Source organism: Apteryx mantelli, chromosome 3 (assembly GCF_036417845.1).
Source record: "Apteryx mantelli isolate bAptMan1 chromosome 3, bAptMan1.hap1, whole genome shotgun sequence".
In the NCBI taxonomy this organism is placed as follows: Eukaryota; Metazoa; Chordata; class Aves; order Apterygiformes; family Apterygidae; genus Apteryx; species Apteryx mantelli.
This window is the reverse complement of record NC_089980.1, coordinates 46628060-46682072: the sequence shown is the minus strand read 5'-3', so window position 1 is coordinate 46682072 and position 54013 is coordinate 46628060. Positions and strand designations below refer to the sequence as shown.

Sequence of the window (54013 nt, the reverse complement as noted above, 5' to 3'; positions counted from 1 at the left end):
TCTAGAACCTTTGGCAGGTCACTTAAAGTTTTTACCTTAATTTCAGAACTACTGTTGATTAAGGACTGATCTGTGACTGTCCTGGGATTCACGGTTGTCATAATGTGATCAATAGGCCATCTCATACAAAACCAGATCACAGGTGCCCAGCAAAATTGGGGATCTGCCCCCTCAGGATAAGCACAAGACAACTTATGGGGAGCTGGCCACTCTGCTCAGAGTGCAGTTTCCCCACAGCAGTAGCAACATACCACAGTTTTCTTTCCTGCAGGAGCAGCCAACCTGATTTGTGTCTGACCTTGGGGGGAGGTGGTGGTCAGTCATTCAAGCAGCCTGACCATGTCTTTCTCCCTGCACAAGGGAGCACCAACCTATGGTGCTTTGGCTCCTTGTGATGGCTGGACTGCTTCCCTTCCTGAGTTACCTGCTATCCTCGGTAACAGCTTATTTTCCCTGTTTCTGGGGTTAGATCTGATTTCCCATCCTGAGCTCTACAGCAAGAGTACAACCAGATGCTTACCCAGTCCGATAGATTTAGGACCTTTTCCATGGAAGCAGTTTCCATTGGCTTTTAGCCCTATGCTTTGACCCCAAGGGTGAGTTGTAATTCTACCTGGAAAAGGGTGCAGTTATACTGATGTTCTCTGCAGCTCACTCCCCAGAGACACATGGTAGAAGGAAATACTCCTTCCTCCAAATCAAAGCACTGTGTGAGCGGAGGCTTGCTCTAATGCAGGACACGGCTGATTTAGCCAGTGCCATTTGCCATTATGAACTTCCCCTCATTTTCTTGGGAAGCTTTCCTAAAGTGTTCAGGCCTCCAACAACAGGTGGTGGAGGAGGAGGCCTCATACCACTTCTTGCAGCTCCAAAAATTATTTGTTGCACTAGGGAAGCTGTTGCCTACTGCTCTGACTGTCATTGAAATCAGAAAGAGAGGAACAGGGACATGATCCAGCACCATTTCCTGTCCTGTGTTAAGGAAGAAAAGCCACCATCATTTATTTAAAGGACTCTTTTACTGGAATCAGTGAAATGTTTCATATTGATGCACACAGTAGTGGAAGAAAGAGGATTCCTACAAGAATGAATCACATAACTTGAATAAATTAAACAACAGTCTTCTGATAGTGGCCTATTTTATAATGCATCTAACAGATTCTTCCAAACCATATCCTTCCAGTCTGTTTCCTTCCCTTCATTGTTGTGCTGTGGAGGTACTGCAGTTTCTGTAAGCCTGCTCCCGTTTATTCCCCATAACACATTGCTACCATTTTACAGTGATTGTTCTTGCCTTCTTACTCCATCAGATCCCTTGTGAGGGTTCAATAACCCACATTTATCAATACATGTTGAATCCAGTTGAATGTCAAAAGCCAGTACGGTAGGTGTAAGTCACTTCCAGATCTGGTCCAGGAGGATCCCAATGTGCCTTCCCTTCCTTCTCTCAGATGACTGTTCAACTGTTTCTGCTTTTTTCTCCTGATTTATTTCCCTTAAAAAGAATAGCCTAGCTCAGTTTATTCAGCCTTCTACTCTTAGATCCTTTTAAAGAGAAATTTCAGTGAGATTAAGTGTGAGCGGCACGGTTAAATTCCTGTCTGCGTCTTGCTGAAAACTTACCCTTCAGCTATTGTTGTAGTACCAGTAAAACTTTTGCAATTGTATGAAATTTTTGAATGTTTTATTGTTCCCTTTATATCAAATTTTGCAGTATGCACATATGATGCTCCTGTGAGCATTTGATTTTTAGTGAAATGAATATGACGCAGAAGGACATGAGAACCAAGCTGCCAACTCAGTCTCTCAGTGCTTTTTTGTTTATGTCACAGACAGAAACAGACATAGTCACAGGAGAAATGGCACCCAGGAATGAACTCCTATCACCAAAACAATATGCTGCCTGCAGTAGAGAAAGTGAGTTTGGAAACAAGCTGAAAGAATTGCTAGAGTGATAGCAACTTCTTTCCAGTTGTCTTTTTCCCTACAATTGCCTTAAAGACCTTGAAGGAGGTTTATTTACTAGATGGAGACATATGTGCATGCACTAGAAAGCATTAGAGCCACTGCACCTGTGCTGATCTAGCCATCCTGCACTTTTCAGGCCATACTGAATTTAATGCACAAATATGGATAATATGAGCGGTGCATGCAGATGTGTTTCGAAAGAGTATAGCTGCCCTCAGTGTTCTTCATGTCCTAGTAAGAATACTGGAGGAGAAACAGGTCCTAAAAGAGAGTGATATTTTCTCTGTTGATGAGACCCCCCTCCAGCCTGTTTCTGTAAGTACTGACGTAAATCTCACTTGACAGCAAAGAGTAGAACTGGGAGAGCAAAGCTGGTAGTGCTTGCCTCCTGGGAGATCAAAGGGGTGATTCTGGGAAGGGCAGCAGCAATGTCCTGCATCCCCACAATGGCATGGATTTAATGTTGAAATGAACCCTTGTATGGCAGCAGACAGAGGAGTTTCTAACACTTCGTATACTTGCTTTCCTAAATCCCATGACCCTCTAAGGACTCATCCTGATTCTTACTGCAGTTACACTTCTTCGTGTCATTGTTAATGGTGATGGTGACCTCCATTTCTGGCCTGTCCATTCAGATACTCTTCCCTGTGTCTTTTCTCCTCCCCAGGTATGTGCAGAAGCTTTAGCAGAGTCTTCACAGATCATGGGATGGACCCAATCCTAGAACTTCTTCAGACAAATGATGCTGGGTGACCAGCATCAGATGTTGCAGCTGATGTGCAGATTCCTTGTAAGTAACACCCATATTTTGCGTGGTACTGAGTGGCAGTTTGGGGCTTCTGCTAGCTTGGCACTTTGGAGGAGGAGAGGGAAAGTGCAGCAGGTTCCCTACTTCCTATCAATTCAGCTAAATTCAAAGTTAGATGTCCCTCCAGGTTTCCCAGGAAAAATAGGCAGCTGATGGGAGAACACAGACCCAATTGATGGGAGACCACTGAGGAAAAGGCTAGTGAATGTATTCAACCCCAGTGGGACATTAGAGTATCCACATCCCCAGAGAAGACTCTTAGACTCACTATTTCTGCTGTTTTCAGCAGAGGTCCCTTCAGACTTCCCAGGGGGCATCCCTAGGCAAACTAGCTTGCCTACTGATGGCAGCAGAAGTAGTCTTCAAGCTGGTTGGCTTCTCACTTCAACTGCTCTGTAAACACCACTGGAAAGTGAATGCATAGTGACCATGTTGCTTGTTAGTGAAATTCCAACCTACAACTCTCAGCAAAAATTGCAGTCCATACTAGAAGTAGGCTAAAAAGCTTCTGAAGAGAGATATGATCATCTGTACTGGAGGATCCTGTGTTTCTTGCAATCAGTGGCAATGTGTTTCCTGAGAGTTGGGAGGCGGGTACTTTGTATTTTGTTTCCATGGCACCTATGCCTCCTGAAGTGTTTTACCAATTGCACTTTCTGGACCATGACGGTTGCTTCATGCAGCACGCTATCCAGCTGTCAAAAGTGGAAAGAGATGCAGGTTACCTATGGTGGGCTACAGAAGTTAAAGTCTGCCTTATGCTCTAAAGCATGTAGCTTTAGATCCCCTCTACACTTGTTCTTTAGGCTTACTAATTGAATCCACTCTCTGTATCCATAGACGTGGCTAATATTTTCTGTTTTGTTTTCTTCCAAAGTAAGAGTTTGTGGTATTGCATCCCCACGCAACACACAGTAATTCTGCTGTGCAAAAAAAGTAGTTTCTGCAAAGTCATACAGAAGCATAGGTGCTGAAATCATGTTTATAATCAACAGCAGTCAGTTTGGGGCACCCAGTAGTGCTTATTATTCTGGCTAGAGAGAGAGATGTGTTGAGCTTGATTTTGCTAAAAATGCATTTAATCAACATGTTGTTCCACCTGAATTGCTAGCAAGGGCAACTTTTGAACTTAATGGTTTAAAGAGTAGCAGAGAAGCAACAGGTCTTGCAATGAGAGGAGCCGTACTTGGCTAGAATGGGGAAAGAACAATGTGCAACTATGGTTTCTCCCAAACATATCAGAGTCCCAGGAGATGTGTGCTTTATTTCAGAGCCAGGCTACAAAAGATCACAGAGCCAGCCTCAGGACTTGCCTACTCCTGTGTGCTGCTCGCTTTTTCCTTCTTTCCTCACATGGATACAAAATGGCCAGAGATACTGCCACATTTCGGGGAAACTGCTTTTGCACACTTTGTCCTACCACAATTTCTACTCTGGGCAGTTATGTTTTCTATAGTAATAAAACCCACATCCAGATGAAAATACAGAATAGGTCTCCCTCACCTGTTTCTGCAGTCATTACCTCCACTTTATTTTTCCCCCACACAGCATCTATTCATAGCTCTCTTTTGCACTCCCTAAATAGTGTCCGGGTAACAGCATGTGGTCTGCCCAGTTTGGGGTCTGCACGTGTTCCAGCTGGCAGGGTTGGTACTTGTGCATTAGTTGGCCAGCTGGCAGGCAAACTAACCAATAACTCATGAGCTCATGTTGCAGACTGGGTCTCTCTTGTTTAGCTGGCCACCTCCCTTCATGAGACTTTTTGCAATCCATATATCTGAAAATTTATTTCTCTGTTATATGTGGTTGAAACTGGCAAATATCTTCAAATTTGTCAGGGAAGGATAAAGTGATAGAGTGATGGCACATATTCAATTTCCTTAGGAAACCAAGCTGAAATGCAGTCAGCTTCAATAAAACCCCAATAAAATGAGAGAATCTTTTCCTGTTTTTGTAAAAATCCCTCTTTTTGAATGGGAAAGGAAATAAGTGAGCACTTCAGCTACATAGATTCCTTACAGAAAGGACTGTAAAGAGAATCAGCCTTTCCCTCTAAACAAAAGTGAAGAGAGAGTGGGGCAGGCTGGGGAGATGTGGGCTAATGTCCTACAACAGACAGACTTCCACCTTTGTGCCCTCATCATCCCTTCCAGACCTCTTGGACAAACTTTTTCAGCCATGTGCACAGTTTAATCCATCATTTACCAAATAAACATGAGGGAGTTCCTATGTATGCATCTGGAACTCATATCACAGATCTGAGTGGCACAAGCTGAACAGCTTGTTCCAGATGCCTGAGCTGAAGCATGGTGGTGGTGTGGCTCAGGTGATAGAAAGTCAATGGAGTAGCAATGCTACCTTTTGTCACCTGACACTGAGGTGCTGTGATTTGAAGTCATCCATTTGGTTGAGGCAAATGACATGGGCAAATGACATAGGCAAGGCCGAGACCACTAAGCATAATGTATTACATATTCTTTTAGCATCAGATTGCCCTGAGAGGATTTGTTCTTTCTGATTTCCAATGACAAGAAAAGATACCTGTGTTACAGGAAGTTCAGAAAAGGTAAGAGCAAAAAAAACCCAGAGCGTCTCAGGGCTTCTCTGCTATGCCAGTCTCCTGCTACTGGTCATTTTCATGACTGGCTTCTACTATTATCTGCTCCCATATCTGCTCGAAAACTAATTTTGAAGACTATATAGCAGTCTATAGTATATAGTTTATAATAGTGACAACAAGCACCTGGAAATAATTAGCTGCTATCACCTGAAGGAAGCATAATACCAAGGTAAGATTATTTATATTTTCAGTGATTTCTTCCTCCTGCTTTGTATTCTCTTAATTCAGGATTAAATACTAATTGTGGCTATGTACTTGAAAAGCTCATCAATTTGAATGGGATTTTTAGGAAGCCAACATATCAGAGGTTTGAACAGGAAGTTGTGGGGCATGATTCTTAATGTCTTGTAATTTGTAGACAATTGTGCAAAGCAAGCACAAATTAAATAAAAACAAGGTCTCTTCTGAATGAAGTAGTATAACCGTAATTTCTCCATAGATTATAGTAGCAAGTAGTTATTCTGTACAGAATGAAGTATTTATGACCATGGCATAATGTTGCAGTGTAGATGAATACAGGCCTGACGTGACAGTGGAGACCTTGCAAGTGGAGACAGAGGATGCAGTGTAGAGAATTACAGGCATGGGGTGATAAGAGAAGGAAGCACAGGATGTTAGTGGAGACTTCAGGGCTATACATAACTCAGCAGTGAACAGTTAAATAAATGCAGACCTGGGAGCTGGGCAAAACTGGCTTAGGAGTAACAAAGAGAATAAATAACAAGTATCCAAGATACTTCATGTACAGTAAATTCAGATGTAATGTGGACTTACAGACCAGTGAAGAAGAGTAAGGTGTAAAGTATGACAGAAAATGTATAAGAATAGCCCCAAGTGACTTTTAAAAAGAGAAGGAACAAAAGCATCAGATTCAGCATCATGGTCCTCCCTGCCAAGAGGAAGGAAAGACCTCCACCATCAACATCATACTCCTCCCAATGAAAAACCTGGAAAATTGAGGACTCACTGTACTGACTCCCTCCCCCCAGTGAAGCCAACAACCTCAAGAGAAAGAGTGGAAGGGCGAGCAGAACATCAGGGAGAAGCATAAATGCTAGGAACTGTGTATTTTAAATGCATTATTGTTGAGCATATTTCCTGTATTAGTATCCTTCAGGTTTTTTTTTTTCTTTCTTTCTTTCACAAATAAAGTGCATTTTGTGATGCTTTATGCTTCTCCTTAAATTTAGTTTAGTTTAAAAAAACTTTAAATTAAGAAACTTCAGTTTCCTTGTAATTCCCTAATTTGCCAAATTTGCAGTAGCTTACTCTAGGCACTGGAATGGAATTTTAAGATTCTACTGCCATTAGCATCCTGCTGATACATGAAATGCTGTTTTTTCTTGTTGACACTAGATTTTTGCCCTTCCGCAGAAGAGTGATTTCTTCACATGAGTTGAAGTGATGGTTCATATGGTGCAGCTGCCTCTCACAGCAAGCTTCAGAGTTTGGTAAGCTGGAAAGAAACAGAACATTTTACTTTCTTGAACCAACATGTAAGGAATTAATTTCACCTCAAAGAAAATAAGTTTGTTTAACAATAATTTGGAGGTAAAATGTCATTTACCAGTAGCAGCCTGCGAGTGTGCTCTGTGTTGAATAAATCCGGTTGTGAAAAACATAGGTTTTGATCCTGTTTGTAAGTGGTAGCATCTACAGTTTTCAGGGTTCACAATATTTGCAATGTTCATAAGCTCTGCACAAAACTGCAGGTATATAATATGGTGCAAACTCATATTTGGAGAAAAATAATATCCTATTTGGGCTCCTCTCTCAACTGGATCACTGAAGTATTGCTGTGATATACAGTAAAAGTGTCCCAATGACAGGACACCAAGTCAGTCACAGCTCTGAAGTAGATCTGTCTAAACCTTCTACTATAGTGAGCTCACCAAGGAGGACTGAAAGGCTTTTAAAACCAAAAAGCCAAGTTTCTCTGGAGCAAGAACTACAATAACTTTTTTAAATAGAGAAATCAGAACAACTCATGAAGACAGATCAGAAATAAAGAAGCTCATATCTAGAATTCCCCTGACCACTGTGTCCTGCAGAGAGGTTCCTGTCTTCTAGCCAAATTTCCACTATTTCTCAGTGAAAGCCAACAATCCCTGATCCCCTCTCTTCCCTGGACATGTCTTTTATCATCTTATAAGTCTGTCTTTCTGTTCTACTCACTCCAATCCCTCATGGATTGATTCCGCTGCCCACAGGGTTTTAGCTTTCTTCAGTATCACCCATCCTACTCAATGGAAGTTCAGCTCAGAGCAGGGAGTTTAAATAATACAAAGGCCTCAGATACATAATCTGCTCAAGGCAGTTTTCCCTTCTGCTGAATCTTCTTTCAGTATAAAAGTAGCATATATTTGAAGTTGCGAGATAGTCTAGTTTCACATCAGCATCAATCTCAGCACAGAGTTCCCTAAGAAATTGTTAATTTCAAACTGTATATTGTGGTGATGAGCACTAACCTTTTTTTTGACAAGTGATTTTCCAGATTTGTCTCAATCTACAGAACGCAATTCCTCGAAGAAACTTTAGCTTTCAAGATTGAGTAGAATAAGAGAAAAGTACGAAGCAGGGTAGGCTAAACTCCAAAAAAATCATGGAAGAAGCATGGATTTTATGATATATTAATTATGATGTTATAATTTCCATAACTGAATTTGCCAAGAAACCTGACACAGGAGCTGAAATGTGATTGGAACATGTGACTATAGAATGCATTGAGTGCATTGTTTTTATGATAAAATGTCACAGCAAGGGATAGTCTAGGATTAAATGGCCAAGTTATGAATCACAAATGTTGTCTAGCATTTTTCATATTTTGATAACTCTTCAATTAAAAAAACTTCAGGTATGGTTTTTTTGCTCTCCAGCTGGAGGCCACTAAGTAGCTATCAACAGAATCTCAGCAATAAAAGAGAATACCCAGATCTACTTTCTTAGAAAAACTAATTGTCATGATCAAGCCTTAATCCAAAACAAAGATGATGGAATTGGAGAAAAATATTTGTACTTAGTGTTTAGTGTTGACAGTCCAGATCTTCCCAGTCTAATACAGCCACTGGTGAATTACACCTGTAGGACACACCTAACTGAGCATCAGATATCATGCGATGAAATTAGATATTCCAAGTGGCATGCAGCTAGCACATTCACATTCATCCATTGGCATGTTTTAAGCATTATGGACCTGATCTAATGTTTACAGGAGTTTTTTCTTTGAATTCCATGGACTCTACACAAGTCATTTTAACTAGTGTTTTTTCTTGGAAGCAGTGAACAACTACATGATCTGATACCAGAAAATTATCTCTTACTGGTATGAAATGCATTTTTTGGCTACCTCAGTGAAATCAATAGCCATAACTGATCTTTCCAAAATTATTTTTTGCAAGATTAAGGGCCATATTGTTAGATATTGACAGTAATTTTCATTTTGTAGTGACTATTGAAATGAAAATGAGAAATGAAAATATGATCTATATTAAATAGTATGGACCGATGTTCCTAATCAAATACTACTGGATTTGCTTTGAAATCCCCTCCAGATTCATATTTCTGTAAAAACTGACAAGATTTTGTACGATTTCCAGTTGCCCTTCCAGAGACAAAACTCATTTTTATTCTGCAGCACTGATTTCTAGCTGCTTATAGTTTGTTTTAACCCCTCCCTTTTGCATAGTTTTCTTTTCTCCTTCCTTTTCTTTTCCCCCTACTCCAAATTCTTTTATTCTTGTGTAACAGGTATCATGCACAAATAGTTTTGTGAGGCCTTATGCTAGTTTCTTGGCAAAATCACTCCTTTGGCAACTTCCTAACTTCTTAGTGCACTTCAGGGAAAACAGGTGCTTGTTACAATCATAAAACATCATAAATTTCTTGCCACATAAATTACAGTTCTTATCGTTCCTTGTTATGAGGTACTAGAAACATCCAGTAAACTACTCTAATGTAACTAGCATGTGTCTCTCAGGCCAGTTAACACTGCTGTGGTATTTGGCTTATTATGTTGCCGTATACATCACTTTAAAAAGAGTTTAGAGAGGTGGATAGGTATTAAAAGGCTGTTGTACATTTTTAGCAGTCCGAATAGGAGCTACCTCCTGCTTTGCATCCACTCTAAATCGGCTTTGCATGCCAACTCAAAGATCATTAATCAGAGCGCCCATTAAAAATGCTTTATTAATCTATCATGTCATAACCTAGTCATTTTATTATCCACTTTAATCAGGTATCCTAATGTATTGGTGGTTTCAGAAGGATTCTTCCTTCCTTAATATTCTAGTATCAGCTACATGAAACCCTCAAGTGCAGCCATGAGCATTAATTTCTTGTGTTCTTTCATACATAGCATAGAAGGAGTCAGCTTCTGATAGAGTCTTGAAAATGTGTCTTACTGAGCAGCTTAAAATCCAACCTCTGCTTTTCCTTGCATCAGTAAGGTCATTCAATTTTGGCTGGTATAGTGGAGTGCAGGGTTCATCTCAGTCTACATTCATAGCTAAGCTTTTTGGATAGAGGAATCAATTCTGCCACTTACAGATTGTGTAGTACCTTCCTCAATGTGTAAGTCTGTGGAGATGAGTTCAGGACAAGACTGAAATACCACAATGAAATACTGAAATACCACAATGAAATAAGGTTTCTTCATGTCGGTATAACTCTATAGCTGTGTTGACAAAGGTCTTGCCCACTGTGATTTTATGCTCAGTTTATATAGCCTCTCTGACTTTTTAAAACTGCATTTATGGCACTATTCCTGCCATGATACCCTGTGTTGGGAAAAAGATTTTTCTGGTACTCGGCCTGTACTGATTTTACTTTGATGTTCTCTGTTATGTAGTGAAATTTATAGAAGATGATGTGGGAAAGAAAACTGAAAACAAGGGGGGAATATGAACCCTTCTCCCCACCTTTCAGCACTTTTGGAGATTAATGTGAAGACTGCAAATGGTAGGACAGTTAGAGTGTCTTTCCTAGAAATTAGGTGTTAAACACCTTGAAGGAGATTAACCATTCTGCTTTCTTATTGTTCTGCACTGGAAAATCTTTGGCCAGGTTAGGGATATGAAGCATTGCTGAAAATTCGAGAAAGCTATATCATTAAAATGAACAAAAAATGAAAAGCAATTTACACAGTGTTCAGCAGCCTGCTAATGCTCCAGCAATATCTAGAGCCACTCTAGCATGCCAATATTCTATCACTATTAGCAGGTCACACTGTCAGGCCACACTGGGGACACTAGTTTATGCCATGTGCTTGCCTTTTAATTAGTTCCTAAGCATAATAATAATAATTTGACTGAAAACTCTTAACATAAACAAGGGATAATGCAGCAAAGACTGAAATATGTAAATAAAAAGAAAAATCGACAGCTTCTCAGCGTCAGGAGAAAAAAGCTCTGCACATTTGAAGGACACTTTTCAAGTATGCACTAAGCATATCAATAAAAATAGAACTAATATTATAGAAATAAGATATTTTGGAAGAACTGCCAACTACCTCATGTATCAATGTTTCTGGCAAGAAAGGGGATCTGTGAGGCTGCAGAATTTTCAGTGAAACAGATTTTTTATTTGATCTGACGAAGAAGTCTCACAACTGATATTCTTTTAGTCATGCACGAAAACAAAGCAAAAAATCTCCTTTTGCACTTTGTGTCCTGTAAGTGCATTAACTGGAGACTTAAACTCTTTATTTGCCTGAGCTGGAGAAGAGATGTTAGCTCAGATCTTCTACAACGTAGCCCTGAGGTCTGCAATGTTTGAGAAGGAGGTCTTGCAATGTCCTGCTTTACTGTCCAATTTATATTGAATAATCAAAATCATAGGACTAAAGCCAATTTTACTTTATACATGCACTAACTGCCTAGCTATAAAATGGTTCCCACTCTTCTCTCACTTCTGGTGAATATTTATCCAAAATGGAATATAGGGAAAGATTTGCTTGAAATACACTGTTGGTTTGGGCTAGGGATGCGCTGGGCTTGTATCTCTGCCTGCAGCATAGACAGAAAAGATATTTCAGATTCAGTGTCCCACATGCCAAATGTGCTCTCACCCCTCAGTTACTGATTAATAGGGGATGATCCCCTTCATATCATACTGGGCATTTTTCATTTCTTTTTCCAAGAAAGTAGTGCACTGGCTTAGTTGACAGATTTCTGCAATGAGTGCATGGCTGGGAGTACTGAGATGCAGGAGATTGTGTATTAGACACTTACCTCCTGTAGAGAATGAAATTCAGGCACGAATTCCTTTTCCTACTTTTTCTTCCAGCTGATGAAGCTGTCTTCCCACTGAGCACCCTGCTACTCTAAGGCACTACACTCTCATTTTGCACTGCGCCAGGACCCTGTAGTGGTGGCCCCAGATCAAGACTCACAGTGTGGCAAAGAGTGAGAAAGTCAGGCTCAGATCATCAATACTCAGATCAGACAACTCATTTCTCTTATTTCCAGGTCTACATGTTGGCTGTAGATGACTGCATGTGAGATGAGTGCATGCTTACTTCTGAGGTGACTTGGAGGAGGGTGGGTAAAGTCATCTGCTGAGAGAAAACATACACACAGGTCTCTGGATACTGCCACAGCCTCTCTTCCCTTAGCTGACGTTAGACGGGTCATAGCTGCACTTCTGTATCTGGCAGGCAGGGTCACAGAGGAGAGAAATCCTGCAGGGTTCAACTGCATGTATGAGAGGTTTGGATGCAACAGCAGGGACCACATAGCAGAAGCTGCTGCACAAGTCTCACAGTGCCTGCTTGCTTCACTTATGTCATTTCTGTGGTGCTAGTCTGTAGCTCCCGCATATTTAGGAAAGGGCCAGTTAAGGGACTATTTATGTCCAAATCAATTTTATTTCATGTGCCTTCACACGCAGTCATAACTGTGTTGAATATACTGATTTCTCTGTACTACCATTGCATTTTAGCTTTCTCCTCCTTTTTATAGAATTGCCTGCAGGATATACTGCTCTAATCTCCCCAAAGCACTTTGTAAAGATAGTGGAGGCACTTAGGGATAATCTCCATGAGGCCAGTAAATTGGTCACCACTGAAGCACTAAGAGACATGAGAACAAGGTGGCTGTAATTTGCAGAGGGAGCCTTTGTGTCATTGGGAAGCACAGAGAACTGTGGACATATGAGACAAACCACAGGAGTTTGTCAAAGACTGTCATTTATTGAAGAATGCCACTGGAGGAAGCGAAGAGAAAACTGAGAACAGACGAAAGTATTAGTCATTCAGTGTAGTATGTGAAGATCAAAGAAAAAAATCATCAAAAGGGATGCTTGACTGTGGAGAACAGTTCACCCATTTTTTTATCTCCTTGTTATAAAAGGATTTATTTTTATTATCTCATTATTATTACAGGGTAAAAGACTTGGCAAAAAACTGTCTCATTGAAATGGAAAATTTTCCTAAAGTTTCTATTATCCTAAACTGCACTTCAGACCTCAGCAGAGTTTTGCAGAAAGTTGAATTGAAGTGTCCATGGAGCCAGTGGTATTTATATGAAACCCAAAGAAACTTGGAGCTGGGAAAATTCAAGTTTAGGATACCAAGGCAAATAATATAATCTGTCCTTTATTGTAACAAAATGAAAATGGCCATCAATGTTGCTTTATTACCACTTAAAGTGCCTATGCCTGAAAAGGTCTCAGGTAAGTAAATCATACAGTTTTCTGGAACAGCTTATATGAAAATTATTCACCCCCCCCCCCCCGTTGTCACTGTCCCTGTTTAGTCAAAGGCACAGGGGCTGACATTTGTGTGACAACAGATGCCAAACAGCATTGCAAAGCTAGAGTTTTGCCAAATGACATGAAAAAAATTGATTGTGTATAAAGGGAACTGGTTAGCAAGCATGTTCTATCACCTCAGCATTGCCTGTGATGTAACTTGAAAGAGATGGGCAGTCCCTATATTTGCCAAGAGTGTAACTTTCTGCTGGTTCTAAAACACCAACTTCTAGCTGCATAGCAAGAAGGGAGAACTTTAGTTGGCTAGATGTACCTCAATGTGACCAGGATCAGGCAAAAGTTTTATTAGTAAATATCTATTGGGAATTATAGTTTAAAAAAAAAAAAACTCCAAAGGAGGTGATACACTGGTTTTCTGGCAGCATTGCAGCCCTACAGAAGTTGAATTTATAAGCAGGTTCTCAGGAGGAATGATTCAGATGCAAATAAGAAATCTTGATGCATTAAGCTTATAACCTGAGATCTCCTCCAACCTGAATACTCCTATGATCCTGTGATCCTGAACAGGTATTCATGGGTGATTTTTAGAAACGCACATTCAAAAAGGGCGTGTCTTGTGTGGAGGTTGCTCCTAGCCTGAGATAAAACCACAGGCTCACAGATATCTGAGAATAGTGTTTAAGACATGGGGCAAGACTGAGCTTGAATGTGAGTTCTTGGCTGGAGGGTCATATGGGGCTTACATGTAAGCATCTGTGGAGCAGGTGTAATTTGTAATTTGGAGCACATGTGACCTGTGTAATTTGTGTGGCCTCTGGATACATTGCCATGTTAGAGACCAACCCATTGCAGTGTGTTCTGTACTTTATAGAAAGTTTGACTCTAAATGCAATCCCGATCCATGCTGATGTATAATCAATACCCGAGAGGAAGAGTTTATAGCCCATTCTTATGATCCCTTATTAAAGAATTGTCCGTTCAGAGCCTCATATCTCAATATTATTGGTCTAGAAAGAAACTCACCATAGCACTGTTCTTTTTGCTCTAGCAGTATTGAGGGATCTGACTCAGAGAGGCCTTGGATTTGTTCCACAAATAGGCTGTCAGGAATGGCTGATCCTTTTTCAACCAAACAGTTGAGGGAGCATGGCCCAGGTAGGCAGGTTTTGCCCAGTGCAAATGTGTTTTCTTTTTCATCCTATTTGTCTTGGTAGGTGATGAAATACACTCCTTGTTTGAAGACATGAGCATCCATGGATGAAGGCTGTGTGATGGCCTCCCTGCTGAAGTCCTCCTATTTAACCCAAGTCACATGTCCTGAATGGTAGTCAACATTGTTGGGCTTTGTTTTGGGCCTTCTTGAGCATCTTTAAATGTCCCTGAACACCGCTTTCAGGCACAATTATACCCCTAATCCTCTAAACAAGGATCATTTTACAGACACATGGATAACTAGCTAGAAATGGCCATTTTAGCTCAACTTTGAAAAGCTGACATTGTGTGCGTACTCCCTTCTAAAGCTCTGTCTGGGACCATATGACACTCCTAATGACAACCTCAGAGTGCACCATGTTGACAAAGAAAAAGCTGAATGTGCTGGGTGTGCCATACAGCTTCTGAGAGATGCATATGCATGGTCTAGTCCTGCCCCAGGGCTGAGGGGAATGACAATATTGGAGGTGATCTGGGACTATCCCAAGAGCTCCACAATAAAGGAATTTGGCCTTGAGAGCACTGCTAGGGCCGTTTTTATGGGACAATGTAACCACTGAGCCTATGTGCTGTGAGTCCCAGGTCACTTTGCCACAGTTATGTAAAGCAATGTGTTTTAGGAGGTTTGCTGGGATTATACTCTAGTTCTTTCTAGATAGACTTAGGAAGAGGACTCCACAAAAAGTCAGCAGGAGCTGGTCTGAGGTTACCGTTTGGAAGAATCAGGCTACTCAGCTGCTTAAAATGCAGGATCCATGTGGCAGGCTTTAGCTTGGAGAAGGAGAGTGGAATTTTAGTAGCTGCTCCTGGTACAAGAGCAATGGGTGGCTGGAGAAAAGTCAAGCCTAGCTTAATGAAGCAAGTGTAGGGGGTCACTGTCTTCATCATTAGCACATACATTAGCATGAGAGATTTTCTGTCTTTGACCATATTGTGGCTATTTCTCCCTTCTTCTTGCTGTAAAATGTTGCTCTCCCCTTTTATACTTGTCACATTTCCCTTATTTGCCCCTCTCAAGGTGATGGCAATCACAACAAACAAAGGAAAAGTAGGAGAGAGAAGAACAGCTCACGGATTTGGAAGTTTACCAATAAGATGCTTTGCTTCCTTCAGCCAGGTCCCACCACTGGGGACTCATTTGCTGCCTGGGGCTGAGGTGGGAAGGGACAAGCCTGTGCCTCTGGGGGGCCCAGGTGTGGGAGATCAGCCAGTCAGGGGCACCAAGAAGGGCATGGGGGGTTTCACCATGGCTACTATGGGAAAAACAATGTGTTGCTCACCACGAAGATGCTTAACATCTGTTCAGAGCCTGACTTTGTGTATTTCTGTGTTATTTAGGTTAACAGGCCTGAGAGAGCTTGTGAACTTTGACAGCAAAGGAGGAGGTGAGTCATGGCTGAACAGGACTCATAGCATCAGTCAGGGATCACTATGGGAAAGACCTAGGGATGTTTTACATCCTAGGAGAGAGGGGATCATATCTCCCTCAGAGAGGTGAGGGAGTGCTTGCTCGTCCCTTCTGTGTTTGTGGTGTGAGTCTTGCCTACAGCTGGGGTCACAAACTGCAGTGACCTGCCTGTGCCAAATCTGGGTTCTCCTCTCCCCAGCACCCAAAGTCTCCTCCACCTCTCCCTCTCAGTGCTGGAGTTTAATCTTTTGAAGCCATGGTCCGTGAGTCCCAAAGCTTTGCTTCAATCCAGGAATGAGGGAAGGTTTAGGTGAGCATATAAGGCCAGGAGGACCCTTACACACAGCCACGTTTCCTGCAAGTCCAGAACGTCACACCAGTGAAAGCTGTATCCCTTACTCCTTGATTTATCCCAGTTTGAAATCAGTGATAACTCTACTAATGTTTACACCCCTGCAGCAACTCCGCTAGAGTTTTGTTCTGCAGCTGTGAGGAACACCTACTTGAGCAGGGAGGACGAGAGAGACAGGGAAAAAGTGTACATCGTTTGCTTGGGGGAACTATAAATTGCAGCAAGAATTTGAGCAGTCTCAGGGTAGATATCAATCTCTTGCCAGGGTGAAAAAATGGAAGGAATGTTTTGCTGCTTCAGAAGTGTTAATTCAGACTTACATTTGAATTATGGTAATAACCTGGTTGGTAAGAAAGGCTGTATTTGAAATATAATCATTGATATATTGTACTTCAGTGAAAACTAAAAATACTCCAGACTGACTGACTTAAATCACATGTAACATGTCTCTTCAACAAGACAAAATCTCATTTTTCAACAATGTCGAAAAATCCAACTGTAGTTGGAATGTACAAGATTGGCAGGTACTTAGCAATGTGAATCCACACTACTTAAGATTATTTCCAGTATAGGTTGAAAATGCTTTTTTTTTTCTCCCCCCTCAATTAGGAACTGTCCTGCCTGAAAACTCTAATGGTCTTAGGTGAATCAAAGCTACTGGTATTTTTGCAATATACCTATATACAATGTGTTTGTCGGTGTATCTGTGAACCTGTATGTTATGTGGTATCAATCTACTTTAAAGAAAGGTCATCATGTTGTCAGATACACATTCTGCATCATGAAAGACTTCTATGTGTAGCAGTAATAAGGATGTGAGGAAATCTGCTGCCTTGGGCTGGTCACAGATTCACAGGCTGTATTAATAGATAGGATTAGTGAATAAGAACAGGTCAGAAGGCTGCAAAGCTCCTGTCCCTTGAGATTTCCTTCCTTAGATTATCAGGCTCATTGAACAGCTTCCTAGAATACAGGGAGCAGAAATTGAAGGAAAGGCTGGAAACCATCTTATTTCACTGGGCATTTGGGACATACCAGGGGAAAAGGGCAAGTCCTGCGTCATAAGCTTTGCTGAAAATGTCTCTCCAGTTTTCTCCGCAGGCGCTGTGGAGGAACAACAACATCAGTTTTCTGAACAAAGAGACTCCTGTAACAGAACAAGGAGAGACTATTATAGGTTTCTACCTACTGACTTTAGGTATGTACCGTATCTCTGCCTGGCTTATGAAAAGAAGCTTCTAGTAGAGTTTGGTATAAAGTTCAAAGTGATTCCTTTGGTTTTCATCCATAAAGAAACAAGATGTTATAAAATGCAGCCTTTTTCTTCAGCTATACAGATCAAAGAGGTACAGCTTTCTTTTGTTAAAAAAATTAATAACCAATGCAAAAATGTTGAGAAGAAATGAATAAGATAAGCCTGTAAACTTTTAACTAATGTTCATAGAATTTAAAATGTGGGAAGAGAAAAAAATACCTTATCAGAAGTACATGATACTGTTGTGCCTTCTCCTTATGTCTCATTAGCACTGAATTACTGTTCTGTGATTTCCAGAATTTTGACTGCTGCCAGTCAGTTGGCATCCTACAATTATCTCCTGCAGAGACAAGAAATACAGTTCTGTAGTTTTTAAAATGTTGAAACTATTTGTACTGCTTTTGCTTTAAATATGTTCTAGGGACATAGAAAGAAAACTTCTTCAAACAGGTTCTATTAAAGATTTAAGTATTAGGACATCATCCCCTGTTAGTAGTCACAATACCCGGTGTTTATTTCAGTTCCGATGAAAGACAGCTGTTATAAATAATGTAATAAGGGCTTGGAAATGGAACCCGCTGTGAATTCTGATCCTAGAACAATTTTGTTTTGTTTGTTTAAATATTGTTTATTTAAAGCAGACTCATTGCAAGATGTAAGTAAACTGTATGAAATTTCAAAGAATGTAGGTTTACTCAATAATCAAAATTTCTAACCATACAACCTCACAGGAAAATAGCAGAAAAGATTACTTTTATTAAATCTGTTATTCTAAACAATATATAAAAAAATATTTATATTTTTAAACAATTGAGCTAAACAGATTTTCTTTTCTAAGTATATCACATATTGCAAATAGCCTACTAGCCCTCAGCTAATGCTGGAGAAAGATCTGTGAAAGTTACAATGTAAAATGTTAAGAATTTTCATATATTCATACAAGACTTTCTTCTTTACCTGTATGAACTAGGAAAAAAAGTAGTTGGGTTTGGAATAAAAAATAGAGATTCTAGTAGAAAAACGTATGCATCTGTCTTAGGAAACTGAGTTAAAAGAGTGTAAATAAGATAAGGCAGAGATGTTCTGATTTATCCCAGATCTGTTCATGTGTGTGCAACCCTTCACAAAAGTCTGGGAATTAGCCATGCCATCAGCTAATGAATTAATATTGTTTGCATTCAGGACTAGAAAGAACCCCTCGGGTCAACAGGCCAGTCCCCTGCTGTGATGATATGTAATCCCCTTCACAAAGTATCGTGCTCCTTCTTATAACCGGCTGGGGGGGGGGGGGGGGGCGGGAGTGTTACCACACTTCCAACTGACAGGCTGTTCCTGACTTCATTTCTTGGTGGTTTGAAGCCTTTTCATAAATTCTAAGCTGAAGTGGTACATGCCCCGTTTATACCTTTGTTGTTACACCTTTTAACTGAAATAATTTGCTGCCTGCAATTCATCTCCCATAGTTGCCTTGTATTTGTAGAGGAACAGTCATACCCCATGGTCAACCTTTGTATCCCTCTGCTGAGCAAATGAGGTTTGTTTGTTTGTTTGTTTTATCTTCTCTAACAATATTCTTTCCACTACCATTCTAGACTATCATGCTAGCAGCCTTTTGCACTATCCGTTCCAAAATAAATTCATTTTTCTTGAACAAGTAACCAGGATTGCATACAGCATCCAAGCAAGGTCTTTCCATTGCCATTAATGATATTTTTAACACTTCCTTTGCTCTCCTGATACCTCCTAGTATTGTCTTTGCATCACACTGGTAGTTCATACTTCTTCCTACAGTCAACTGACAGAGGTGTTATCCTCTGCTGCTTCCAAATGGTGACCCTACCTCCTGTAGCAAATACTTTTTTAGTACCTATGTGCTTGAGCTTTTACACTATTCTATTAAATTTAATTCATTCCTTATTACCCCAGTCTTCAAGGTCACCTAATTATTTTTATATGCCATTCAGTAATTCTATATTTTGATGGTTCTTGTCAGCTTTTACCAAGAATTTCATCCTCGCTATGGCGCCTTCTGTTTATGCCAAACATATCATGAATATAATCTCAGTTTTAAGACTGACATGGAGACAATTCATTAGTAATCTGCCTGACATATATTGTTCCCCTTCAGTTCCACATCCATTTTGCATTTTTTTCTATTCCTTACCTATCCAAGTAAAAAATAATAATTTTCAATATGATGGCTTATGAAATACTTATTTTAAAAAGTAGCTTAGAACTTCTACACCAATTTCTTTGAAAAATAATAGTATGGCATGAGCTACTTTTTGGAAGCCCTTATTACCTTATATCTTATTTTCCATTTTATAGCCAAATCTTTATCTTTCCTTGAAAATTTGGCTAAAGGACCTGCAGCAACAATGTTGAACCGTCAGATAACTGAAAGTATCTCTAAGTAAGGTCTCAAAGTAGTGAGAAAAATTGTATTGATGGCAATATTTCAGATCCAAAATTCACCTGCAAGAACTGTGAGAAAAGTATGCAGGAAGTGTTCCTCCTGACTGCTGCATCATGGTAGTTTTTGTTAAGCAGTAGGTATTGCAGAAAGAAGAAAAATAAAAGCACATTTTCCTTTTCCTTTGTAAATCCCACTCCCCTACACCCAAAATTTCTCCCTCTGCTTAAAGCTTATGATTCAACTTATCAGTCTTATAATGTCATTGATTCCCGTGTTTTATATCTGGAGACAATAGGACTATCTCAGTGTCTTCTTCGGAAGCAGTATGTTTTAATTCTTATGTTGTCACAAGAAAAGCTTGAAACTTCCCAGTTGGGTTTGTTTCTATTATAAGCCGCCATAATATCTTTCAAGTGAATATTTAGTATTGCTGTTGGGAGACTGCAAAAACAATCAATAGCAGATAAATTTTAAGGGAGAAAAAATTCCCTCATATCTTGATAAAAGAATAATTTTCAGGGTTTGTCAGCTGAAACACACATAACAAGAAAATAACAAGTTTTGGCAGGAATGTTTCAATCTTTTTTTTTCATTTATTCCAGCTTAAGATGTTGGAATTCAGCATTCTAATTCTCCCAAGCATCTCTCAAGAAGCAATCGGATACACTTTTCATTTCTTTTTTTATGGAAACAGAAAATGTAATTCCACTACTCTTACACACTATGTAAAAAATCAATATTTTTACACTTTATTGTTATTTAGCATTATATATCAAAGGACTTTTGTTAGCAGTCTGATCTCCACCTGAGTTTACTTTTTCAAGTCTAATTTTGTCTGTTACAAAATACATGGCAGAAGAACTTGGTAAAACTGCAGTCCTATTATGATAACTTAATACAGCCACTATGTGGCTGTATGTGGTTAATACAACCACTTAATACAACCGCTTAGTGCTTAATACAGCCACTATGTGGTTGTATGCTTGTTGCTTCTTGATATTTCTAGATCCTTTTGTAAAGCTTATAAATGAACTTTTCATAACTGCTAGTCTTGAAACTTAACTCCAGATTAAAAACTCAAGTTGCATTCCTTGAAGATTGCATATAACCAGTAGAAACATTACTCCAGCTGAAATATAGTACAGCTCTGGTTAAAAGATAATGGAAGTAGGTATACCTTTTTGCAATGGGAACTTTAAGAAAAAAATCTACTAATAATGTATAAATCAGAAGAGCTTCCATATCTTTTTTTTTTTTTAAGCTCTACTACCTCACTTCTGCAGGCGCTAACAATAAAAATTTACAGCTATTCATTTTATGCACACCAATAACTGGGTCTATCTGGGAAGCAGTGATGTGGCAGGGCAAAGTACTCCATTACACAGAGAGAGTCTTGCTCTTCAGGAAGCAGAGAATGAAGGTCAGTCAGTGTGTTACCTTCTGGTGTCTGCATTTCTCTAAGGAGGCTGGAAAGACAGTCTGCATTAGCAGGAGTCTAGGCACATTTACTTAAGCAGAGTCCCAAAGATGTTCGTATTTAATACTTCTGTTGTTTTGATGCCTATGGAAAACAGCTTCAGTGCTTCAGCTGTTATACTTCAGTAACTGCTAAAAGTCCTCTTCTCTTTTGAATCTAAACATGTCAGTGCAGCTTCTTGTAAATTCTGATGTACTTTTTCTACACCAAAGGGATGTATATAAGGGATATTAGCATTACCTAGAAGATGGGACTTCTCTGAATCTCTTCACCTCCATAAGATAAAGTCCAAAAAAATTAAGTTTCTTTGGCCAGGTCTTCCTGCAGTCACACATCTCAACAGAGGGTGTGAATATTCAAGAACCTTTTGATGAGTTGGGGCATCTTTATGTGTTCTCTTCTGGAGGTTCTCACATATCACAGATACCATGGATGCTATAAATGAAAGTACACTGATGGACACATACATTAGCCAAGCTGTATCAGATGCAGACAGAGGGCTTCTCAGAATACCTTATGGAAATCTGACTTCACAGCCCACACTGGAATAGGTATTGCACACTAACATTGCAAGCAAACCAGCATCAAAGTGCAAGAGTCATTCTGCTAATGAGAATGACTTTTGCAATCTCTGCACTGCTTGGGACACCCAAGTCACCATGCCACCATTTTCCTTGCTAATACTTTGGCTAGAGAACCAAAAGAGTGGGGAAAAAACTGCAATGACTTTTGCATAGCAGAGTGCCCTCACAGTGCAATCACAGAGGTTAGCTGAAGGCAATTGCTACAAATGCATTTCCTTTCGTTGGGTCAACTGCATCAGCATCCCCCTTCAGAGCAATCTGTTTTCCTTGCTCTCTCACATGTGCTCAGAACTGTCTTTGACAGACAGATGGAAACTAGTCCTATTGCTAGCATTACACCTGACCCCTTTTGTCCTTTGCCCTAAGTGGCTGCATTTATGTCCTTCAGAGAAAAAAACCAATTATACAATATCGTGAAAATTCCTTTTATAGGTTAAATCACCAGGTACAATTTAAAAGTGCTGTCCACAGGTACTAGCTAAGTCAAACCTAGACCAGGGAAAATACCAAAATGTGTTCTCTGTAATTTAATCAATTTGTTCTCTCTGCAAATATTCTCTTATATTAATTTGATAATGAATTAAATCATTTAATATTTTTATATTCTTTTAAAAAATATGAGAGAATATTTGTTAGAGAACAAATTCTGAATTCTCGTGAGTGTTTATATCAGAAAGGCATACTGAAAGCATTGCCCATCCAATCAGAAAACTGGAACAGACCATGTGACCCACACATGCCTTTAAATGGCACACGTTTCTGAATGGTGACAGTAAACTGTTATTTGACAAGTGACAGAAAAGGTGTTATTTTTGGACTTTACTTGACAGATAAATCTGGGAAGGTGGGAAAGGAAATAAGGTATTCACAGAACATTCATCCCGCAAACAGTCGCATTTATTGAACAAATAATCTCTTCATGCTTTGTCAAGTCTAAAACATGATGACTCTTCCTCCTGCCAAAATTGGCAACATGCCAGATAGGATATTGTGTACATATAATTAGTAGTGAAGATTAAAAGCAGGGCAGGGTCACTTCACAGCTGGAATAGTTAATGACAGCTTTGCAAATTCTCTAGATTTTCTCAATATTTTAAATGAAGTCTTCTGATCTGAAAATCTCTTGCAGCAAACCTCTTAAGATAGACACTTATGCCTGTACAGGTAGTTGAATCAGTAATTGACTTCATTCATGACTGCTCTACATCTAGATGCTCAATCCAATTTCTGTCCTAGAAATCAGGTCATTTGCCACTTGAAAAGTTAGCGTCATCTTTGTCATGTGACACTGAGCCTTCACCTTTTGCTGTCATTTCTTCAATTCTTTCATTTAAAGCTCTCTATATATTTTAAGCTGCAAATTGATGAGTTGTGACTTCCATTTTTTAAATTCAAAAATTCAAAATCTAATTTCATCCTGTTATTTTTTCTCTCTCTTGGGCACTTTTTATTATCTCGGTTGGAACCTGTCCTTTCTGTCCAGGACTACCTTAGGATTTGGAGCTTTTTGTTTTGTTTTTTTTTTCTAGATCATCTTGTGAGGGAACATTGCTGGCAGCCTGCAAAAAGCGAAACTAGTTCCTTCAATTGGTTCTCTTCTATCCTCTGTTTTATTGAGATGCCATCTGGTGACACCAATGCCTTATAGCACTTCAAGGTTCAGAGGTTTCTTTCCAGGATCTTTCTTTGTTTTTGATCTACCCAGATGCACATACTGCCTGCAGAGCAGTTGAGGAAGTTCCTGCCCTCACTGAGAGTGTCAGAGCTATTGCTCTATTTGCTCTGCCTTTTTTAAGGTATATTTTAAACTTTTTTTTCTACTATGCTCTCAGAGAGGTTTTGTTTTGTTTAAGTAAATAAGTCAGTATAGTCAGCAACCTCAAATGAGCACATCTGTCTGATGGGGCAGAGATCCAGTGTCCCATAGGTACTTCTCTGGTTGGTAGCGCTTTTGTGTGGCCACTCTGTTTGTCTCTAGTTACTCTATGGTATACCAAGAATTGAGTTTCTCCAGTTTTTTTTATCAGAATATTAAGCTGGTCTACTTCCAAGACACATTATGCATTTGAAGGACTGGAAACGGCAGCGCAGATTACCAACCTGCTTCTGTTAAAGGGAATTGTTGCTACCCTCAGAAGTGCTATGCACACAAGTGCTCTGTAATTTTATCTCCTTCAACAGGAGCTACCTCAGCCCCACCCTCAGTATCTGAATGTATTCTAAAGTGATCACAAACACTCCGTATCTCTGTCATCTAAAATATCTGTATTGTTGTTTTAGATGGCTTTTTGCTCAGTTTCTTCCATTCGTTTTCCTTATGATACTTTAACAAAAAACTTCCCGAACTCTCCAGACTAGGGGGGCATTTGCTCTGTATATTCCCAGGAAGTACAGTGCATATGCATGAAATGTAGACATTTTAAGGCTAGCCCTCCTATCCATTACACTGCTTTGACAAATTTTTAGTGTTTACAAAGGAAGTTCTGTTTTATATTCTGTCTGCCATTTAGCAGACAATTGTATCTTAATATTGACAGGGAAAACATTCTCCTACCTACTGCCTTGAAACTGCCATATATTTTAGGAGGTAGAGTTAACATACACAAACAACCATCATGTTTGAATTGCAAACTATCCAAATGTATTTCCAAAGTAATCAGTCCTCTAGTCCCCTGCAGTGTTTCATTTTGTGAACTCCTCTGAATATTCAGAGGTGCTGTGAAATGTCATTATGCTGCCTCCCTCTTCAGTGCGTATATTCACCTCTTACTATTTCAATATACAGCATCCATATGCTGTGTTTTCTATTGCTTGCCCCTGGATAGAGGGCTACTGAGTAACACTTTTCTCCCTGATTTGGTATGTAATGTCATACCTGGGCACCAACTGTGGGGGAAAAAACAGCAGCTCGTGGGTTCCCAAGTTGCGGACACCCAAAAGAGGTGTTGTTTTGCTCCACATTACAAAAGCGAAGTGACCTCCAGGCCATCTGCGCTGCAGGCACAGAGCTGATTCAGGAGGGTGGACATGTGAGCGGAGAGGGAGCCTGGTGCTGCTCTGCTTGGCCAGCTACTTGTCCCTCTCCAGCAGCCACCCTGCAGCTATCCTCATAACCAGCTAAGCCCCACTTGCAACAGTGAGTGAGATGCTTATGAACAAACATTTTATTGAAGTCATTAGTTTTCACTTCTACATCATTTCAGAAAGTGAGATGCAAGCCACCCAGGTCTTACACTGATCAGTAGAGCAATGGCCACATATATTTTGAAAAACTAGCCTCTCCAACTGAGTAGGCCACTGATTTGTACCAGATTCATCTCCTTTCCCTGTGTTTTCCTCTTGAAATTAGACTTGTGCAAGTCAGGCATCTCTTTGTACCTGAGCTGTCAGAGAGGACACAACATTCTTTAAGAATTGAAAAAAAAAAAAAACTTCAAAGCTTCTGAAAGATCTGCTCTAAATGTTCTTTTCATATAGACTAACGTGCATTACTGCACAAAATATTCCCAGCACGGACAATACATATCACAAGGAGAACCTAGACTGTTTTGAGAGAAGCAACTTAATCTCATTAACTGAAAAGGGCAGTTCCTCTCTAGAGAAGACTAGTAAAGCTACTCTCTGGTACGTGCATGAACTTTTAATATTCATTATTGTATATAGTGTACCTAAACAGCTGCAATTTTGGCAGAATTTTCTGTAGTCTCTGCTCCACTCGCCAATCTTTCCTCCTTCCTTTTTCAGCCAGAGGAATGTTTCATGGGTCTTATCTGTCTACTCAGGGGAAAACAAACAAACCAAAAACCCTTTTCCAAGTCTTTAAATGGTGGTTCTTCAACAGAAAAATGTATCTTGCCACACCAGCTCTTTATGGTTTTTCAGTTTTATTGCCAGAGTTCCTGCTTCTGAAAAGTTCCTGGCTTCTTAAAAAGGCTTCATACATATGTTTTACAGTGGATAAGATAAACTAGTTTAATTTGTTTCTAATGGAATACAGGGATAATGTTAGAAGAGGCATCACACATCTACATACTGAACTGCTTCTTGCTTTATTTTCTTTTTGATTTCATGGATTTTAATTTTTTTCAGGTTGGCTGTCTTGGCTTGGGAACAGCATTGTGATTTTTGTCCTGTATAAACAAAGAGCTCTTCTGCAGCCCACAGACTACCTCACATTTAACTTGGCGGTATCAGATGCTAGTATCTCCGTGTTTGGTTATTCACAGGGGATCACTGAAATCTTCAATGTCTTTAGAGATGATGGATTCATTATCACATCGATATGGACTTGCCAGGTAAGACTGGATTACATGTAGGAACACTTAATTAAACAAAATAAGTACAGCTATTTCTGTCTATGTGCTGTATATAAATAACCAGGCAGGACTAAAAGAGTGAAGATGAATACTGAGCAACCTTTCAAAGAACAGCGTTGAGTTTTTTACATCCATAAATCTGCATGTCTGATCAGTTCTTGACCAGTTTTCAGTGATTTTTGCTACCACAAAAATCCACCCTCTCAACATGCTGACTGATGCTATTAAGTATTGCTCTGCTCCTTACAAGGGGATTCTATAAATCAGTGATTCATTATTTGTTTTGTAGGAGAGGGTCTATGAACCTAAGAGAAGGTTTAATGCAAATTTCACAATTATTGCACAAAAAATATCCTTCACTATAGCATGGTTACAATTCGACTCTTGTCTCCTCTGTATTCTTGCAGTTATTCAAGAATACTAATACTGATCAGTTCAATCCACAAATACCATAAGAGAGGATTTATTAGTAAGTCAGCCCAAAATTTCACTTTCCAGGGGGATTTAATCTTGGTTTTACATTTCAACAGTAATACTTCTCCTTTTATTTACTTGTTTTCTTCTCCATAGTGGAAATTATATCCTTTTTTCTTTATCTTGCTTGGATCAAAAGTGCATTTGTAGAGTGTTCTATTATTGCACTTGAACTTGTTACGTTTTGGAAGGTATTTCAGACATTTAAACTAAAAGGGAAAAAAAAGACAGTGAGTTGGCTAGAATTTGTGTTTCTGGAGGAAGTCTTGCACATTCCTTCCTTTCTTCCTTACTTTCCTTCTCAGGTATTCACCAGATAGTATTCTGTTCCTTATAGTTAACAAGTCTTTCTTTTTCTCCACATGAATGGTAAGAGATTCTAACTTCATCTATTCGCAATAGTTGTTTCTTTATTTGACTTCATTTCATTGCTACCAGTCATGTTGGAAGCAAAGACATAGGCTCTACTTTCCTCAGCTCCTTGCGATCCAGCCTGACTGCTGACACTTTAACATTTGACTCAAAGCAATGTAGGCTACTACTTGATAAAGCGCTGTATAGAGCAAAGCCTTCTCATTTTGTGTGATCACTTTATTATTGGTCAGTCTCATCAAACACAGCACTTAGGTATACTGGTATATTTTAGCATGCAGCTACTTGTATTGAGTCTGTTGTAACTGTTCGTATGGTTAATCTTATGCTTAAAGTCTTTCTTGGTTCAGGGCCTAAGGTAGGATGAGTGACTTCCTTTCTTTATTACATAATCATCCCTGAACTTGGAGGCAACTTTTTGCTGGAGAAATTGGAAAATATTACTATTGCTAATTCTGAAAAACGCACACCTGCCTAGAAGGAATATAAATATGTCCCGCAGATACATAGGCACAAGCTTGGCTTACTGGCTCTTTCAGTAACACCTGTGAGAAAGGTTATACTCAGTGTGAGTGTCTGTTTCATGAGGCAGTCAGAAACCTGGAAATGACAGGATAGCCTATGGCAAGGTTTAAGCAAGATCATGATGAAGGAAAAGCCAGAGAGAAATAATCCTCTTGCATTTTTTATTTATTTTTACTTAGAGAGGAGGTTGAACTACTGTGCAACATAATTGGGAGAACTTTTACAGCTTGTGTCTCCTTCCCTTCAACACAAAGGCTTAGTCTGCTCAGAGAGGAACATTTCCCACAGAAGACTGATTAACCTAAAAGCTGTAGCTTGAACTCACAAAATGTTTGTTTTCTTTCTCAAAATACGTATGCCTATACCCATGTGGCAGAAAAGGATTTATCAAAAGGAATGTAATTACTTCCTCAGCAAAATACCATAATTTCACTAATGAGAACATCTACAATTGCATTTTAAGGTCTATTGAGGAGAAACTTCAGGACACCTCTTTAATTTTCTTTATTAATGGAAGCCTTTGAAGTCATCAGGAAAACAGAGAGATACCTGCAAACAGTAAAATTCACACGCAACCTCAGAATTAAAGAGATTCCTGTTTTGCCCTGTGTTTCAAGCAATAATGGTCCTATGATTAAGAAATGAAAAGTGAAGTCTGGATCTCTGGGTTCAATCCCAGCTTTGCCACAGACTTCCTGTGCGAGACAGGGTAAGCCACTTTGAATGAAATCCTGAACTCAGATCAGTGGCATAACATAAAATTTGCAACCCAGCTGGTGGGAAGAGGTAACTTTAAATGGCCATTCAGCTTTTCAAATCAAAGCTCTTCCAGAGCCTGAGAAGTCCCTGACATTTTTTGTATAGTTTATAGTCTTGTCTGTGCTATGGCTGTTTTTGGGGGGCTGCCATATAAAACACAGCACACACAAGAATCAACACTTCGTGGTCCGCTGTATCCATACCTCTTCATTTGCAAGGGAGTTTTCTGAGAGCAGCCTTATGGCTTTATCCCACGCTCTTTGTGCCTGGGAGTTCTTTGGCCGACTAGGACTATTTAGAGTCTCTTTATGGAGCTCCAGCATTTTTTTTCAGATGTGAAAAGACTGAGATGGAAGTAACAATCATGCCCTTAATCTGGCTGTGCTTGAACTGCCTTTAAAAGAAGAGAAGTGGTCCTTAACAGTTTTGGGATACCCACATAATCTGTTGATCAGGGTATGTTAAGTAATTTTAGTTGGATCTCCTAGTTTTAAACAGCATCCATTTGCAAAATTTAGATATCAAACAAAGTTCAAAGCTGTTGAGATCCAAAGATTTAGTTCAGGACATTAGTGACACTTGGCTTTTCTAAAGAAACATTGATTTGTAAAATATTAAAGTTACTTCTTTGGTAATCCTCAATAGGCTCTAAAAATTAAAATTCATCATTTCAGGAACTGATAATGCATTCATGCTAATTAAAAATTAATGGCACCTTTGTTTATTGATGTATTAACAGAAACCTGTGCAGAGATAGGCAAAAACAGTAGTTTGATTTCACTTACAAGGGGGTGAAAAAAGAGATACAGCAACAGGATCTGGTATTTTACAGGAGCAAATGAAGGCATAATCTGTCTCATGATAACTAAAAATGTTCTTAATGGCCACAAGTTTCACCATCATTGCATTTGTAGAAATCAGCATTTCTACTTCTGCAGAGGTACTCTAGGCTTACCTGTGCAAAGAAGTTCACTCTCTGTTCTGTTGTAAGTATTGTAACTATTTTAGACAAAAAAAAAGTTAAAAAAAAAGAAAAAGCTTAAAAAGAAAAAGTGGAGGAGTTACAAATTAAAATATTGTTTCTACCTACCTAGCGCACTTTAGTCTAATACATGTTAATTTGAAAATGATAGTATATATACATAATATACCACTTGTATGCATGTGGTTAAAATTTTTAAAAAGGATTTAAACATCTGAGTAGAATTTAAGTGGAAAAATACATCTAAAGCATTATTTCTAATTCCCTCTTGCAAATCAAGACTTCCAGTACAGGAGCAATTCAACTCATAGTTCAAGTAAGGACGAGGACATTCACAATTATTTGATCAGATTCTGATTTCTATCACAGAGATGTAAATCCAAGCAATTCTATTTCTTGTAGTGAACCTGCACCATCCATTTACCAGCATCCAAGAAGATCAGAATACAGCCCATTTTCTTGGCAGAATGTGTAAACAAATGGCTCAGTGTCAAAGTTTTAAACAAGCATGCTCTGGGTGAGAGATTGGATAAATATTTCTTTAGAATTATTGCATGTAAATAACTGTGCTAAGCAGAATGCATCACATAAGAAGTTCTTTTTACTGCTTATTGAACATCTCCACTAACTTTTAATTTAAAAAGGGAAAAGCTAAGAGAAATCTGGAAAAGTCAATTTTCAGTCTGAATGAATACTTTGAGCTGGTTGTGAATTGCTGAGTGAAAAGCAGGATATATTCAACAACAGATCCCTGTTTCTGTCAAGTTTTTGTTCTGTGTTGGGAGTCTCAAAAATAAGTTTAAACTCTGGCATTCTTCTTCTTTATTATTAAGTTTGTCAAAACAGAAGGTAGTAATGAAAGGTAATGTTTGTTAAGATATTTCATAATTTATGGGAGTAGCATGGCTATTTTTAGTTTTTTAGGAGAATACTATAGAGAAATAGTGGAAAGCTTCTGGGCATAAAAAAGATGTGTATGTTTGATACAGTAAGTGCATGTTATCAAATTATTCTTCAGATCTAAGACACCAAGGTTAGAGTCTAGTGGAAAAAAAATAAATAATTTTTTTGTCTTTGGTGCTGCCCCACAGAGCTGGTAGGTTTGTCTCACCCTGGCCAGGCTAGATGCCAGGAAGCTAAAGACCATGCTTCTGTGACAGCTTTTCTAAGTCAATATCTGTTTGGTCTCCTAACTTCTCTTGAATTCCTCTGAAAATAATAAGGATCACAATCTGGGCTGTTAAACGTGTAAATACTGCTCTTTCATCAGCATGGCCAGTGTGTTTTCCCTAACTTGGTTCATTCTGCTGAGTCCTGAGCTGCCTCCCTCTGGCCTTCCACCATTGTCCGTTTGACGAAGCATTTGTTCCTATGTGATTAGTCAGCTTCTGCTGTCGGCTGTACTTAGGGAAACTACTTTTCCAAGCTAGCCTGTCATTTCTCTTTACCTCATGAGTTCACCTACCTTAATCTACCTATTTTCCTTTCCTCTGTCTTGGGTCATCTTCTCTGCCCTCAGGTAATATTTTTTTTTAATGTAAGGTTTACCATACCTGGTTTGTCCTGGTTAGAGGGAGCAGGGATAAGAACTACAGATATTTCTCCTCATTCTGAAACAGTCTAGTCTGTGAAAACTCTCTATTAAAAAAAAAAAAAGTATCTTCAGAAAAAAGGACCATCTCATTGCATACCTGCTGAATGGGATGCATATGTGCCTGTTTTCTCTTCCTCTGTGCGGAAGAAGAACTTGTGTTCTTCCCCATGTAAAACATTTTTTCTTTTGGGAGATTTGAAGGAGCTCTGTTTTCAGAAATGAGGTTTCATGGTTGGTCTGTATCCAGCTACTGCCCTCACTGACTATTCTGTACAGATACAGTTTTCCAGGGATGGCTTTCTGACTCTCTCATATTTTTCACTTCTTGTTTATCCCTTCCCTGCTCTACCAATGTGTGCCAGTTCTGATCTGGAGAGAGGGATGACTGCCAGTCTTTAGCACATTCACTTTTTTGCCGCTGGTAAGATTATCAGCAAGTCAACCGATTTATATAGTGAAGTTCAGGTCAGCGAATATAAGCCAGTGACTCAGAGCCATCTATCACCCACTGACCATATTTCTAGTTAATAGTTACCTCACCTCAGCATATATTTTTGCACATTCCATAAGCTTTTCCTTCACGTTCTGCTGAATTAGAAGTTGCAATGAAATCTGCAAATAAAGTTGCAAGCACATGTGCTTTCTGTTAGTGGGGACCCTGCCCACCTTTATATATATATATATAAACACATACACACACACACATATATATACCCCCCATACATACATACATACATACGTATATATATATATATATATATATAAAAATAAAAGATGTAAAGATGTGTGCCAAGTGTGAGCGAAGGGTTATGAAGTAGATATCTCCAGGTCACTGTATTGTCACAGACGTACTTGCTAGTGTTACTATCACAGACACACTTACCTTACTTTAAAGCTCTTTCAGTGTAGGTGTTCCTCTGTCCATCTGGCGAGCCGGGTGTTGTCAGAGCATCCTAACAGGTCAGGCTCTGCACAGAAGCAGCCTCAGGAACAAGAACAAAGTGTTCAACTTTTATCTATTAGCTTAGTGAGCACCACATTTCAGTTACATAGCTTGCCTGAGGGGGTTCAACCCACACCGGCTCTCTCCCAGCAGCCTGCCCTAACCATCCCACCAAGGGCCATTCTGGAAGGAGGGGCTTTCATCCTCTTTTGCTGAAGCTGTTCTGCTTTTGTAGAATAATTAAGTATTCTCTGAGCAACCGAGGGGAGCTGGAGAGAGATGACTGTCTCACCCAGTGGCTGGGTTCTTATGCAGCAGTGAGGAGACCCAGTTTTGAGTCCTGCACTCTTAACGTTTCAGTGCTTTATACACTGCTTCCATATTCATCTGGTGTATCCTGGACAGACACACTTGGCAATGTAGTGAGCACAACATTGCACGGACTTATTGTTTAACTGTGTGCACTTTGTTATCGTAAATTCACTTGTGCACGGTTTGTCTGACTCTTTCTCAAGCACCAGACCTGTGGCATGTGTGCATCCTAAAAGGGTGCTGGATGGCCAGAAAGTCCAAAATCTTCTAGAGGTACCATGTCTACTGTGCATGCATTGAGGAGTATGTGACCTGCGGAAATCCCTGGGATTTCTAGCTCCCTAACAGCCTTTTTTGAATTGTGGTGCTGTAGCTGATGAAGTTGCCAGCTAAATCCCAGACAAATTTAGATCTCTCAGAAAAGCTGGATGTCCAATAGCCGTGCTTTAACAATACTGCAATAAACAAAAAGAATTGATCCTTCAGTGTAGCATACTCCTAGATTATGAGTATTTGTGACTATAAATAATGTAGTACTTAGAATTTAATCTCATTCTAAAAAATTAAAACTTGATGTGGCCTAATGTGAAACTCCTATTTTAAAAATTAATTATTTTTCCCTCCCATTATTTTCATTGCTATTATGGTATTTTACCTTTTACTCCAGTGTTTAACCAGGTATTTTTGTCCTTTCCAACAGTCTAACATGAGATTTTCAAAAAACCCCACAGAGATCTGAAATCTCAAATCCTGTTAATTTCTCTCGGGAACAGAACCTTGGCAGGGCTTTGTATGTCTTAACTGGATGTTTAATGATAATGTTATAGAGTCTGATATGAAAAGTGAGCCTTCATTTTAGTGCTCATCACTCAGTAATATATTTTGAATTTATGAGGAAATAAAAAAAATGACGTTGGATCTGACAGAACTTTTGCTGGTAGTTGACAAGAGATGTATGATTATATATGGTTTACATATGTCCTTTTTTCCCAGCTACTTAAATCCTCTAAAAATGCATTAATGCCAACATTTTCAAATGAAATGGGCTAGTAGCAGGTCCTTAAAGCTCTGTTGAGTCTTATAAAACAGTGGTCTGATTGTGTGTCGTGTCTAATGCTTACAGTTTCCATTGTACTCAACAGGTTTTATTAGCGATCAGTACCCTACAAAGCAGTTCATTTATATTTAGAAGTCTCACTTCAGAATCAGTGGCTACCTACTAAGCCACCTGTTCTGAAAATCTTGCATGAAGGCCATTTCTGTTTTTGTTTTTTTTTTTTTCTCCATATTATTAACCCTTTAGTTGCCAGAAGAGTCTTTTATGTCTAAAGAGAGGAGGATGAGTTCCTGAAACATTTGACTTACTAAGATGTGGTTTGTACAGAAATTACCTGAGAACACCTTGATTCCTTGTATGGTGTAGGACTCCCACGGGATCCAGATGCCTACCACACCTTATAGCAGCACAGCAAAATAGCAGGGAAAACATGTGGATATAAAAATGCATGGTTAGCCTGCTGTGTGAAAAAAATACATGAAAGCCTGGTCATTCACTGTGGATATTTTTAACTATCTTTCTAATCTTTTTGCTCTGCCTTTCTAATTCTTTCATTTTGCTCGCTAGATCCCTGTGTTTGAAGAAAGGGAGAATTAGCTAGACTATCAGCTCTGTTGACTCAGTCTGTGATGTTGTGTGTTTATAAAAGCCAAGACAGAGTTTATATATGTGGTATAATATTTCTTCATGATCTGGGTGAGATGACTGAGCAGTGGTAGCTCAGCAGTCAATGTGACTGGGTGATTAAGGCAATGGCAGATGGAAAGGACCAAAATGGAAGCTCATGGGCTTCCTTTCAGCTGCTGGTATTTGGGAGATTGCTGAAGAAAACAGGTAAACAGCATCACTGCATCCCACTGTCTCTGTTGCATTGTTCATCAAACATCCTCCAGTACAACCACTCATCTACCTTACTCCATTCATCCACTCATTTTTCCCTTCACCAAATCATCCCACTTTTAATTCATTCCATATGTAAGAAGTAGCCTTTGCATGTCTCTCCCCCACCATCTCTCCCTCTCATTCTCCCCATCAGCTGTCCATATGCCTACCCTATTTACCACAGAGCTCTTGATCATAAAACCTAGACAAAGCCATGACACATTCATCTTCGTCCCTAGCAACGCCTGTCGAGGTGGGTGAGGGTTTTCTCCTTCCCTCTCTCTCTCCCAGCTGGCTACAGGGAGAGGTAGTGATGGGTCCCATTACTGTTCTTGCCAACAAGACAGCACTCGTATCACTATTCCTCCATGTTTTTCTCCCTCCCTGACTCTCTCTCTCTCTCTCTCTCTCTCTCTCTCTCCCTCTCTCTCTCTCCCTCTCTCTCTCTCCAGGGAACCATCTGCATAGACACACCTTGAGTTCACTAGCATTTGTGCACAATGGAGCAAAAACACAAGTACCTTAATCCTCAGTACTGCTTTCTGCAGCAGACTAACATTGGTGGAGGTTTCTGGTCCAAAGACTGAGCTAGCTCAACCCTGCTTGGTGTGTAAAAATCTCACAACATCACTGTATATCCCATCATCCAGGACTGTAATTCTAGGACTGAAGTTGGGACAGAGGAAAACAGACCTTTTTTCAAAATCATAATAGTACAGGAATCTGTTCTAATGTCTACTTAGCTGCAAAATGGTCAGCTATCTACCTATGAGCTGTAGAAATTGAACAAAAGAAATTAAAGAGCTAAACAGATTAAACCAAATGTAAAAAGGGACTGAGAAATAGTTATTGCATATCTCAGCACAGTATTGTGGTATAATATTCCTGGAATTTTACTTATATATAGCTTATCGTTTCTGACATTTTGGTAAGATGAAAATAACCCAAAGTCAAATCATGGAACTAGCACTAAGAGCATTAACAGATAAAACAGGTGTTAAAGGTGTTGAAGAAAAGCTGTGTAACATTAGCTACGTATTCAGCTCACTTTAACACCCTGGCGGCTGTGAAAAGGCAGATACAGAGACTGATCTATAAAGCAAAGTCAAAAAAAAGGTGCCCTTTTCTTTGCCCACTGTGCTACACAAATCTTCTTCTCTCAGATATGTTTTTCTGGATGATTTTTATATCTGAAATGCTGTGGATACCAGAATGTGTCCTCATTCTTGTTTCCTTTCACAAATGAGATTTGAATACTGAAAAGAAAAATGCAAACTGAGTCAAGAGTCTTTCCTATTTATTTAATTGTGGTCCATCTTGATGTAATTTAAAAAGTGTGCTCATCACAGTCAAAGAGGTAAAAGCAAATCATGTAGACATCTTTGAGCTAAATTTTAATGAGAAAAATACTTCATCTGCATGGAAGGGGGAAAAAGCTGTGCTTTTGCACAGACAGAATCATTAGCAACACAGAAGATCATTTTAGTGTAACTAATGTGACTGCAGGGAAGTTATGCCAGTTTTCGTTAACTATGAATTCTCTCTCTTTTTTTGTAAATGATTATTTCTGCAGCCTATTGTGACAAATTAGGGAAGTTATGTATTTGGTACTTGAAAAATTGTGAATACTCAAACTCTCTGTTTGGTTGTTTAGCAAGTTGGATGTAGCCCCTCCCATGCCACCTAAGTACTGTGTAAATGCCCTGGGAAGGGCATTTATTGTCTGGTAGTGACTGCACAGAGTTGGGAATTTCCAAAGCCTAAATTTGAATCCTTGCACTAGCTTTTCCTCTCTGAGGGCTTTGAAACATTCTTTCTTTGTTTCCACTTCCGTATGTGAAAAATGATAGTCTTCCTCATCCTTCTGATGCTGATGAGGGTTTCAAAGAGATGTCTTCTCAAAAACTGCTGCTCATCACTTATCTTCATCATTCTAGATCTTCTCACCACAGGACTGAACTGACAATCATGTCCTTCTAGTTCCTGCCTGTATGCCATGTTCTCACTCACTTTTACCAAAATTTCATATGAAACACAAAAATTATTAGGATAATGTCTATGAGTATCCTAAATATTTTTGCCTCATGTTTACTTATCTTCTATTTCATGAACATATATACTATTAAATCAGTATACTTCTAATGTGTAGGAAGTGATTCCTGCTCAGGTTCTGAGACAGACTTGGTGCTGACTGAAGCAATGATAAGATGCCCATTGCTTGCAATGGGCTTTATATGACATGGCATCCAATATTTGGCACTTAATTTCCACACAACTGTCCCTTGAGAAAGGGTGAAGTTGCACCAGGTGGCTTTTGTGATAGCTCTTTAAGGCCAAGACTAATCTTTATCTTTTGTACTTTCATTTCGGGCTTTCCCTGGGCTACTAAGACACCTTGGCAATGAGTGTGACTCTCCTGTTAGGAGTTATCAGGTTCTATCATATACAGCATGTGCTATGAAGACCCTTACAGCCCTTACCCATTTTAGGATTATAAGCATTTTCTTGGGCTCTTTCAGTTGTTTTCTTTTTCTCCAGTTATTTGAGTAAGGGATCTAGAGGAGCCAAGAGTATCAACGTATCAGGAGAGCTCCAAGTAGCAAAGGTGCTTTTCCAGACTTGCACATAGCATGGTCTAGTCTTGGCCATTGAGAGCTGAACTGGCGCCATAGCTAACCTGCCCTGCCTTTTGCCTAAGGGCTTTGTGAGCAGAAGAATAACTTCACTGGTAGGCATTCAGCCAGCAGTCAGAAATGACCTTGTATTAACCTGATGGTGTGACTATATAAGCAGATTCCCTCTTGCTGGGAAACAGCACAGACAATTGTACTTTGGAGACCTTGGAGGGTCAGTTGTAATCTCCAGGCTATTTCACAGAGCCCATGAACAGTCTGCATGACCCCTTCTTCCCTGGAGAGGTTTATAAGACTACAGAACCATTTACTGTGACATTCTGAAAAGGAAAAGCTAGTACTTTACTTTGAAAATAAAACTGGGACTTACTCTGACATTAAAGGATCCCAGTTATTGGGGTTAGATCACCATGTCCACAAAGCCGGCTTTGCTTTCCATGGAAACATAAAGATGAGCTGGGTGACTCAGGAGGCTGAATACGCCTTTTATCTATGTAGCTATTTATCTATTTATTTATTTTTAATAGTGGTGCTAACAGTAAACAAGCAGGCCTGGTCATAATATCACTGAAGTGGAGAGGAGCTAATAAAGCATTTAAGCTGAAGTTGTATCTGGATTTAGGTGGTATGAGCTACATCGTTGGTGGCTTCCTCTCCTCCCACCTCCTTCATTCTTTATGGTTTGATGGGGGAGGCAGGAAACCTGTCATGGTCACACAACATGAGTCCAGTGCTCATGAGCATGTGGAAGTATGATGCTTGCAATGGGGTTGTCACATGATGAGATTCTGAGAGGAAATTCTGGAAGAAATTTCTGTCTGTTTGTTAAAGGGCATGCATTTAGACTTGGTGTGATTGTTATGTTCTGGAACTGACTTAACTGTACTCATTTATAGGGGTATATACTACTATGAGTATAAATCATGACATGAGAGGGCTACAACTAATAGCTAAAATCCAGCCCAAATTAAATGAACTTTGAATCTCATTTGATTAAGCCAGTATACAAACCTAAGATAACTTCATGCAAGCAAGTGGCCTTATTCTGGATTCACTAACATTACTAAGGCCAAAATCTGATATACATTAGCTACTACTTATGTGAATAGCTGGCACTAACTGTACATTTGACTGTGTAGTATAACTGTATATCTGAACACCTAACTGTATAGCCTAAATATTCCATTAAATATTTTTCCTATATTTAAAATATTTTTCTATATATGCAATCAACAGAAAGGTCTAATCATTTGGTGAATGAAAAATACTGAGTGTCTGATGTTCTCACTTAATGGTTTAAACTCTCTAATCATATAGCGTATCATTTCTCATTGTTTTTTAGTAAATTAAGTGCTGTTTGTGTCAGGGACCCATAATGGATTGGATTAATACGATGACCTCTAAACGGGGCTATCCTTGAAGTCGGCTCAGACATTTTAAAAGGGCAGAATGCAACCGCTCAGCACAGCAATCTGGCATGAATGAAAGGCATTGTGGAAACTGTAGCAGATCATAATTCTATTTTACTTCCTATATTATAGTAAATTTTAAGAAACTATTTTTAGTGCTTTAGGAATACTATACATTGTGAATTTTGAGTAGTCTACCATGAAGACTGATTTTGCTCGTGTCCCTTGGCAGTTTTCCCATGTGACAGAAGAGTTTAAATATAGTAAAATTGTCTAGTTGACATTTTACTGAGGTATTGGAGAAACAGGAGAACAATGCTGTGATTAGATTTGATTCAAATATTTTCTCACTTACTTATTGCAAACTTTTAGAATTTGTTAAATTTAAAAAATGCTATTGTCTAAAGTTCCTACCTATTTTTTTTCCAAGTGGATTCTGTAAAGATTGATTAGGTGTTTTCTTGTATTTGGGGTATAATGAGGTTTATTACCATTATCTCTTTATATTATGATCATGAAAATTTTGATTTGTATTCATAAAATTATTTTGAGCAAGTTTATTGTGATAAGTTTCAATGCATGCAATAGAAAAATAATCCCTATTAAAGTTTATCTTTTTCTTTACATACTCATTATCTTATATTTAATAAAGAAGAAAGACAAAACATTGTGGTTCAGAAGGGAAGCAAATGCACTTCAGGAAATTGCAACAGATTCACCAGTGTCTGTTTTGTATTGTATTGCCAGAGGAGGGAATGATGCAGCCTTTCTGGCTGGTGAGATTAGCGTTTCAGCCTAAATTGAAATGTAATAGCTACTTTAGTAATATGCTTTTACACCATTAAACCTTGATTAATCCAAGAATAGACTGTATTTTACTCCATCTACTTTAGATGAAGACAACCCTTATGAAGTCAGAAGGGATACATGAGTATAAAAGTAATAAAACCAGGTCACATCCAAGCTCATAGCTAAAAGTTTATTGGTGCAAAGGGAATTCCTGGTTTTCAGTGTGTTTGAAGCAAACCTTAAAAAACTAATCTGCATGCAGTAGCAGCTTTACTTATTGTGGGTTGTAAATAAAATATCAAGAACATTAATGAGATTTAAAACAAGGCACAAGAAGTACAAAGAATAAACAGTCTTCAATTCGTGTCTTAGCTTCAAAGAGCAATAACGATAATGAGCAAGTTCTGTGAATATCTGTACAGCCAAGGGAGCAATATTGATATAGCACTGAGAGAAAAGCTTTTAAAACTGCTAATCTACTATCTTTCTCAATGAGTTTAAAAAAAAAAAGGCTAGTGGATCAAAATTACCATAAGATCAACTTCCTGTTTGTATCAGAATTCATTATTACCTATAAGCACTGCTGTTATTTGATCATATTCAATAATAGGAAGGACAACATTGCATTACACAAAAATGGAAGGGCATCTAACAGGGGAGTGCTGCAGTGGGAGTAAGATCCTCAAATAAGTTATGACTGTGGAAGGAAGGAGCTGGCTGGTGGTAGAATAAAAGAAAGGAAAAACAGACCTGGGGAAGAGGAAAAGCATCAGCATGAAAGGTTATCTGGTATTCTAGTATTTCCCTGGTTGACATTCCATATATTTTTAAACTTGCAGAAAAATGAGAATATCTTAATTCATTGTTACTGACATATATTAGTATCTCTGGCTACAGAAATTGGTACTATGCCAATTATGCTGTTGATAACTACTTTGAATACTAAGGAGCTGCTTTAGTTGCTAGCTATAATCAGTGTTGCCTTTCTAAGAACAAAGAATAGCAGAGGTCTTTCTTCCATACCCATTTGTATATGCTTAGAGTAGGCTAGCTACAGCTAGAGTAAGATCCTTCTTTTTCTTCTGAAGTAACACCAGTATAAAAATGTTTGAGAAACTGATTGACTTTCTCAGAAATGGCGTAGGTTTTAAGAGTTGGCTCAAGTGCTAACTCTTCACCAGTAGATTTGCAGAAATTTGGCAGGGAAAATACCTGTTTGAGGATGCTGCTCCCCGTGCAGCACTTCTCCCTGTTGGATGCCCTCTCTTGCTTTAGTGTTCCCAATGGGACGGCTTCCTGCAGGGGACTGCTTGGCAGCTTCACTCCTATATCTCCTTTTTTCATTTCATCACTGCACTTTTATCATCCTGACTGTTCTCTCCCCCTCCTTGACGTTTGACTCTGTCACCTGTTCCTCAGTCACAGTCTGTGGTTAGCACAGCTGTCACCTGGGAGACTCTTGCCACTTTAGCCACATATTAATTGTGTGGTCTTGGCCAGATCTCTGAAGGATAGTCCCCACGCAAGCAGCAGCAAAAGTATTTTGACAGGCTGAAATGCTCTGTTATGAAATATTATGAAAATTGCACAGTGCACTGTCAATGGCTCAGTCCTATGAAATATGTTGATTTAGGTAAAACTGCATTTTTTAGCAGACCACCAATCTAAAAAAACATTTTGGTTTGTTCTTTGTTGTGGTGACACAGCCTTCTTAAACGATAATGGGCAAGAGTGTATTTCGAGACCTCCTTTCCTCCCTTTGTACGTGTGCTCGAGGCCTATTTGAATTGATAATTTAAGATAATTGTCTCTCTTTGTTCTCACAGTAGGAAAGCGGGAATGGAAGAACAGTGCTCACAGCTGCAGGTGACAAAACATACATAAACATATTTCAGTAAAAAAAAAAACAAACAAGTTTCAGCATGAAGGGGCTAACTGATACACACTAAGAAGTTTGTCTTAGTACTTTAGTATCAAATCTCACAGCTCTTTAAGCTTAATTTCAGCATGTTTCTTTACATCATTGCTGAAACACTACTTCCTCTCTAACCTAGCAACTAATGCAATTGTTTAATCTTATGCTGTGTGGTTACTCAGTAGTCCTTGACCATGCTGTTTTCTGAATTTGTGAAGTACAATTAGAGCACGCAGAGAAGTGGCAGATGTTTGCATCTATAAGGTAATGAAATGCAGAGCACATTTGTGTTTCTAGGTATTTCACTAATCCCAAAAGCCAACAATTGGCCAAATTCAGCCAAGTGCAGCTTGTAGTAAGCAGTTGAGACGTCCAGGGATGAAGGTTTCTGATGAAAACGTGGTAACAGTTATACAGCAAGTATGAGCTGATTGTAAATGGAGCACAGATTTAGATTTAGACTGGATTTAGACTGTTGTAGTAGCACATCGTGCATGCTTTTAAAATGCCATGGGTCTGTAAAAGTCATCATTAAAAAGTATATAGAGGCAATGTAAGGGCACTGGTGGCAACAAAAAAACACCAGTGGAAGAAATGATAAAGTTGCCCTTTCCTAACCCTTCACCCAATTTAATTTATACAATCCACCATGGACTCAGCTTTAAGCCTGTATTAAAGCCCCAGATTCAGCTCTGGAATAAATTGAATTCCATAGGAGTTATGTCCATTCACAAAGACCGAGTTTGTTCCCTTAGAATAATGATGTGGCTTTCCTCTGATAATTTTACTACTTGAATACCAAGTTACAGTCCAGTGACACTTGTTCAATGTTCCTACCTCACTCAATGTAAAACTGGCACCTCCAAGTGATCCTCAGCTCTTGCTGGTTTGGCATATGATTCCAAGCTTTCAAAAATAAGACTGCCTTCAAAGCGTTGCCTGGATCATTTCCCAGCCCTATAGTGTTCCCTAGCAGATGGCTAAGTCCATCTTCACTACATTCAGCAGCAAATTCATTCCTATACCCAGAAATGAAGCTAGCAGAATTGTAACTGCTCTGTGCATAGACTGCTGAGATGCTGACGTCAAAAGGAGTCTACACAGCCATAAGGCTCTGCCTGTATGAGTCAGAGATGAGAATGAGGGCTTAACAAACAGCATGCAATCAACAACACCAACATCCTTTCAGAGTCAATCTTTTTGGCTGGTTTAGCTTTGGATGGTTTAATTTAATTGTGGGGCTTTTTTGTTTCCCACCCCCCCCCCCCACTCAGCCAAGCCCATTACCTCCTACATTCTTCCTACTTTGGCTTAAAAATTTATGGGTTCAGTTTGCATATCTGCTCTGCCTAAAATGGCTGGCTGCATCCAGTCCCTTTTTGCCTATTCAAGGTTTTACTTGTTTTCATTTCATCCTTTTTCTCCTTCACTTGGCAAATCGTTTTTGGAAAGCATATACTTGAGGGTATGTTTGCTTATTTTATGTACATGACAGAGCACTTCTCTAATTTTTGAACATTTTCTTGCTCAGTGATCCTATAGAAGATAACTTCTTCTGATATTTTATATTTCCCTGCTAGTTTGGTTTCTGGAACAATTTTCAAGAGCATTAATATGAAAATGACAGGGGCAAACCCTGTAGGTCTTTTCACCTTTGGTACCCTGCAGTAAGAGAACCTCCTGCACTACTACTTTTTTTTTTTTTTTTTTTTTTTTTTTTTTTAGGTTGATGGATTCCTGACACTTCTCTTTGGCCTGGCTAGCATTAATACCCTTACAGTAATCAGTGTGACTTGCTACATAAAAGGCTGCCATCCTGAGAGAGGTAAGGAATAAAGGCAGGTCTAATTCTGCCTTCACTTACTGTGGTGTAAATCTGTACTCCATTCAGTCAGTGGATTTATTGAATATAAATTAGATGCATTGGAAACCATAATGTAACCCATTCATGTCTGTTAGAAACATGTTTGAATAGACCTCTTGAGAGTTAACCCAAGTAAGAGCCAAACTGATAACAGTACACTTTGGTCACCCTGGGTAAAATTCACCCTAGTGCCAGAGATATCACAGGTCCTAACTAACTGGTCCTCTGTATTACTCAAAATACAACTTAAACAACTCTTAAGTGATACACACATCTTCAGTGGGACCGCTTTGTAAAGCAACAAGTCTAATCTATGAAATAATGTTGAGAGAGTTTCCAGTCATTGATGATAACCCTGGTTTGGAAGGCTGCCCTCCACGCAGACATTTTCATTCTCAGTGCTGTTTTGGTGAGGTTTGCTCAGAGCAGGCCTTGTGGACTTTAGACAGCACTGGGAGCATTCAGCCTCCAGATCTGTCCCCCAAGCTTTGCAGCATGGTGCAGTCTGACATCCCAGCAAGCCTCTCCAGTCTCCCCTCTGCAGACAGGTTCATGGAGAGGGAGGTGAGAATTACCCCCACAGCTTCCAGAACCGAACACAGCCTTGTTCTGTGTGCTCAGATGGCCCCTGTGTCCTGCCTGCCTCCCAGGTCTGTGGGACGTTCTCATCACAGCCTTTCCTTCACATGTCTTCCTTCTCTAATGTCCTGTTGATCTGCAACCTGAATATCTTGGACAGTCACTGTTCCTTACTATCTCCAGTGCTAAAAACCTTTTACTAAATGTTCTCTTTCTGTTTTTTTGAATTTTGGTTTTTTGTTTTTTTACTTTTCCTATAAATGCCTCTCTAAAGGCATATCAGTGTTTCACTGTTCAAATCTAATCTGAAAACCTTTACATGTTTCCTGTTCCTTACTCTGCTAACTGTGTAGCCTTCATAAGCAAGCCAATATAAACATGCCTCCAACTACCTTTTTTCCCTCTGTGCACCTTTACATCACACACTCATCCCAGACACTCCCTTTCATAAGATCAGTAGTAACCTTTCCTTACCATTTATCTTGGACCTCATGTTTTGCTGAAAACTTATATCTCCATTAGGAGCCTTACTTTATCTCTCTCCTTTCTACTTACATCTTCCATGAATTCTCCCTAGTCTTCCAGGCAGCAGTAATTCCTACACCCATCCATAGATCATGTATTATCAATTTTCTTGTCTTTGTTATGATTGGCTTGCACCATCTTTCAAGCAGGAAACTATCAACATCTGAATATAAAGCATGCATAAATACATTGGATGCATCATATGCATTTTTCTTTCTAATTAGCCGTGAAAAGAACTTCTGCAGGAATGTCTTTTTCCACAGGAAGTTCTTCTGCAGTTTGTTGCAATGATATATTTGTTGAAGTTCATTTTCAAGACAACCTGCTGTTGGAGCTGTTAGAATTTGGCTATAATGTTTTCTGTAACTCATATTCATTGCATCTTATGAAGCCATATGTAAAACATGGGCTTCTCTTTTGCAAGCTGTACCGCATGTTCACTGAGGCTGTGCATAATTTACATCTACCTCTTAAGCAAATCTAAGCAAGTGCTCAGGATAACTTTACAGAAGTGTTGAGAAACAGAGTTTGGTGGCTGTATGAAGATTTCCAGTTTAGATGAAAAATAATCCCAATATATGGCAACGGGAAGACAAATTAAATCAATTGTACTGAAGAAATAATGCAGTTTGAACATCTTTTTTTTTCCCCTCCTTTTTAACAGTGAAAACTTTGGAGTCAATAAGAAAATCCTGTGAATTTAGACTTATCTTGTTTATTTTAGTGTAAAACTTAACTTATAATTGTCTCCTACTTTTTTACAAAATTACAAAACATGAAACCAACATAGGATTTGATAATTCTGCAGTGCTCAACAAACATATTTTGTCTTCTTCTAACTAGCCATTCAATTCCACTGTTCAGTAATGGTCTTGAACACTTATAAGCCTTACAGATACTTTCAAATTTAAGCTTTACGTATTTTTCACCTTAGCATTTTTTCAAATAACTGTATTTTCCTTATTAGCAGTTGGTATAAGAATGAGTTTAGATTTCATCTGCAGAGATATGGCTGACTTAAGTATTCTTTTCTCAATAAACCATACCATTCCAGGTCATTGTATCAGCAACAGCAGTATGACAGTGGCTCTGATTCTCATTTGGATAGCAGCTTTCTTCTGGTCAGTAGCTCCATTACTTGGCTGGGGCAGTTATACAGGTAACAGATATTTTTCAGTTGTATTTATTTGGCAATTCTCTACTTAACTGAACAAAGATATTTACCTTTCTTTCTTGCTGAAAGCCAGACTGATTATCAGTGGAACTGAGAAAATCATTCATCGTGCATGACTTATGTCCAGAGCGTTGTCTGCTTTATCATCAACTATAAGGATACTTTTTGAAGCAGAGACTTGGACCAAAAGTGTATTACCTATAAATAAAAGGGGCCAGAAATATTTGGCATGGTTAAGCAGTGAGGTAAAGGAACTATCAAAAGACATCCTTCAAAAACTGTCAAAATTAGGAAGCGAGAAAAGAACACAAGTTCCGGCAAGTTAAGCATAAAACTATAATAAGACATGCCAAAAAAGATTTTGTGGAAAAGTTTGTTGAAAGTATGAACACTAACATAGCAGCAGAAGAAAAAGATGCCAGAAAGTCTGTCAGTACAAGAAATGATTAGGGTGTAAAATAAGGCCATAGCAAAAAAAAGTAGGGGAAAAAAAGGGAAAAAAGGTAGATTGTGAACACTGAGGTAATTCAATAGCTAAGGGAGATTCCCACACTAGAAAATTTCTTCTTAAGGTTGGAGAAATTGTTTAAAATTAAGTTTGTAGAACAGATCAATAAAGCAAACATTAACAAATCTCTAGGAACAAATGGTAATTGTACAGGAGTTCTAATAACTGAAATCATCCAACTGAAATTATTCAACAGTTATCTGCCTATATCCTATAGGCATCAATTACTTGACCTGTGATGTTCAACGTATTCATGAAATATCAGATGAGAGGTGATGGGCAAAAATGAAGTGACAGACTTACTAAGGATACAGGATTATTTTGGACAAATTTTCATTTCGTAGTAAGAGTAGAGACAGACTGCAAGGACCTGCAGAAGGATTGCAGAAAGCTGAGCTGCTGGGCAACAGCAAGTCAGACAGAATTCAGAGCTGAGACATGCAAAGTAATACAGGAAAAAACAACCTTTCCTTTGGTGCATCTAAAATAGCTATTAACAGTTAGAAAAGAGAATGTGGAGCCATGTCAGCCTGCATGTACTGGTAAATGTCATGTATCAGGCTATGAAAACATAAGCATGTTGCTCAGAGTGGGACAAATAGGCAGAGAAAATACAAAGTACTCTCAGAAAACGAATAGAAATCATAAAGCCTAGATTTCCAGGTTGTGTGAGATTGAAAAGAGGCTGCAAAACAGCAGGAAAAAAAGGGTTCTACCCATGAGAGCGTATTATGGGGAAAAAGGATGGGGAGAAGGGGGCTAATAATCAGCAAAATCCAAGATCTAGGGTTACGGTTAGTAAAAGGGAAACCCTAGAGCTGCAGCTGGCATGGGGCTGACAGGGCTGCAAAGCAATCATGTGGGCTGCAAAAAGATGTCTCTAAGGAGAGCTTGTTCATGAAGACCAAGACTGGGGGTCTGGGGGGTAAGGCTCAGCAGAGGCCTGGGGTTAGAGTTAGGAAAAGAAGTTAGCTCAGAGCTGAAAATGGCATGGGGCTGAAAATGGTATGCAAATAACAGTGTCTGCATCATCAATATTTCTCCCTGGAGAGCATGTTCATGGAAACTATGGGTGGGGATGTGGAAGCTGAGGCTCAGCAAAGGCCAAGACCCAGCCCTGGGTTAGGAAAAAGCCCAGAGGTGCAGCTGACGTGGGGCAGAAAAGGGTCTGCAATATAACAGTGAGGACTGTGAATAGTTTTCTATCCTGAGAGCTTGTTCATCGGTCCATGGTTGGGGGTCTGGGATCCAAGGCCGAGCAGAGACCAAAACCTAGTGTTAGGATTAGGGTTAGGAGAAGGACACAGCCCAGAGCTTCAGCTGGCATGGGGTTGAAAAGGAACTACAAAACAACAGTGAGAACGTCAAAAAAGATTTCTCCCCAGAGAGTTTGTTCCTGGAGACCATGGCAGGGGGCCTGGGGGCTAAGGCTCAGCTGAGTCTGAAGCCTACGGTTAGGAGAAGGAGAATGCCTAGAGCTGCAGCTGGTGTGGGGCTGAAATAGGGCTGCAAAACAACAAGTGCCGCAAAAATATTTTTCTACAAAGAGCTTGTTCATGGGGGGCCATTGTTGGGGGCTAAGGCTCAGTGGAGGATGGGACTTAGAGAAGGAGAAAGCCTGTAACTCCAGCTTTCATGGTGATGAAAAGGGTCTATGCCATGACAGTGGATATTAGGAAAGATTTCTCCCTGGAGAGCTTGTTCATGGGGCCATTGCTAGGCTTTTAGGATATTTTGGCAGTCAAAGTATACATCATTTAAATAAGTGTCTTTGAGAAGTCATGAAACCTAACAAGGTCTGTTAGATACAGCAATGTAAATATATCCTCTGACTTATTAAATACATAAGCTGTACCCTTGAAAGGTGCATGTGAGAAAAGCATCCATTTGTATAATTGTTCTCTCTTATACCTTTCCCAAACCAATCCATTACCAGGATATTAGGCTCAATGGATCTTTAGTTTTAGCCAGGATGACTGTTCTAACTTTGTTGGTTTTTTTGTCCTCTACATATGTCATTAAACTTACAGGGTTTGGGCTTCTCATTCTCAATGTATCTTCTGGCAATCTGTGTTTTCATAGTACATGAATCCTCATTACCCCTTCATTTCTAGAAAGATTTCTGACATCCACTATTGGCCCTAAGCACAGTCCCAGAGCCAGGGATGTTTCAGGCACCTCTACGCTATCAGGGCATCCAAGTGGCCCACGAATCTGCTTGTACGTTGGGTTCAGCACCCTGACAGTGGTCCTCAAGACCGCTTCTGTGAGCACTTTCCCTTACCGAGAATTGCAGCCCTTTCCATTCCCAGGCTGATTCCAGATGCATTTCTTGATACCAAAGAGGGCAACCATGGCTGGGAGCCCAGCAATGCCAAGTCCTGCAGCAGTCAGCGGAGTGGGACACATTCCACCAGACCACAGTAACTTATGTCTTGCTGCATGTGAAGTGTCAGTTCTGCACTGTAGCTGCGGCGGTCCCTAGGAGCCCATTCAGTTTTGTAAATGCCATTTGTCAGTGTCCCTGGGAAAGGTGGGGGAACGTATTTCAGAATTCTGGTTCACCAAATTTGCGGAATTTTCTTTTCTTGTTGCATGGAAGCTGATTTCTTTTTTCAGTCAAAAGTTCTCACAAACCAGAAATCTGGTTTTAAGTCAGATATTATGATTACCTTTTGGGTAATACTTTGGGATCTATGGATGAAAAAGGCAGCAAAGGAGGCAAAAATCTATTTCTATTACTCAACACACCTAGACAGAAGCACCTAAAGCTTTTGGTATTAAAACTACTGAGCTCTTTTTGATTAGACCCATAAAAGAGATTTTCGTCTTTTGCCCCTTTAATTCATTCCATCTAAACCTCAGATTACCTGTAGGGAATTAGGGGATTTTTTTTTTTTTTCCAGAATTATCACTGGATGTCAGGGAGAGCTCTGCCATTAAATCACACAGGCTTCACCTGTTCTGTATTTCCAGGACCTGTTAATACTTGATTAGGTAATTTTGGTTCATGCTTCACGTGTTTATAATGCAGTTTGCTGCCACCGCTGATCAGAAAAAACAGCCTGTTCCACTTAAAACAACAATTTAAAATCTATAGAAAATTCATAAAGTTATCTAACTCAAGATTTTGATATCAGGACACATTAGCAAGCGCATCAAACCATCTAAAGAGGTCAAATGTTATTCATAAAAGTATTTAAGTAGAGACTGCACCTTACTCTCACTGTTTTTCCCTTAGGTGCCTGATCAGCTAGGGTCCTTTTGTAAATCTCATTAGTTGCAGATCTTGCAATCCACCCAACTCTTTTTTTTTTTTTTTTTTTTTTTTTTTTTTTTTAAAGAGCTTGCAGCTCCTTTGTAATTGTAGAATTGCACACTTTCTATTTAAGAGAATGCCTCATATCTAAGTATTTATGTTTCATCTTCCCATAATCTTTATTGTTAACTGAATCAACTTACTTTCATGTCCCTTTTACTACAGTAAAATTTTCATTGCCTTTTGGCTTCTATTTTAAAAGAAACCTTAATATTTTTATTTCCTACTTTGCAACATAAGTAGAGACTTTTTACATTCTTTGGCATATTGCCTCTTTATGATTGCTTTTTACAGTGCTCATCTTAGGAAGTTACTATGTGGAAGATGACATCAAATAAGAGAAGATAATGCTCAAGAATATCAAACCTACCAAATGAATACTCATTTTTATAATAAAGTATCACAATTTCCTGTTCTAAAACAACAGTTTGTTCATTAGCAATTTGCACTAGAAATCTAAACTGAACAGAATGATAATCTTCATTAATGCTTGTTGTTGTCTAGGTGTCTTGAAAATTTCTTTACGTAGAATATTATGTCACAGCTCAAAATCAGCAAGATCACTCTATTCTTTACTTTCTAAAAGAAGAAAACCACACTATTTAAACTGATAAAATGAACACACAAAAGCAGACAAATGGTCTAAAAATGCTAACCAAATTACTTTTGATTTCCAGATCGCATGTACGGAACATGTGAGATAGACTGGGAAAAAGCCAACTTCTCTGCAATCTACAAATCCTACATTGTCTCCATTTTTATCTGCTGCTTTTTCCTACCTGTAATTGTCATGGTTTTCTCATATGTGTCAATTATCAGTACTGTCAAATTAAGCCATGTGCTAACAGGCCCAGGTTCCTATCCAACGGATAGAGAGAGGAGAATGGAGCGAGATGTCACAAGGGTAAGTTTGGGTTTCACATTGGTGGATTTTGTCTTAAAATTAGTCTCAACTAGAATGGAAGACAACAAAACAAATCAGTCATGTTTCATATCTCTACAATCTACAGTGACAAAGTTTGATCTCAGAATAACACGAAGATTTTTTAACACCCACCCCCCCCACCCCGTAGGCTAATATTTGGTGCTACATCACAAGTGAAAAATAAGCTAAATATTACTGGAGTGTACTGTACAGCACAAAAAGAAAATCTTGGTTTGGCATATTCTTTTTTCTTTCAGAAGCTATATTACTTCTGAGCATACATACAAGTTACAGTGGAGCTTTCAATTACTTACCATTGGCTTAAGTCTGCCCTAAACCTTCCGAATTCACAAAAACATACAAAGGATTGTAGTGATTTTCCATTAGTTAAGGCACTGCTTAAGCATAACACCGTGCTAACCTAAGATATATAGCTTCTTGGTCTTCCTGGCTTGATCCAAGCAATCCTTTGCCTGTCTATAACTCTCCTGTGAGTCATTGCTTCAGGACAACCTGAATGCTTCCCTTCCAGCCAATTGTTCAAGCTACTGTTCACTGTATATCACTTCTCTGGTGAAGTCTTCTCTGTAAGGCTTCCAGAAGAGACTTAAAGCTATTTTTCTTCTGTCTTTTAGGTTTCTATTGTCATTTGCATAGCCTTCATTATTGCATGGTCACCGTATGCTGTCACCTCTATATGGTCTGCCTGTGGTGACTCTGTGCCCAATCTTACCAGCATCCTTGCCAGCTTATTTGCTAAATCTGCCAGCTTCTACAATCCCATTATCTACTTTGGAATGAGCTCCAAATTTCAGAGGGACATTTTCATCTTGTTCCATTGTGCCAAAGAGGTCAAGGACCCTGCAAAGTTCAAACATTTCAAAAACCTTAAGCAAAAACAAGAGCCTTCTCAGAAAGAAGTATGCAGAAGAAAGGCATCCTGCATCAAGCCCTGATTCTGGTGTTGGAAGTCCAACCAACACCCCACCTCCAGCAAGCAGGGAAGTGTATTTTGATGTCCTTGATACACCATCTAATAACCCTGATATTGAATGTGATAGACTAAGTTCTGTGGCCACTTAACACATGCACCACTCTGTGTTCAGAAAGACCCTTCAGATCACTGCTGAGCGATTTCCTCATCTCCAGTCCACCAGTTTCTTGCTGTAGCACTGATGACTACGCAGCTCAAGCAAATCAGATGATAAAGCGATACTTTCCTTCAATGTAGGGTACAAAATGCTATGAAGCACATTACAACGGCATGCAGCACACCCAGTGCCAGAAACATTTTATTTTCACATGCAAGACTATAGGAAGAAAATAAAAACTTATTTGTGAAGAAAAGACATTAGCTAGCAAAAATACCTAATACCTTCCTATCCAAATTTTATTAATTAGGAAGTTACATTTCAAAACATATTTCTAAATCTTGAACCGTCCCTGCTATAGACCATCTTTTTAGCTCCACAGTGCTGCACTGCCCCTGGCCATAGGAGATATGCCCTGCTGAGCTTGCTGTGGAGCTGCTGCACCGTTGGTCGCTAGATGGTAGGCAAAGCCATGTGTTCCCTGCAGGGCACCGAAGTCTGCCTGCCGTGGTGCTCCCAGTCTCTGCATGCGTGCACATCTGTGTCTGATTGTGCCTGACCGTGTGTGTTGCTGTGCCTGACACTGTGTGTGTCTATGCAAGTACTAGGAGTTGTAGAACGGTAACTTCACACTTTTCTTTGTTGGTTTGTGGAATTATTCCCTCTTCCCTGATCTCTCTAGTGAGCAGGGCCCAGCTGTAACATTCAGATTCAGGAAGATGGCTTTAATTTCACTCATCTGTCTCCAAATTGATTGTTTTCTGACTTTTAAAGTGGAATAAGAGATATTGTACAGGCAATGAAACAGGTAACAACACTGAGTTTGCAAGAATAAAGTGTGGCATCAGAGCTATTTACAAAATATAATCCAAGATATTACTGCTTCTTCTAAAAGACATTTTTGTACCTGCCTATGGGTAAAAAGCTGACTTTCTGATAAATGCAAGTAAGTAGCAGTTAAGAACAGTGATTTAAAAACTAAGCTGTAGGGTTCATATCAGTAGCAAGACTATCAGGTGTTACTAGCAATACCCCACTGTTCCATCAGGTTTGTTTTACACAATGAAAGTATGGAGGTATAAGTTTGTAATTCCCCATCTTACTAGTTACTTCAGAGACTTCTGTAAAAATGTCTCTGTATTATCCCTGGAAATGTTGTGGGTTCAATTAATGCCATTTGTGTGTTAAACAAGGGGGAGAAAAAAAGAACATTTGTTGCAAACCTCATTGTTATTTGTGACTGGAATTTCTCACCGTCCAGGTGTACCAAAATGTAGTTGTTTTGCAAAAACATGTTTTAAAATGTGTTTCTTGAGAAAGTTACACAAAGAGCCCACCTTGATTTCCTCCATCACTATATTTGTGTTGAGAAATTCAACTGTGTTTTGAATTTAAAAACAAGTAAACAAACATTATAAGGAATAGTGGAGAACTGTGTTTTCTTTCATGACCAGAGATCTGAACTACAAGTGTATTCATTTTTGTGGAAAATTTTGAGATATGGGTGCCTTCCTCCCTCCCCCATTTCATTACCATAAATAATTAAAAGCAAATAAGTAAACTGTTTGCTTCCAGATAAAACTGTAGGCCATAACTGCAGAAACAGATGAAACCATTTAGGGCAAAATCCTGTCATGGTTGGATGAAGCCAGGCTTGGATAGCCAAGGCTAGAGCACAGTTGTGAAAGCGTCTGTGTCTAGCACAGAATCTACCCTGGCAATGCAGTGTGTGCTGAGCCGTCTCACTGCTGAGCATACTCAGTTTTTCCTCCAAAGAGGAGCATCACACATCCTCATCAGATAAATTTTTGTAGGCGTATGCAGTCACAGATGTGCTGGATGCCTGTTATTAGAGCCTCTGTGGCCATTGATAACAGGCTGTTATCTAACCTGTATTTCCTCTAATTTATGGATTACAAGGGATAGTTCTTGTCCCATTGCATTGTAGTAATACTATTGATCTGCAGGATTCAGCCTTTGACATACAGACAACCTAAAATGTCCGTGGGGCAGAGTGAACGATGCTCCCCCAGCAGGCAAACCAAAATCTCAGCGAGATCGTATGACTGCACACGTACAAACAGTGAATTTAGATGAAGGGGGGTGGGAAGTGGAAGGAGTAGTTAAAAGGAACCAGAATAGGAGAGAACAGAGGAAAAACATAAGAGAGGAAGAACCAGATAAGCAAGGGAGTGAGGGAACAGCAGCCAAAAAGTGCTTACCTGCTGAAAGAGAACAAGAAACAGTCAATACACAAAAAGCCTTGACTAGACCACAACAGACCTCCCTCCTACAAGGCCTGAGGCTACAGTCCTTTGTGGGTGTACAGTAGTACCATAAGACTGCATAACAGTAGAGCAGAATATCTGGTTTTGCAGGTTACACAGCAGAAAAAAGGATGGATGCCTTTGCAAGCACCAACCTGTGATCCAGGTTCAGTAACAGCAAGAGCATGAAGTTACTCAGGTAAAAAGCTTTCAGCCCTAAAGCAACACATGTTCTCCAGCTGCATGCAAGACACCAGCAAGTGACTTAAGGTGGAAAAATGGCCAGAATCGAATACCACCTAAGTGCAGATAAGGGAATGTGCATCAGGATTTAAAGTGTGAAATTCAATTCAAAACAATTTGAAAAACACTTTGTCTGTATCCTGCTTGCCTGTTCTGTTTTTCCTCCAGTGTTTGTAATTCAATACTTGCCTAGAAGAGACAGCCTGGCTCCTGTTTCTGGCTCCACAGGAAGCTTATCTTTCTGCCAAATCTGGGCCACTGTTCAGAGAGGAATGAAAAGCTCAGGAGCTTGAAAGAGTCGGTGAGGGAAGATACAATCTAGATGTGCTGAAGGGGAACGAGGGAGTCATACGTTCAGTTCCTAATTTTTTTTTGTGCTTTTTACTTACCAATACTTCAGTGCAAATGGCAAAAACAGTCCTAAAGACAGATTCCTACCCCCCTCCCCAATCTTGGTGCTCCCTTAAACCTTGGATTTTCTTTTACGGTGGATCAGTTTTAACAGGAGAGACATTAAAAGGCTGCCGTCCTGGTTGATATGCTGGTGACCAAGATGCTCTCCTGAGAAGTTACAGCTGTGAACTTTTTCAGCCTAAGGTGATCTTAGAGTACAGGTCTCCCACTCCTGGCTGAAGCAAAGGACTATCTGTCCCTGACTCTGTCTGTTTAGAAATACTACATTTGTATCTAGCGATTCTAATGCAAAAAGCAGATAGCATGTCAAAGGCAGGGACCAGATCACCCATCTC

General features: G+C 39.4%; 1 protein-coding gene across 1 annotated transcript; it reads left to right on the top strand.

Annotated features, from left to right (window-relative positions):
• The first annotated feature begins 17152 nt into the window (after window positions 1–17152).
• On the top strand, window positions 17153–52096 carry LOC106485469 (visual pigment-like receptor peropsin). Its single transcript, XM_013943814.1, is given in 7 exon segments — window positions 17153–17273; window positions 25897–26102; window positions 42495–42594; window positions 44792–44896; window positions 49416–49642; window positions 50299–50579; window positions 50581–52096. Coding segments are annotated over 7 exon segments (1206 nt in total). The 3' UTR covers window positions 50747–52096.
• The last annotated feature ends 1917 nt before the right edge of the window (window positions 52097–54013 follow it).